The sequence below is a fragment of the Primulina eburnea genome, chromosome 7 (genome assembly GCF_022965805.1).
Source record: "Primulina eburnea isolate SZY01 chromosome 7, ASM2296580v1, whole genome shotgun sequence".
Taxonomy (NCBI): domain Eukaryota; kingdom Viridiplantae; phylum Streptophyta; class Magnoliopsida; order Lamiales; family Gesneriaceae; genus Primulina; species Primulina eburnea.
In genome coordinates this window covers 2,353,053-2,414,288 of record NC_133107.1, presented here as the reverse complement: position 1 = coordinate 2,414,288, position 61,236 = coordinate 2,353,053, and the positions used below count along the sequence as shown (strand labels likewise).

The 61,236-nt window shown below is 34.3% G+C and overlaps 7 protein-coding genes and 5 non-coding genes across 15 annotated transcripts in view; 3 read left to right on the top strand and 9 right to left on the bottom strand.

Moving 5' to 3' along the window:
- Positions 1–9,825: 9,825 nt before the first annotated feature.
- LOC140837358 (putative zinc finger protein CONSTANS-LIKE 11) lies at positions 9,826–14,295 on the bottom strand. Its single transcript, XM_073203495.1, has 6 exons — positions 13,429–14,295; positions 12,950–13,207; positions 12,375–12,697; positions 12,116–12,295; positions 11,721–11,855; positions 9,826–10,152 (listed from the first exon to the last, which is right to left on the bottom strand). Exons 1-4 carry the CDS (start codon positions 13,945–13,947, stop codon positions 12,169–12,171), a joined length of 1,227 nt encoding a protein of 408 aa, XP_073059596.1. The 5' UTR covers positions 13,948–14,295; the 3' UTR covers positions 9,826–10,152; positions 11,721–11,855; positions 12,116–12,168.
- A 1,499-nt stretch (positions 14,296–15,794) lies between these two features.
- LOC140836544 (peroxisome biogenesis protein 22-like) lies at positions 15,795–21,008 on the top strand. Its single transcript, XM_073202141.1, has 8 exons — positions 15,795–16,133; positions 17,518–17,754; positions 17,836–17,883; positions 19,056–19,112; positions 19,192–19,293; positions 20,050–20,115; positions 20,351–20,452; positions 20,636–21,008. Exons 1-8 carry the CDS (start codon positions 16,041–16,043, stop codon positions 20,738–20,740), a joined length of 810 nt encoding a protein of 269 aa, XP_073058242.1. The 5' UTR covers positions 15,795–16,040; the 3' UTR covers positions 20,741–21,008.
- A 1,400-nt stretch (positions 21,009–22,408) lies between these two features.
- Positions 22,409–26,312, top strand: LOC140836543 (uncharacterized). The gene is made up of 9 exons (XM_073202140.1): positions 22,409–22,831; positions 23,150–23,197; positions 23,354–23,413; positions 24,057–24,140; positions 24,264–24,368; positions 25,021–25,134; positions 25,251–25,351; positions 25,516–25,627; positions 25,970–26,312. The coding sequence occupies exons 1-9, from the start codon at positions 22,568–22,570 to the stop codon at positions 26,096–26,098; spliced, it is 1,017 nt and encodes a 338-aa protein (XP_073058241.1). The 5' UTR covers positions 22,409–22,567; the 3' UTR covers positions 26,099–26,312.
- A 1,620-nt stretch (positions 26,313–27,932) lies between these two features.
- Positions 27,933–28,070, bottom strand: LOC140837596 (small nucleolar RNA snoR137). The gene has a single exon (XR_012119424.1). It is a non-coding gene; the product is annotated as a small nucleolar RNA snoR137 (small nucleolar RNA).
- Positions 28,071–28,390: 320 nt separating this feature from the next.
- On the bottom strand, positions 28,391–28,517 carry LOC140837590 (small nucleolar RNA snoR80). Its single transcript, XR_012119418.1, has one exon. It is a non-coding gene; the product is annotated as a small nucleolar RNA snoR80 (small nucleolar RNA).
- A 105-nt stretch (positions 28,518–28,622) lies between these two features.
- On the bottom strand, positions 28,623–28,719 carry LOC140837586 (small nucleolar RNA Z152/R70/R12). The gene has a single exon (XR_012119414.1). It is a non-coding gene; the product is annotated as a small nucleolar RNA Z152/R70/R12 (small nucleolar RNA).
- Positions 28,720–28,766: 47 nt separating this feature from the next.
- LOC140837585 (small nucleolar RNA R11/Z151) lies at positions 28,767–28,850 on the bottom strand. Its single transcript, XR_012119413.1, has one exon. It is a non-coding gene; the product is annotated as a small nucleolar RNA R11/Z151 (small nucleolar RNA).
- An 88-nt stretch (positions 28,851–28,938) lies between these two features.
- Positions 28,939–29,024, bottom strand: LOC140837584 (small nucleolar RNA Z157/R69/R10). The gene has a single exon (XR_012119412.1). It is a non-coding gene; the product is annotated as a small nucleolar RNA Z157/R69/R10 (small nucleolar RNA).
- Positions 29,025–37,006: 7,982 nt separating this feature from the next.
- Positions 37,007–39,641, top strand: LOC140836542 (isocitrate lyase-like). The gene is made up of 4 exons (XM_073202139.1): positions 37,007–37,247; positions 37,508–38,628; positions 38,722–39,203; positions 39,276–39,641. The coding sequence occupies exons 1-4, from the start codon at positions 37,215–37,217 to the stop codon at positions 39,371–39,373; spliced, it is 1,734 nt and encodes a 577-aa protein (XP_073058240.1). The 5' UTR covers positions 37,007–37,214; the 3' UTR covers positions 39,374–39,641.
- Positions 39,642–43,773: 4,132 nt separating this feature from the next.
- On the bottom strand, positions 43,774–49,477 carry LOC140836541 (glutamate receptor 3.4-like). Of its 4 annotated transcripts, XM_073202135.1 has the most exons (7): positions 49,386–49,477; positions 48,671–49,279; positions 45,833–47,172; positions 45,368–45,645; positions 45,162–45,193; positions 44,647–45,053; positions 43,774–44,264 (listed from the first exon to the last, which is right to left on the bottom strand). In XM_073202135.1, the coding sequence occupies exons 2-7, from the start codon at positions 48,960–48,962 to the stop codon at positions 43,827–43,829; spliced, it is 2,787 nt and encodes a 928-aa protein (XP_073058236.1). In that variant the 5' UTR covers positions 48,963–49,279; positions 49,386–49,477; the 3' UTR covers positions 43,774–43,826. The 4 variants fall into 4 exon arrangements, with proteins under 4 accessions (XP_073058236.1, XP_073058237.1, XP_073058239.1 ...); XM_073202136.1 differs by having other exon boundaries at positions 45,833–47,191; positions 48,671–49,388; XM_073202138.1 differs by lacking the exons at positions 48,671–49,279; positions 49,386–49,477 and adding an exon at positions 47,745–48,623.
- A 1,510-nt stretch (positions 49,478–50,987) lies between these two features.
- On the bottom strand, positions 50,988–58,629 carry LOC140836540 (aconitate hydratase, cytoplasmic-like). The gene is made up of 20 exons (XM_073202134.1): positions 58,108–58,629; positions 57,175–57,279; positions 56,712–56,872; positions 56,536–56,628; positions 55,454–55,639; positions 55,150–55,311; positions 54,658–54,802; positions 54,432–54,574; positions 54,279–54,335; positions 54,107–54,186; positions 53,952–54,027; positions 53,517–53,702; positions 53,369–53,436; positions 53,171–53,289; positions 52,978–53,099; positions 52,591–52,689; positions 52,037–52,516; positions 51,766–51,864; positions 51,394–51,636; positions 50,988–51,293 (listed from the first exon to the last, which is right to left on the bottom strand). The coding sequence occupies exons 1-20, from the start codon at positions 58,421–58,423 to the stop codon at positions 51,225–51,227; spliced, it is 3,009 nt and encodes a 1,002-aa protein (XP_073058235.1). The 5' UTR covers positions 58,424–58,629; the 3' UTR covers positions 50,988–51,224.
- Positions 58,630–59,699: 1,070 nt separating this feature from the next.
- The window catches only part of LOC140836539 (uncharacterized), a 2,886-nt gene continuing 1,349 nt past the window's right edge, over positions 59,700–61,236 (bottom strand). The window contains exons 4-5 of the mRNA XM_073202132.1: positions 60,732–60,923; positions 59,700–60,068 (exon numbers count right to left, since the gene is read on the bottom strand). Of these exons, the coding sequence (XP_073058233.1) occupies positions 59,859–60,068; positions 60,732–60,923 (402 nt within the window). The 3' untranslated portion in view covers positions 59,700–59,858. The remainder of the gene's footprint in view (positions 60,069–60,731; positions 60,924–61,236) is intronic.

The following is a 61,236-nucleotide window of genomic DNA, read 5'->3' as shown; positions in this document are numbered from 1 at the left end:
ATATATGTTAAAAAAAATAAATGGTAAAAACTAAATATATAATGTTTTCACTCATATATATAAATTTTTAAATATATGTCAAAAAAATGTTTAAGAGTGATTTAATTTAAAAACAAAAATCAATCATAATACGCGATATCTGTATATAAATACGTCTTCGAAGATTATTTCTTTGGTGGATGAACTTGCTCACTTTAATTTCCATTATTAAAATAATATTAATTATGAAAAATTGACTATTATATATTTTAGACGAATTAATGAACTCTACACGTACAAGTGTAATTCGTTTATAATTGTTATAATAAAGCCTACACACTATTCTAAATTAGGTGCGTTGTGGCATTTTATCTAGAATAATAAATGAAGAACCGATAAAGATTAATTAATAATCGATATTTGAGGGTGGCTAACTTCAATATCAAGATAACACGAACCCAAAAAAAAAAAAATAAACAATTGACAAAATTTAAATTATTGACCCTCCATAATTTTTGAAAGAAAAAATTCATTTTCGACAAGAGTGAGTCTCATTTGAGACCGTCTCACGGATCATAATCGTGAGACGGGTCAATCCTATCCATATTCACAATAAAAAGTAATACTTTTTAGCATAAAAAGTAATACTTTTTCATGGATGACCCAAATAAGAGATCCGCCTCACAAATACGACCCATGAGATCGTATCACACAAGTTTTTACCTTTCGACAAACAGAGAATTTCGTTTTTGTATTTTAATAATTATTTATTTTGTAATAAAAAAGTTTAAGAGATTGTGTTTACGAATAAATGATTTCTATAAGTGCATTCAATTCCATAAAATTTAAATAATTTCTAACTTTGAAAACTCTTTATTGGATGTAATACTTGTCCTTCATTGGTAGTTAAATCAAAATGTTGTGCTTAAACTGTTTTACGATTTAAAATATTTACCTTTCATCGTTATAACCAGTTTTAGAAATGTTAGATCATATAATTGATATCTGACTTAATGTCACGAGTTTGATTCTCTTTGATTGCAAATAGTATTATTATCGAGGGGAAGATTGGTGTAATAATCGTCCTATTAAAAGAAATGATAAATGTGTTTAGTTTTATTTTTACAGTAATATAGGAAGATATATCATTTGACAATTTTCATATAATTTCTTTGATAAATTTTATGTGTGCGTTATGAATTATTAATTTAAACGATGATAAGCTACATTTAATTTACAATAATTTGGATTCATATTATTTTCTGGTGCTTATTATATAAAATATTGGTGTTAAATGTTTTTTTTACGCTGGTGGATGGATGCACGCAATATTTCTTATAATTCATTTGATATATATTTAAATGAGGATCAAAATATAATTATAAGAAATAGTGAGGAACTACACGGTAATTTTGATATATAAATTTAAAAAAAAATAAAAAAATAACCTCAATGAGAATTGAACTCATAACCTAATCCCTAAAAAACAATAACTATATCTACTGAACTAAATATAATTTACATTAAAAATTTAACATTTTATTAATATATATAATTATTCAAACAGATTATGACGTCAAAGTAAGTTACTCTAAATGTCTCAAACTTAATAAAATAGTATAGATATATAAAAATATTGTTTTGCACTCAAGTGAATTAATCTAATCATTTTTAATTAATAATATAGTAAACACATAAAATGTATAATATATAATATTTTAGCAAAGTGACTTATATCTATATTTTTTTCATAGAGATTAAAAAAATATTGAAAAAACATAATTTATTAACGAATTTTTTATTTTAGCTCTATTTTATTTTCAATAATTAGCAAATATGAATAATTAATACTAATAAATTTAGATTTGAAAAAAAAAAGACGGAGAGAGAAGTTTAGCCCAAGTTAAATATATCCATCGGTCTGTTTTAATAAAATATTATAAACAAAAAATGTAATTCGCCGCCATCATTAAATGCATAAACGTCAAAATATGCACGAGGGTACGGGTGATCAAATTATTTTATTAACAGCTTGAATCAAATTGCATTGTATCGTTTTACATAATATTTTATAAAAACTGCGATTAAAAATATTAATCATAAATCGTACCGCATACGCGGTTCGGTTATTTTTTTGCCAAAAACCGCACCAAACCGCACCGCCTAAACCGCTTGCCATAATATTAGACTTAAAATTATAATAATTTTTAAACAACATATTCAAATAAAAAAAGTCATTATTCATTATATCCAAACTCTCTTCAAAATTATTATTCTTGCAAATAAAACTTATCGTTTTCTTAATTATTCTTCATATTAGTCTTTTATTAAAGTATTTATTTCTTTTACTACAATATTTTGTTTCAAGTTTGAAAATAAAAAAAAAATGATAAAATAGTGTTAATGTCATTTTTGTTGTGAATGTGTAGTTAAATTATTAACTTAGTTTTGAGATTTGATTATTGTTTTATCTATTTTGATCTTTTTATATGTTTTAAACTATATTTTATATAATCGCAAAACCGCATCGTGATCACCCCTATATGAGGGTTACAAATAGGCACTATGCAGGCTTTAAAAAAATGGAAAGAATATTCCTTTTATTGAACAAACCATTGAATATGGAATCATTATTTCGGCTGGTACACTGGGCTTTATTTTCAACATTAGTTGGGACTATGGGCCTCGTGTTCAGCAAATGAATGGTCTAATGCACTTGAAATAGGTGAATGAATCCACACGGCCCAGATAACCATTCTCTTGTATATTCTTATTACTGAGCCCAAATCCTAATCCAAAATTTCCCATAATTTTGGATTTGCCTTTTTTTTTTAAATAAGAAAATCAATCTGAATTTTGAACGTAAAATTCGAAAGTACTGGATATAAAAGCATGAAGCTATTGAGATCTAAAATTAGTACATTCAAAATCCAGATCTTTACTATAATTTAATTCAATTCTCAATGATTCAACATAAGTAAAAGTTTTGTATACAGGACAAAAACTTGTGTGAGACGGTCTCACAGATTGTATTTTGTGAGACAGATCTTTTATTTAAGTCATCCATGACAAAATATAATTTTTTATATTAATAGTATTACTTTTTATTGTTGATATCGATAGGATTGATCCGTCTCACAGATAATGATTCGTGAGACCGTCTCACAATAAAACTACTGTTGAGAGTTGGTTATCCTCTTTTATCATGTAAAATTTGGGACTTTGTAATCCCCTTCTTTTTGTGTAAATTATTTAGCTGTAAACATCGAGTAGGTTTCCAACCTCATGATCGACTTTGATGCTTGTTTGATACTCTCTGGTGTTGGTGCTTTTTATCTTCGTCAAGTTGTGAAGAGGAATGTGTGAACTCAAATTAAACATCAAATTCTGCATTGATGAATTCGAATCTTCAAAGAAGCACACCAACGATGCAATAGTCATATTATCTGGTCACTTAACTCTTATTATTAAATAAATATCATTTGTTCGATTCAAGCTTGTATGTCGTCGTTGGCTCTTATCATAGATGATAATGAGGTCCAGAGACGGATCTATACTTGGCTAGACCTAAGGTATACATTAAATTCAGCCACTTAATTTTTAATTTTTTTTCATAGTCTTGCATTTTACGTGGTTAAATTCGCCCCTAGTCCCCGACTTTTTGTGCAAAACTTTGTTCAAAGCACATGACCTCGTGTCTCTCTAACCATTATTTATTCAAATTTTATTTTAGCATGATATTGAGTGGTGTTATTTTTATTAGTGTGTAAAGTGTTTTGGGCATATATTAATTTGTATAGATTCCATACATGATAAACGTAATATGAACTTCTAGCAGATGGATAGAAAAACGATAAAAGTATTATCGATTTTATTTAATAAAAGTTAATTTTGAAGGGCATATATTAATTTGTATAGATTCCATACATGATAAACGTAATATGAACTTCTAGCACACGGATAGAAAAACGATAAAAGTATTATCGATTTTATTTAATAAAAGTTAATTTTGAAGGTACCTTTAAAATATACTAAAAATAATTTTAAAAAATATAAAATTTTAAATCTGTCGTAGATTATAGTGTTACATATTATTTTAAATGATATGTGAAGTTTTAAAAATGATATTTATTAAACTTTTTTTTTTGAAAACTAACCCACTTACTTCAAATATACTAAAGTAATATACTAGAAACGATCAGTTATATATATATATATATATATATATATATATATATATATATATATATATATATATATATATATATATAAATTTACCAATGTCATTTTGTTAACTATCTTTATATTAATATCTCTTATTCGATTTGTTACATTAAGTTCAACCCAAATTCTAGAGCATAACTTTATTGAACACATATTGTAATGACTTTTTTTTGTTATACATATAAATAAAATTTATTACATTTAAGTTCAAGTTCACTCCAACTTTAATACATGAGATTGTGTTTGAAAGTTAATTATAATGAATCCCTCGGCCAACTAAAAAATATCCACATTAGTCATAAACTAATTCGATTATTTTTTTACGATGAAACATGCCTTCATTAATTATCTTCTATGTGTACTTGTTTCACGTAAATAACATTAGTCAGATAATATGTACAGTAACTCTATACGACGAGTTCGTTCGACATAATGTTATTTGAGAGAATCGAATTTGTAATTATTAATCAAACGTTCACATATTCGACCGCAGTCAGTTGTGTTATCTTGTTCGAGGTGTATTTGAAAAATTGACGATTGATCAATTTGGAGTGAAAATGATGACAATTTAGCCATAATATTTCCCCTTGATGGCGTTCACGTGACTCAGTATAGAATAGGCATCATATGGAGCATTAGCAACCAAACAAAAATGCCAACGCACCCCCAGCCAACTCGGTCGTCTACTCCGTCGCCCTCCCAACATCCGCAGCCCACCAACAGAAAAACCACCAAATTATCATTCCCACAAACGAAGATTCCATAACGTTCAACTCATAATTAGCTATATTCTATCTTTACATCGATTTTTCGGTTTTCTTGGCAACGAATTAAAGCTGAAAAAAGTGCAGAATCAGCAGTAACAGAAGCTGGAGAGGAAAGAATCAGAGATGTGTTACGTCGGAAAAGCTACCAAGATCTTCATCTTCATAGTTACAGTTTTGGTGGTGGCCGGGCTCGTTTTGGGATTTGGAATGTTGCGGAATCATGCCATTCACGGCGGAAACTCTCATAAATGTACTGATGAATCTTGCCCGCAGGCCGCACCCGTTGTTTTCCCTAATCCCACGCCCAACCCCATCTGCTACTCCCAGTCCCAATCCCACCTCTAGTAGCACTCCCGACCCTCCGAAAATTCTGAATCCAATATCCCCTCCGCCACCGCCTCCGAGTGATAATCCAAGCCCCGTTCTCCCTGATTCCTCCCCTCCGCCACCGGCATTGGATTCTTCTCCTCCGCCACCGGCATTGGATTCTCCTCCTCCGCCATTGGCAATGCCACCGTCATTTCCACCGCCTCCACCTCCCGTGGTGGATTTGGGGGATTCTCCGCCGGTGTTTAGTCCACCTAGCCCATTACCGCTGACCCCGGGCCCAGTGAGTAATTCTTAGTTATTGTTAAACTAACTTTTTATTATTCTTATTTTTATTTTATAAATTTGGGCATCTTTTTGATGGATATAATTATGTTGTCGGGTTATTTGTATTTTGTACATTAAAATTAGATTTCTTTTTCGATTATCGCCACCCTTTGCTTTCATAATGATTGATGCCAATTCAATACTTTATACTGTATAATTTGGTCTTTGCAAATAATAATGGACTAGAAATTCGATGCCTAATTATCTATACTTATTTTATTTTTCGGTTATTACGTATAGTAGTACTTTTTTTTTATTAATATGCACACCTATTATTATATAACTTTTGAAAAAAATGAAATTATTTTTTTAAGAAATTAAATAACAATAAAATATGAAATTTGTTCATAAACTTTACTCTTCTGTTGATTTTTTTTTTTAATATTTGTGAGCGTAAGTGGTTTTTACATAATTCAAGATATATTGAAAAAGAAAAATGGTGCTTTGTTTCTTTAAATAATTTATTGGGCATAGAGTATATCCAAAACCGGGCAACATGGCCCACATTATTGTTTAGGTAGCTTGTGTGTCGAACTCCTACATGTTAAAAAGTTAGTTGCCTTTAAATCATAGGCCTAGCACTTCGGTTAAGGGTCATTACAGGCTCTAAGAAGCGCATCTGGGCCGGGGAATATGATAACTTGAAGAAAAAAAATCTTTTATTTTTATTAAAGTGAAAATCGAAAGTTTTATTTTATTTTTCCACGCACTAAGTTACAGATTTATGGGTTCTGACTAGTTATTGGAAAATAGGTCTAAGAAAGTAGATTTGGGATTTTCTAGAGTGGGGGACTGGTAAAAAGATGGGCATTATTGGGCAAGAGGTTGGGGTCATGGGCCTGAGCCTGAGCCTGAGCCTGAGCCTGAGCATCTGCTTGTTCATAATTTACTTGCAATGTTTTCAGAAAAACGTAAATATAATTATGGGGAGAAATGTCAAATTCTAAGAAAAATTGATTTTTAGTAATTGAACTTGTTTGAAATCTCGTTCAAAACTAGAGCGGTGTGCAAAATATACATGAATTCACTTCCTATTTCTTCTGTAACTAATATTCACTCCATCTCCGGCGCTCAACCAAACCTTATCCAATCGTTAACCCTGCCGCCCTTTCTCCAAGGAACGTTAGCCTCCTGTGTGCGCAGTGCAAGTATACGTGGTGTGGGAAGATTTGAACAGCGTATCCCCAGGAGATGGAGATTGTCCATGAGAACCAACGGTCATAGCAGACGGTCTGTTGCAGAATTCTCTGCAAATCGATGGTTACTGCTTGGAACAAGGGAGTTTATTGTGGTCATGTTGGGGAAGATTGGATCTGTGGCATCTAAGCGATGGAGGGATAGTAGCAAGGCGAGCGGGAGGAACCTGAACACGTTCCCACGAATATCCATCTGAATTCAATTAGTTTCATGTAAGAAGAAGTATTTATATTTGCAAAATTTTAAAGCAAATCCATACCTGATGGAATACAGGCTCGTGCGTTAAGCCAATGCCAAGTTCTGTGAGTCTGTGATGCAGGTATGAATCCTACCATCACTTCCATACAGATGTCGATACCTTTCCAGGAACGAATCAAAGATCTTAGCCAGCACCTTGGCCAAAGGATCACTAGTGGCAAAACCAGATTCCACCAAAAGCCATTTCTCTCTATACCTTGTCGAAGGCTGGCGAACTATAATTGTATAAAATATGAATAAATAAAACAAAATTTACATGTACTCGGGGAAGAAAGAAGTGTCAACCCTACAAGTACAGGCCAAAGTAAATGTTTCCAAACTTCTGCGAGCTAGAGCAGAAACAACAAGAAGTCATTTGCAAGAACTTAAAAACTATTATATTCCTCCAAAAAGATAGTTTGAACATCATTTTTTCAGCTACATAAGCCTGAGTCGGGGCTCTGCCTTGCTGAGATCGATCTTCGTATGGTAGGTTCCACCACATCTGCCTCTTGCCTTCTTCAGACAAGTAAAAGATGCACATGCATTGCATGTGCTATTATTATTTTTAATTTGATAAAATAATACTAAATAATTAACACGAAATTATTTTCGATTTAGAAAAGTTGTTCGATTTAAAAGGGAAGTTTTGATTTGATTTTTTTATATTTAAAATATGGAGTGACTTCAAAAGGTTTTTAGTAGAGTAAGAAGGGTAATTTAAAAGGGAAGTTTTGTTTTGATTTTTTTATATTTAAAATATGGAGTGACTTGAAAATGGTTTAATAGAGTAAGAAGGGTAATTATGGAATTAAGTATTTTGGTGTCCTCAGAAGTAGTTATTCTAAAGCCCTCTTACTTAATAGATAGTATAGATATCTCAAATTATTGAACAAAGGTAATGCAAAAATGACTATAATGCAAGTGCACATTATTCAAGTTCTTGGAAAGCTGAAACATTATTCCAGTTCCGAGCTCAGAAATTAACATAAGAACGATAAAAAGCTCAACCAAGTATTAAGGCCACATTTGCGATATATGTTTTGCATATAAATTTCATTGCAATAAACGATAATGGTAAATGACATTAGGAAAACATCACACCTGATGGAAGACGGGTTCAACTGTTAGCCGAACTCCGAGCTCAGATATGCAAACTAAAATCCGAGCATCGCTCCCATACAAATGGGGATACCTATCAAGGCAAGAATCTAGAACCCGGTGCAAGGCCTGAACCAAAGGTGCACTAATAGCATCACCCCCGCCGCCAAACGCCACCGTTCAATGAACACTTCTCGTTCTGCTCATAAATCTCGAGACTACTAACAAAGTGTAGTACCACCATTGAGGATTGGTCCAAGTCCAAATAAATTTTATGAGTGGAAAACTGGGGTCTCATGCCAAAACTGGACCGAAAGCGGGCAATGTGAAGGTAAACACGGATTCACAAGAGGCGATGCGGTAGTAGGTTTTGAGTGATTCTGGCGGAGGATATGGTGGCAAGGCGGGGGTGGGTCGTGCATTCAAGGAAAGGTAGTGGTATGAGGTGGAGATAGGGGTGTGGAACAGCTGACGAAAGAGCGCGCGGAGGTGTAAGAGGACTCGAAATTATGGGCATTTCTCAATTCGGCACGCAGAAAAAGCACAGTGAGTGTGGAGGGGAATTTGGGAAAGACGAAGGGATCAACAGGCGCTATCGAATTGAATATAGAAGCAGTTGTCGTGCTGCGGTTAGTTACCTGTACAAAAGAAAGCGTTAATTGCATTTGCCCCCTTGACTATGTTTCATTTTCATTCGACCTCTTAATTTTTTTTAATAATTATCATTGTTGAATTTTATTTTAATTTGGATTCAAACTCTCTATTAGAAGAATATTATATCGTTAGAATGCTGATGACCTCTTAAAATATTAATTAAATGATTTCTCATGCCTTAAATATACTATTATTATCGATCACTTAATGGTTATTGCTATTATTTGTATCAGTTAATATTTACAAAACTCAAAAGTTTAACGATATTAAGTAATTATAATTAATACTAGCTACTCTGCACACGCACCGCGTGTGTGTACAATTTTTTTTATAATTATTTATGGATTAAAATGAAATTTGACAAATTATCGAGGTACTAAAGTGCTATTTGAATAATTGTAATAAAAAAAATAAAATCAAAAATGTTTTTTGAAATAAAAAAAAAACAAAAATGTAATTTTGATATCAAATAGGGGCAAAATAGGGAAACCAAAAAACAGACCAATGACACCAAAAACAGTTATTCTAATATGCTTAAACTTAATAAATAGTAAAAGATTATAAATAAATTATAATATTAACTTTTTCTATTAATTTTAAATAAAATAAAATCAACAAAACATGTCAATATATAACTACCAACTCTCGAGAGTCACGAATTCATTAATTAGATAATTTTGTAAATTCAAGTTGAGATTGTGAATTTCAAGATCAATCTCGTGAAATTCATTGAATAGATCCATTTACATCCTTCATTTTAAACACATGAATAAAAGTTTCTAAAAGTTTAGAAATGATTCGACTCGTTTTCTTTTATTTCTTGAATAGAATCCTTAAATTACAGACATGAAACTGATGTATTGTTTTTTTTAGGGGTTGGGGTTGGGGGTGGTGGTAGGAGAACGAGTACTCCCTTTGGATACTTCCCTCTTAATATGAAAGTTGAAGCCACAAAACATTACATATATATAATAGGCATGCATGCAAACAAGTATATGTAAAGCTTTCACGTGAAAATAAATCCTTGGAGGAATATTTCTTGGCTATATATCCATATCATGTGTGGTTTATACATTTTCTTGTAAACAAAAACGAAATCAGTTCAAACTGGGATTCCCTTTTTTCTATATCCCCAAAAAAAGAAATTTTAAGGTTAAACAACAAAATTTCAGTGGTTCTTGATCGCATCACAAGTCTTAAATCTGTTCAGATTTATTACACAGCTTTATATCTAAACTGGTTGACCATAATCAAGAGCAAGTGTTTGATCAACAGTGAACCACGATATCTTTCTGCAAAGAGAGTCGGGAAAAAAGCTTTTGTCTTCTGAAAGTGGATCCTTCAATATTGAAGATGAGATAATCACCAATGTCAGATTATGTGAAGACCCGAAATCTTGTAACGAGAAAATCTATATAAGTCATAGGAAATTTCAACTCATTTTTGGCATGACATTTTTAGTTCCATACAATCATAATCATGAAAATTTGAATAATCATTGTCTCTTCATTATTGACCATTTATCACCATATGGAAGTGCACCAATCTTGGAAGAGATTCATGCAGCGGAAATCACTCTCCATTTGCACTTAAGGAAAACCAAAATCACTCATGAATCTCGAGTGTGTATCTTGAATCAAGAAGAGGCCACGTTCATTCGGTAGAGAAAAGTGCAATCATCACGTTGATTAAGCAATCAGCGACATTCTTGGAGTGATACGGTCGGCTTACCTTTATAGTTGATTATTCAAGCCTATATAAGAAGCAAAATCCATCCCCATAACTTCAAGAATTCGAAATTTAGCATTTGCAGCAGCCTAGTCGAAGCTCTACCGCAACCTTGTTCGAACGAAGTTCTTTTAGCATGTCCTTCTAGTGCCTTAATCCAAACGAAATCAAGTAAGTGGGCTTTTGCTATGTATTTCTTTGTAACTTAAACCTTGTATAAGTATTTCATGACATGCGTCTATGTGTGTCAAATCATTTTCGAAAAATGCTATTATATATTTTATAAAATCTCGATCGAAGTACGATATGTTCTTCTATTTCCGATGTTCTTTGATTCTGCTGAGGTCATTCAAAAATTCCGATAAGTGTTGTTTGATACATCTGATTCTGTGGTGCACTGTTATGATTTGAGTGGGATATGGAACGACGATTGTAAATTTATATGGCCCCCATCAGTGGGTATAAAATTGTGTTTCGACCCTCATTAGTGGGTATAAAACTGTGTTCCGGCCCCATCAGTGGGTATAAAACTGTGTTTTGGCCTCACCCCTTAGAGGATTAACATATTGGAGACAATTTGACCATGGAAAACGAGATGAATAACAGTGTTTTCGTTTGTTCTGATTCGCTCTGTTCTGAATTGTCTGATAATCTCTGTTTCGCATTTCCATTCCGATTCTGATCTGATATGAGATACTACGTTTTGAAAAATCAGTTGCAATATGGTATTTAAATTATATTTATATGTATTTGTGGTAATCGATCGCCCCCACTTGCTGAGTATTTCCCAAAACACTCACCCCTTACATTTCTCCCCAGATAAGAATGAAGATCAAGTAGACGAGGATGAATAAGACATGTTTTGGAGTTGGAGATGAAGTTTCGAGATATGAAGATTTCTCACTTATGTTCTTCCTAAGTTTCGATTCAAGTTGTACACCGCTTCTGCACATTTTATTTCGTTTTGGAATTTATCACTGTAAAGCAAGATTATTTTGAGTTATTTATGAAATAGACTGGTTCTGGTTTATACTGAACTACGAGACTTGTTGTTTGACGATTATGTGATTGTTGAACAACGTCGGTGTCGACTTACCCCGATCTCGGGGCGTGACAGATTATGCTAAAGAAAAATATCGATATGCTTTTATGAATTATAACCAAAGTCTGCGGTAGTACCTATTCGAACTGTGATAATTATGGCTAAGGGATGTCTCAAAAAAGAAACGTGTGCCGGTGGAACTTAGTCTGCGTTGTGAAGAATGAAACATGTTACGAGATGCTTTCATAGGGTCAGCTGCACACTTCAAGTTCCTGTCAGAAAAAATACGCAAAAAAGATATGGTAAGATCACATAGGTATGGGGAATATAGAAGTGCCTCCAGTAGTTTCCCAAGTAAAAAGGGCTGTTACAAAAGCAATCAACGGGTCTCGAATTCCTCTCTGAAGTTAATTAGAACTCGGGGGATGGGTTAATAACTAAATCAAATAATTGTTTGCAATATTATTTATTGACCTTATTGTTTAGATTACAAAGTTTAAGAATTACAGCAAGGGTAATATATGACATATACCTCTACAAAAGAAAATGCATCTACTAAGGCATGGAGAAATCCAGTGACTTGGATCAACAATCACTTGGTCCAGCAGGGTCGAAGTCAAAAGCTTCACCAGACTTGACGAATCTACCTTTAACGCGCCTTCTTGTATCAGCTCTAGCTTTACGAGAAGCATATCTTATCTGTTTTCCAAACCTACATTCGAATAACATATTCACTAATAAAGCACAATGCATTAAAAAGACAAAATTGTAATGACCGTAGAAGCACTTACGTTCTTGTCTTCTTTTTTTCATTGTATCTCATCTTGGCTTTATCCCTCGCCTGTGGACAACTTGGTTCAAAATTAGAATCCCAAGGGGATTCACGGGTCAGAAATAAAGTCGATAACCCACAGTCTTGATAATCAGCAGCACTACTTTCCCCGGTTATATTAGACAAAGATAGCGACATGCTTGAAGGGACTTGTCCACTTGCAAAACCAGGGCAGATATTTGAATCCATGAACATGCAATTAGAATTGCTGTTCATTGCCGGGATCAAATTAGTTGAAGAGCGTGTAAAACACAAGCAGTCTTGTTGTAGGGACGAGGATGCCTAAACATAACATAGGATGCATTATTTGCAGCATCAAGAAAAGAATTGCATGCATATATGTGTAGACCTTGAGCACTTCATTTATGGTTGGCGGTAGTGACCGTATAGGCTGTCACACTGGACAGCAGGATAATTCTTGCCCCCAACGATATATACATATGACAAGTTCTAGTTTTGTATTACAAGAAATTAACATTTAAAGTATACATTAAGAGACAACTATACAAAGAGAGACCAAGGTGAAAGCAGAACCTTCAAAGTACTTTTAATACGTGTGCTATTGGATCCAGTGACCGGCAAGTTTTTCTCCATCAACAAACCACCACGCGTTCCTCCATCGTCAGATATATTTATTGTCTGCTTTTGCAAATTCTCTAACATTTCGTACCCACTCTCGAAGTTTAGGGCAATTTCATCCATGTCAACACTGTCACATATATCATGAAGCCCAAGATCCTTAATACTTTCAACACACCCCTGATATATAGCCAAGTCGAAGCCAGAGCTAATTTAGCACACAATTAACATCACATGCCTAAGTTATAAAGCATTAGTCCAAAGAAACTACACACATTTCAAATTCTTTTCCATGAATTTTAGATTCCTTCAAATTATTACTTGGGATTTGGATCACCTTTTGTAGGGTGGTTGCTTGAGAGAAGAAAGGTGTTTGATCTCCGTTCGATGATGCATATTTCTGATCCCAAACTTGTGATGACATAAAGTTAGGCGGAAAGTAGAGGTGGTATCGGTGGTGGAAACACCCATGAATCGAACTTGACACACGAGGCAATCTCGTTCAACCTATTCGCCATCATTCCTCCTCCTCCACCGCCAGAAGACAACGATCCTCCCATTTCAATATTTCCATCAACCATTACAGTCCCCTCGTGCGATTTATTAGAATCGGGAACGGTCGACCAAATCTTGGAGAACTCGACAGGAGAAGGGCATCCACTGTAAAAGTTCAGCTTGAGGCGATCATGCCCCGGGCCAGAGGACCCAACACCATCGACACGGCAGCCATGATCACATGTCTGGCAAAAACAAAGGTCCTCGTCAAGGCACCGCAAGACCGCAGCCTGTGAATTGCACTTATCACAAATGAGGGATCGGAGGTGCTTTCTTGACAAGCAATTAGCCGAGTGAACACAGCCATCACACTGCAAGCATAGCCGGGCAGCATCCGATTTGCAATACACAAGTGCTCTCACCACCCCACAGAAGTCGCACGCAGGCTGAGCCGACATTAAATCTTAATCTTTTCCACTGTCTATTGCTTTTCACTAGCTAACAATTCATCATCAAATCACTATATATTTGATTTTCTTAACCAATAAACCGCTGGGATTAAGAACCGGAAGGCAGAAATAAATCCTCAAACGTATTTTCAACATAAAAGTGAGAATCCCACCAATTTTATTCGCAAAAAATAAGGAAAAAAAAGGCACTGAAACAGATTAAATGAACCCTAACTAGCCAACATCCAAGAGATGACATTAACTCATTAATGGAAACAAAGTGATCAATGCAGATAACTGATTCGAATAGATGTAAACTTTTTTATTTGACAAGAATGTATTTCTATATTTGTAGAGAAAGCATGCAGTGGATATATATATATATATGGGTTGACGATGAATTGGTGCATATTTATTCACGTGTTTCCGAGGATCTGGATTAGAGGAACGTGGAGAAATGTGGGCTCGATATGGTTGCTGATCTGGAAAATGTTTGAAGAAAGAAATAACTGAGCTTGAGACTCGCTCCATTTATGCTGAGGTGTAGGATTATCGTGGACACACAATCTTATATAATTTTAATGTTTTAGACATGATTTAAGTGAATAAAGTTAAGAAAATAAAAGATAAAAAAAATTATACTTTATGGATAAATTTTGTAGATATAAAATCGATAATATATTTAACCAAATTTATATTTTAATCGAATATCAATGTTATATAAATACTTGATATTATATTAAAAAAAATTCACTCATCGTGTTTTGATATATATATAAATAAATAAAGTACTTTCTACACTCCATGTTTTAACGTTACTTATGCTTATTTTAACATCTTAGTTTATACCTTAACGACAAAATTTAACTTTAAAAATTAATTTTTCTTTAAATCAATTATAATTTTATGACAATGTTGCAATAATTAATTTGAGTAATTTTCATCGGAATTCAAAATCATGTAATTAAATTATTAATAACATTATTATTTTTTTTATATTGACACGATCAAACGTCCATGCATGTCGTTGAAACCCTCACCGAAAATGTTCCAACACTAACCTCATATCATATTAGTAAAATCCAAGGTTAACAAATCTCCAAGGATCAAGTATATTTTTGAAATTCGCGTCATTTATTATTAAAATTTTATAACTTGAAATTCTTCGTTCTAAATAAAAGAAGAAATTTAAAATCCACCGAAATCTTGTATGTATATCTGTGTGTAGCGTAATTTTTTTTGTATCTCTAAGGCACAAGTCACTCATATTATGAATATAAAAAAAAATTTAAGATGTAAATGTTATTAAACAGAAATTAACAATATCATTATTAGGATAAAAACTTGTGTGAGACAGTCTCACGGGTCGTATTTTGTGAGACTGATATCTTATTTGGGTCATCCACGGAAAAATATCACTTTTTGGCAAAAACTTGTGTGAGCCGGTATCATAGATCGTATTTGTGAGACTGATATCTTACTTGAGTCGTCCATGAAAAAGTATTACTTTTTATGCTAAGAGAATTACTTTTTATTTTGAATATTAGTATGTTGATATGTTTCACAGATTAAGATCCGTGAGACGGTCTCACATGAGACCTACTCTTACTTTTTATTCTAAGAATATTACTTTTTATTGTGAATATCAGTAAGATTGACTCGTCTTACAGATAAAAATTCGTAAAACCGTCTCAAAATAAATATACTTCATTGTTAGTGTGAAAATAAACGTAATATGCATTGAATTAGGCGGCAGTGGGATTAATTTTTTTATTAGGTAAATCGTATTTTTATTTTTACTGAATTAACTAATTTTTATCTCCGGTGTCACTTGTAAATTATAAAACTGTCTCCAAGGTAAAAGGTAGAATTCGTTTCTCAGACACCACCACCTTCCCACAGTTCCGGTCTCTTTCCTTTCAGCTTTCCGTTTTCTCTGTACCTTGATCCTATTGTTTAACTGAGATGATTAATTAACAGATTGAGAAACCAAAATCCCGGAATCTGAATTTCAATTTCTAATTTCACTCGCCAAATCAAAGACAGGGTCGAGGGAGTTTTGTTCAATTGATTCAGATAAGTTGAAATTACTGTAATTTCTCATGGCCGATAATTCAAAAGAAGATCTTTTGCGGTTGGTCAAGCGGGTTGGAGCTTTTCTCACTGTCAAGATTTCCAATATTTTCCGACACATGGTTTTATTTCTCTCTATTCAGTTTTAAATTTTTTTTCTTCCAGTTATTTGGTTTTGGCGAATCGTGCGTATTTTATGTTTTGGTAATTTTCTCTTTCTTTGTTTTTTCCCTGTATTTTTCAGACGTATTTCAGCTTTTCTTTATGGTCACTTTAGGGTTTCTTTCGTTTTTTACTGTGGATACTGGGTTCTTATTTTTTGTGATGATAGTTTGGTTTTAGACTTCGAAGTTTAGCTGAATATTTGGGTTTATCAGTTTCTAAGTTGAATTTTGCGATTTGGGTCGTGATTGTTTGTGAATGTGATTAAATCTATGGAGTATTTTAGTGTGCGCACCAAAATATGGCATGCCATTATAGCTGCAAGATTTCTTTTTTTTTTTTAATCAGGAATATGAGAAGGTGATACGGTAATGGTAGCATGCAGATTAATGTGTGCTATCTTTCTTATTATCTGGATCTAGTTACACTTTCCATACCGAAATATCCAAACACGAAATATTGAGTTGTATTTTGGGTGGTGATGAATGAGAGAAATATTTGATGGTTGGCTGGTAAAGAAGAGGTTTTGATTTTCTGAATTTGTTACACGAGCAACAGTAATCCTTATATCTAAGGGGGCGATTTAGTGATGCTTATTGATGATTATGATCGAGAAGACAAATGACAGCTGCCATGGCATCTTGGTTTATGAGAAATGAAGTTGCCATGTTGAATGTTTACATGTAAAATGTTAATTTCATTGTTCTTTCTATCTTAAGAGATTATGAAATCTTCATAAATAATGGGTTTGAATTCCATCACTACTCATGTCAATTGTTGAGACCCTTTCCCTTCTGTTCCTTTCCTTTAGTATACCTTTATGCACTCATTTTCGTTTAGTTAGGCCTTTGTTTCATACACAGGAGAATAGGAAAACAAATAAAGATAACCAAGTCTTCTATTGTTCATATGAAATAAGATATAACAAATTTTTTTAAAAACTTGACTAGTTTTTGAAGAAGTCCTTATGCCGATGAAAGTTACTTTGAGTTTTTGCTAGCTATTTAGAAAGATCAACTTTGGTAAGTAGGCAAACAAACTAGGTTTTAGGGAAACATTCAAAGGCATTCTGGATGAACTTTGCGTAGGGGGGAGCATTTACATCCCGGCCTATGAGGTCAATAATCCTTTTGGAGTTCTTATTCCTCATGGGTTGAGTGCATAGATCATTTTGGTATCCTATTCTCCTTTTGCTTTGCAAATTAACTGTTAGAATATGATTCTAAAATATGCTTTGTTGTTTGAACAATTTCATTTTTAGTCGGCAAATTTTACTCAAAAGAGAAGAAAATAACGTTTTGTTTTACTCACTAGTTGATATTTTCGTGATTGTTTGGACCACAGGATTCAAGATCTGTTGGGGCCATAGCCGGGCTAGCATTTGCTTTAGTTTTTACTTGGAGACTATTGAGAACACCCAGGTCGCCTCCAAGAAGGCAACCTAAAAGGCAGGCCTCATCAACTGGTAGTTCTGGTGTTAATAGTCATGCAAATGTGAATGATGCATCTCCACAAGTTGGTGACCCTTCAGAAGATTCCAGAACACAAAATGTGATCGATGAATTCTTTCAGCCCGTGAAGGTTGGTCAACTATGTCTTAAAATTTTAATTTTTGCAGTATGTTTGAAATTATTGTAACTATTTTTTTGGGTTCCATTGCAGCCAACTCTTGCGCAAATAGTTAGACAAAGGTTGAGTGAAGGAAGGAAGGTAGTTATGCATTTCGTTGCTGGTCTGCTTTCATTTCATGTGTGCGTGCGTGGTTACTTATTTAATCGATAGTTTGATGAACACGATATTTCCCTGCTCAGGCACTTTAGCTGAAGCTGAAATAACTTGATAGTTCACATAGAGCAGTAAGATGATCCCTGATATCAATTCAGCGAACTTTAAGAGGATCTTCTGCCTTGTACATAGCCAAGTAAAAATCAAACCTTGGTATATTATGAAGTGGATGTATCTTCCCTCGATGAATTAGATTTCTGCAATCGGCTAGGATAGGAAACGAGGAATAGAATGGCGAAGAGGAGTTAACTGGGATTAAATGTTTCAGTGTTAGACTAGAAAGTAGGAAGAATATATGCTGAAGTACAGACTGAAAAGAGTGGATTGAACTAGATGTAATTGTTGTCTTGGGGCTCCCCATGTGGAACATCCAAATAGTGGAAGAAAATCTAGGACCCTTATAGTTACGCATCACTTGAAAAAAGTTACGAGAGGGATAGTCATGGTGATAAGTGGGTTCATGATCATTGTACTAAATAGGTAAAAAGGAGTTGGATTTGGCATCTAAGGAGTATATTAAGTTCTGTGGATGAAATTACAAATGCTGAAAATTTTGTAGTGGGGCTGTTCGAAGGACTTGGGTAAGAAATAACTACAAAAAATATTTTTTCATACCCGGTAAGGAGTTCCCGCTGTGTTGAGAATATGTAACCAAGAGTATGCATTTTGATACCTGGTAGAATTTATAGAATGCCTAGTAGTTTAGTATCTGTGCCTCCTGCTGTATATCTGTTTTCATGGGCAGAGTTGCTCATTTTGGTGCCAACCCTGCCTCGGGCTAATAAACAAACTATGTTGGTGTACCCCTCATGCAACGGACATATAAGTAAAGTTATCAAGTTTATCGAAGTTTTTATTATTCCTATAATGTCTTCAACTTTAATGTTACAGTTCTAGTACTCCATGACAGGACGTATTTCAGTTCCCATTCCTGCAGAACTATGTACATTAGTCATAAGGAGGTGTTATTTGTTAAATCTTGAAACCAGTGTCATATCTACAAATCTGCACTTAATGCAATTCTGACTTCGTGATTGAATGATTTTTTAGTCTCATGCAAATGACTTGACTCTTTTTCCATATCTTAACTGGTGCAGGTAACATGCCGGTTGCTTGATGTCATCCTTGAGGAAAGCAGTCCAGAGGAGCTGCAGGTAACCTTAGTTTCCCATCATTTTACATCATGTCATCTTCATGAATTCCTCATTTTTTCCGGACTTTCTTTTTGGCCAGAAGCAAGCAACTGTCAAATCATCAATTTTGGAGGTTTTGCTAGAGATCACAAAGTTTTGTGATCTTTATCTCATGGAAAGGGTGTTGGATGACATAAGTGAAGTAAGTCGGAGACAATTTCTTCTCCTCCTTGATATATTTAAATTTTTTTTGCTATTTCAAATTTATTTTATTTTATATTTTGAAATTCATTGTAATTATATATGGTTGAGGTAGAACTTTAAGGATGCAGATAAAAGATTGAAGTTGTCAGCATAAACACATGCATGTTTGACTGAACCGCGGTTATTGATTCGGTAACATTTTGGAACGATCATGAGTTAATTTTGGATATATTCGTGGTGACCTCAATATTTTTATTCTTCTTTTCTTGGAGGAATAGACTGGTCTACTTCAGACGTTAAATTGTATTACCGCTTTATTTTACATTTGGTATGCTGAAAAATTTGTCTGCATTTGACTGTTTAAATGTTTATGTGAACTTTGAGGAAAAATAAATGCTTTTTGATACCACACGTATCACTCAAATGATTATAAAGAGAAACTTGTTCAGAATTGGGGAATTGCAGCGCCTTACCTTCTTTGCTTGTGAGGATACTTATGGCATTGGCTATTTCCTTTTCTGGCTAGCTGAGGCATGATAGATATAGCTCCAAATATGTACCAATACTCTTTAATTCTGTAAGAACTTATAAGAAAAGTATTTAATTAGTGAGCAGAATAACTCTGCGACTCAAATCTGAAGAGTGTCAGGATGCATCGTAATGAAGCTTTTTTGCGATCTGTAATTTATTGAACTTTGTTATTGGTATGAGCTTTTGATTCTAAATCACTAATAAGCTGAATAAAATAATGCAGAAGAATGTTCTTGTAGCTTTGGAAGAGGCTGGGGTTTTTACTTCTGGTGGTTTGGTTAAAGATAAGGTATTGCTCAAAAATTGATATTTTGTGCATAAATTATGATTTAATTGCTGTCAGATGTGGTGGCCTTGCAGAAGTAAGTTGTGTACTTATGGCCAGGCGGTTGCGGTTTAACATTTTGCATTTTCGCGTCATCTGAATTATGTTGAATAATCATCCAGTTTCATGTGCTGAACACTGGTTAAAAATTTTGAACCACTCCCGTTTTGTACCGTTTATCTAATAAATGAACCCGCAGGTGCTTTTCTGTAGCACAGAGACGGGCCGAACTTCTTTTGTCAGACAACTCGAACCAGATTGGCACATAGACTCCAATCCTGAAGTTGTTAACCAGTTATCGGTATGTGTTACTTTTTTCAAATCATTATATTCACATAGGGAGAAACTACGAGTTCTGCAATATTAACAACGAATCAACTGAGATGTCGCCAAATACCATTATCGATATGGAAATGGATCGTCAAATTCCTGTTTCCGAGTTATAAGCCTTGTTTTGAATCGACCGCAATTTCCCATTTTCCAGAGATTCATCAAGTATCTGCTTCACATCTCTTCTGGCAAGCTCGAACAACCCCACTCCAACGTGCTCTCCGCTGCATCCTTGGAACAGTACTTTGGAATTGTCTGATGCGAGGGAACCTACGTTCTTGCAAATTTTTCCGATGCTTTTTCTTTCTTTGTTTTGAGTTTGGTAAATGTAATGCATGGCTCCTTCATTCCCAGCAGTTGTACGCCAATTCCTCTGTCCCACAATTATGTTTATCAAATAAAATTTGTTTGAAGAACAAGTGCAGATAGATTGATATTACTCAGAATAGTCTATATGTAGCAACACTTTCACTTTCACTTTCGCTTTCAAGGGCATAGAAGTTAATTCAAATAGCAATGTAAACTTATGCCAACATCTTATTTGCTGATTCTTAATTTTTTGGCAAAAACTTGTGTGAGACGGTCTCACGGGTCGTATTTGTGAGACAGATCTCTTATTTAGATTATCCATGAAAAAGTATTACTTTTTATGCTAAGAGTATTACTTTTTATTGTGAATATGGGTAGGGTTGACCCGTCTCACAGATTAAGATCCGTGAGACGGTCTCACATGAGACTCACTCATAAAGGCAAAAACTTGTGTGAGACGGTCTCACGGGTCGTTTTTGTGAGACGGATCTCTTATTTGGGTCACACATGAAAAAGTATCACTTTTTATGCTGAGAGTATTACTTTTTATTGTGAATATAGAGAGAGTTGACCCGTCTCACGGATTATGACCCGTGAGACGGTCTCACATGAGACGCACTCTTCAATAAAATATGCATAACTAAAAGTATTACACTTCGATACATACATTATTAAAATGGTCATTTTGTCTTTATTTTTTTATATATATTTTTATACACAAAAATTCTTGTGTGATAATTTCAACACGCGAAACGATTTTTCGATTTAACATAACATATCAAAAATATTACTTTTTATAATAAAAATATATCGTTTCATTGCAGGTCTAGATGAGATGAACCCGTCTAAAACCTTTTACTAGAGATTTACTCATTTTTAAGGAAAATTATATTTGTCGTCCTCTTACTTGCACATTTTCCAAATTTAGTCTTGTTAGGTGTCAATTTACAGTATTTGTACAGTAATTTGCAGTCTGTTTTCCAATTACAGCCATCTTCTTGTCTAAATTTGAAACTGACCAACGAATGTTGAGTTGGAAATTGAATTTTGGGGTTTTGGTTTTTGATTTAAAAAAACAACTGTGTTTTATTTTTTATTTTAAAAAAGTCGACCTAAACAAAAATAATAATAATAATAATAATAATAATAATAATAATAATAATAATAATAATAATAATAATAATAATAATAATAATCAACTGATAAGATTTAAATATTTTGCTATATATATATTTTTTTTCTCGTCAAAAAACCAAAATTCTTACTTTATTTTCAAACTCAACATATTCAATCATCCTTTAGGCAAATTTCTGATGATCAATTTCAAATTTGGACAAAAAAAAAGATCGAAATGGAAAACAAAATACAAGTTATTATACTAAGAATGTAAAATGACTCGTAAAAAGATTATATTTAAAAATTGTTCAAGTTAAGTGACATTAATGTAACTTTTTTATATAGGTTGATTAAGATGTACATTAAATAAATTGTAAATTAATTGAAAATAATGGTTGAGTTTTTTTATTTTTATTTTTTTAAAAAATTATTCTATAATATAATATATATCAATTCAGATATAGATGTAGCATGTTATAATAGTTATCATCATCAGATAATTCCAAATTTTGTTGTAATAAACCCGTGAAATTTTTCCAAAATCTTTGAATGATCCGCCTTTTGCTGTCATCTGCCCTGTGTAATCCCTGCCAAGACGACGCCGTTCCGTCGTCATTATTTACCGCTCAGATCCCTCGTTATCGCCGCTCGCCGCCGTGCGATGGACCCTCCGTCTCCCACGTCGGCTGCAGGCGTCGATGATTTTGTTAACGTTGAGGATCAGTCCGTGCCATTGGGAGAAGACGCTTTCAATAATAGTGAGGGCAGAACGGACTGTAATGAAATCGATAATAATAATGGGCATTATGTGAGGAAAGAGCTGCCTGTTGAGCTTTCGAGGAGTGTAGTGGCCCTCACGTGTGAGTCGGCTGCCGAAGGTGGCGTTTGCGATGTTTATTTGGTCGGCACGGCTCACGTTTCTAGGGTAATCTATATATGGTTCTTTCCCAGTTTGTCGTTTACTGGTGCCAATGATGTCTTTGAATTCATTGTTTGGCATTGACATTGATCTACAAATTTCAGTGGAGTAATCTATCATTTCAAATTCCAGTTATCCTATTTCCTTGGTACCAACCTTTTTGTGAATTTGTTTTGCTAAACTGTGCTTATGACACTCCAGCATATGTACGCGCGAGGAAAAAAATCTTGGGAGTTGGGACATATTTTCCTTTGGCTATGTTTAGAAATGGAGATCAAAAGAAACTGAAACTAACTTGTTTGTGTTTTCTTCTGTCATTTGTAGGAATCTTGCCAAGAAGTCGAAGCTATAATCAATTTCTTGAAACCTCAGGTACTTCACATTTGAAAGTAGTAATTCTTGTTTGATGGATTGAAACATCACATGACTGTACTCGTTTATTGTGTTTTAGTAGATTTGATCGATTGTTTGTTTTAGTTTTTATGTTTTTTTCCTAAACGTGGTTAAAGGCAGCCTTTTTAATTGCAGGTCGTTTTCCTAGAGTTATGCTCCAGCCGCGTTGCTGTTCTCATGCCGCATAATTTGAAGGTCTTTCGCCTGTTGACCTTGTTCCCTTATAGTTATAAGTACAACTCAGCAACTACGTCAAACAATTCTATGATACAAAGATTTCAGCCACGGAGCCTCTATGTACCCTGTTTGTTTTGATGCCTTTTGGATGAACAAGCATGCTTGAGGCTGGGGACAACTTGGCCATTAGCCGATTGAACTCTTTGCATTACTTTTTGTTAACTTCTGGCTAATTAATTGTTTGGGACAGCTGCATATCAACCTAATAATTAGGAAGTCCATGAAGAACTAGAAAACTATGTTAATACAAGCAAGCACTTGTATTGATATGCATATGCTAATTGGTCGGCCATTGGCTATATTAGAAAATTATTTCTTCCATTATGTTTTCCTCTCTGCCGTTTTGTAAATTTCCAGTATTTATAACATGCAAGAGAATCCATTAGCTGCTTTCTATCTGTTCACTGAATTTCTTGACATGGTATGCATGGCTCTGGTTGTTACTGTAGGTTCCGGATACCGATTATCAGCATTACTTTCCTATTTCAGTTCTAATCTTGGAGTAATTTAAGATTTATGCATCCTTAATAATGTTATTTTTGTTTGTTGCGCTCAAATTCGGAACCTGAAAGGAAATTGACAAGTATGTTTGGTTTACCAGGTGCCCACAATGGGAGAAATGTTGGATATGTGGAAGAAAAATCATAATCTTTTTGGGATACTTTACAGCTGGTTTCTTGCTAAGGCATGATTTCATCCCCAACATGTTGGTTATTAAACAGGAGAACTTTTTATTGATTAACAGCAAAATCATTTAAACAAAATTTACATCAGGTTTATATCTCATTTGCACTATATGTTTCATAAGGTTGCTAGTAAGCTTGAGGTTTTTCCTGGGGCAGAGTTCCGTGTGGCATATGAAGAAGCAAAGAAATATGGGGGCAAGGTGATTCTTGGAGATCGACCTGTGCAAGTAAGTTTTCTTCATGCCTGAGGTATATTGCCTGTGATAGCACAGTTGTTGGTTCTACTGCTTTTCGAACTCGCGAAAAGATAGGGTGTATGTCTTTTGGCTTTGCCATCTATCGGAAATTATGTTACTGTTTTACAATTTTCTTTTGGGAAATTGCGCCCTTCTCCATAAGGTATGCCCAAAGTAGAAGCCTCTTCAAACATCATGATTACATTTTACCTTTCCTGAAGGTGGTACAGTACAGTTAGCTGGGAGTTCCATGGAGGTATTTCTTAGTTATTAATACAAAAATCCCTTGTGATTTTAGATGGGAAGCTTCTGTAGTTTGGGCATATGTCTGAGAGGGAGATGTAGCTGGGCATTTCTCACCTCACACTAGCTTTGTTCCGTGATCTTTGAGTTTTAGTCGGTGTAATATAATTTTAACCTTTTCCAGTTGCTTAATGTTAAAAGTATAATACTTCATTATCTAATTCTAACCATTTCCAATTGGTTAATTTTAGAAGTAAAATACTTCATGGTCTCTTTTATAAAACCCGGGAAATATTTCTTGTGCTAGGAATTTCCTGAGTTTTTGTTACTGTTACTCACCAGTCACACACTCACCATTATTATCTATCCAATTCGTGTAATTTATTTCATTCTTTGGTAGGTAACGCTGCGGAGAACGTGGATTAAAATGCCTCTTTGGCACAAGACAAAATTATTGTCTTCCTTGTTGTTTCAATCAGTTTTCTTGCCTAGTCCTGAAGATCTCAATAAAGCGGTATATTTTTGGTTTTCTGATTTTTTGTGAAGCGGAGATATTATCTGCACTACTTCTGAAGTCTCTGTTTTGATCATGCCATTGGAGTAATCTGACGTCTTTTGCGTTGTGTGCAGATGAAGGAAATGGACGATGTCGACATGTTAACTCTTGTAATTCAAGAGATGAGCAAGCAATTCCCAACTCTTATGGAAACCCTAGTGCATGAGCGTGATAAGTTAGTGACAATTAGTTGTCTTTAAACATTCCATATTTAATCTTAGTATCCACTTAGCAGACTTGGACTTTATTATGTTATGTGACCGTAGTTCTTAATGGAAGATTTTTTCTTTATGACTTCCTTTTCGGTTATGATCTTATTTATTATCGATATGTGCTCAGATTCATGTCAGCCTCATTATTAAGTGTTGCCAGTGAGCATAATTCAGTGGTAGCAGTCGTTGGGAAGGGGCACCTACCTGGGATCAGTAAAAACTGGAAGCAGCCTATTGAGGTAAGAATGGATTTTATCATTACACCTCGTCCCTTAGTTATTGCATCATGTTTCTGAAACCCTGTGCTACATGTTCATTGTTTTAAAATCAGCTTGTAGAATTAATCTTTTTCATATATGACATCCTGAAACCTACACCTCCTCGCATCATTCTTAACAATCATCATGCCAAATGAGTTTTGCAACCCTCATTTCTTTGAAAGTGCAATTTGTCTTGTCCATAACCAAACACACATCTAATCAACTCAGTTGCTCTTTTTATGTCAACTAAGGATTCTCCATCAATGCTTCTAACATTCTTGGTTCTATCAGTGGCATTGAATTGGCTTCCATGATGTACAGGTGAAACAACTTCTGAATATACCATCACAGAACCATAGTGTTCCGCTTGTCAGGATGGCCACTGCTGTTGGAGTTGCAGTTGCAGGAGTTGCTATAATATCTGGCCTTTATTTCTCCAGCAAAAAATAAATAGTTTATTGTTCCTGAGTTTGTCATTGAGAATTCTCTCTATATTACCTATTTTCATCCCCGCGGCTTAATTTCCTGTCTCAGCGTGGGGCTTTTGTGGAATGAAGAGATAAACATAGGAGCAGTGGAAATGATGATTATACAGGAAGAGGATTGTGAATCTTTGTATAGCTAACAATATTTTTTCAGATTGGATGTTTCTTTTCCCGTCAAAGATAGCATCTGTCCCTAAAGTTTCCTCACTTTATACGTTAAATTTCAAAGAGTCGTCAAATATATATTTAACAAAGATATTCTTCCAATAATTACACTTGGGAAGTTTGGAAAATCAATACGGTTGTGGTTCTTGGGAAACAATGCCTGTTTTTTTTCCTCAAAAAAGAGAGTGAGAATAAAACGTCATAGATAATTTAAGAGGAAGATTACCCAGGCACTTCACATCCCATCTAAAAGACCACAACTCGGTTTTTATTATTTTTTTTATAATATGTAAAAAATCTTACAGATTAATATCGTTGAATTTTTTAAAATTTTTTTAAAGAGATAGTAGTTAAACGGTAAATTAATAATTTATTATTTTTTAAAAAAATTATTCAACCAACATGAATTTAATTATAAAAAACATCATCGTATTTCATCAATACATGTATGATATTCTTTGAATTAATATACAAATCAATTCATCGTTCATGTATACTTATAAAATTAAATAAATTATATTCATTGTTTTACATAATTAAATTATATTTATTGTATTGATTAATTCAATTAATTTCACATGACAAAATAAAAACACAAGAATAGAATCAATTTCATTAAAAAAATGATAAAATCATATGTTACTAAAATCATATGTTACTAAATTGTCCTAGTTATATTTATAATTTAAAAAATTATTAATTTATGATATTGAAATGATTATGATTTTATATAAAAATCTTCTAAAAAAATTATTATCTTACGAATTTATTATAATTTTATACATGGACACAAGTAAAGACAGAAAAATATTATTTTTTAAAAAAATTTAATTTATAAGTTTTACTATCCACGGATGAAAAAAGAAACGAAAGCTATAATTCTAGTTTTGTTAGTAACAGACAGATCAACAATTTATAGGTTGGTTTATGGAAAAAAATCAATACACTAAAATCGAACTTGTTACCTTCTAAATTCTATCATTACAAACGCATATCACCGACGATAACAAAAAATAGAGAAACAAGCAAACAAAATGGCAAATAAACTTAGCCTGCATTCCAATTATCGATGTCATAACATTTCAGGAGCTGCGAAAACAAAAATCACATCAATCCACAGAAGTGCAACAACGAGTTTATGATGGAGAAGCGATTGTGTGTTCCGGCTTATGAGTTTATGATATCACAACATTTGAGGATCGGTGAAAACCAAAATCATATCCATCCACGGAAGTACAACGGCAAAAGTAGTTTGGCATCTCTTCTCAGCAGCGGTATAACTATGACCAGCTTATGAGTTTATGATTGAGAGAGAGGCGTTTGTTCGTTCCCCGTCATGGGGTAGAATCGTATCAATATCAAGAACCTGGCTTCCATGAGAATGGCAAACAATCTGCCAGCCAAACCATAAATTTCTAAGTGCTATTTTTATAGTTTCGGTTGATCCAAAAGACTGTTAGTCCAAACAAGTCTTTTAATCTTCCCTACAGCATACACGTTTAAAAAGTGGTGGGAAGTGACCATTTTTTTCCTCTAATCTCTACGCATTACAAACAATGGCGTTAAAGATTGGTGAGAAACCCCAGGTTTTCAATCATATAGTTAGCTTAAACTAAAAGAGAGAAAAAGATTCAAAATGTAGCAGGAGACAAGTAACATCATTATACAAAGAAGAGCACATCATGCTGTTCATCAAACTTGGCATTGCTCTATGCTTCTGAAACATGAACATCTCACTTGTTCACTAAGAACATTCCCAAGTAGGAAGCAACATTTCACGCAACTTTTTCAAGAAAATCAAGAAACTCGTGTTCCATAATTCAAAATGTGACAGCCCATATCATCAAGCAAACTACCAAAAAAATCATAGCAGCTGCTAGCCATGGTATGCTCAAATGGTAGATTGACTATATTATCATCAATCTGTGCTTTCATTGACACGATCAAATGGCGAAATACCAATTGCCGCAACGCCTCAGAAAGCAGATCAAAACATCAAACATAGAAACTGAACATCGTAATAATGTTTGAAGTAAAGAATCTGACTTCTTGAAACGATGATAATTGTAGATAATAGATATAATCTGCTTTGATATTTCTGTGGTGTTTCCGGGATCTAATGGCATAGAAAATCCATTGACCAGGATAGCCACATCTCAAAATTTAGCACCCAAGCCATTATATCTTCAAAAGGAACTGAAATATCCTCTGAAATTGGTAAAAGGATGCATTTTTAGCCCTAAAATCCAAACTTCAAAAGTGTAAATCCTCATTCATTCAGATAAACTAAAAATTAAAGTCTACGAATAGAAGGAAATTCAAATTTCCCTCGGTGGAAGGAGAAGTCGTTAATTAGTTGGGCTCACGGATTAATCCACTGCCCTGAAAACACCAAATGGTGCCTTATCTCATCATTGCAGCAAAAAAATGAAAATTATGAAAAAGGAAACAATAAGAATGAGAAAATTCGGCTTCAGTGTGTGTAACAATCAGATCACTGATTAATATCTCATTGAAATCCGCTAAGATAATTGAATTTTCATCATACGCCGTACCCATAAAAGTAATAACACGATTCTCAAACAAAAAAAACACTCAATTTGAAGAAAGAAAAGAAACCAAACAACAAGGATTAGTGAAATGTGTGCTCAGACAGCCAAGGGTTAGTCTTCAAATGCTAGATCAGAAACTCTAGTCCACATAAATGGAATCATCAGCGCACACAGAGGGTAAAAAATGTAGAAGAAAACAATATTTGTGCGTCAATGTGTGAGATCGCAACCTATAATTTGCAGCATCAAAAGAGAAGGGAGAAAAAAATATGAGACGAGACTCGAGAGAAGCTGCCAATATATACAAATTTGTTCGAGATCCGCGCAGCTTCGGCTAGGGTTCTTGGATGAGGGTTTTGGGCTGTAATACAACATTGTGTGGGCCTCTGATTGGGCTCTTTTACTCTACTTTCTTTACCAGTCTCGATTTTGTTCGCTCAGGCCCATTAAAAGGCAACAAACAAAATGATAAAACATTTATTTTATTAATCAATATTTTCAAACTTCTATCATTACTAGTCATTTCGTGATGCGTTTTGTTTATGCTCCACTTGGAGTAATTCTCCACATGGATCCATCAAGAACTTACATATGAACCTATAATCTTTCCAGGATTATAAATTCATTCTATACCGAACCAGCCTGAAATTTTTTTTATACATTCTTAAGAGATCGTTTGAGCGTATGTAAATAGGTACTATGTTCACATATGGATCTCTATGTCGTTCAATTCCATTTAGGATTAAGGAACATGCGTAATCAAATTTGTTTTTTTTTCATATCTCTTGTTATTTTGAGGACCTTATTCACCTCGTTGAGCTTCTATTAAATCGAGAAATAAAATAGGTTTGATTATCCATCTTTTTTATATTTGCTATATACATAAGGCATTGTATTATCCGGATAATTCAAATAGAAACAACTGGATGCCCAACTCGGACTCCTTTCGTTGTATTATTATATAAATTAATCTTCAGGTGATGATCTTTACTTTATTTTGAATATTTGATGTACGTGGGATGATTGCATTGATTCCCCATATCTCTATTACAGTATATTGTCTTGTTAAATTATTATTGTGATAAGTGTTTGAAAATTAGTATCCCACACGGAATGAATATCGTATCTTATATCCAAGTGTTCATATCTTAAATGTTTAAACTTCTCCAATTAAATGTTTCACAGGGTCCTTCTGGGATTATTTCACCCTACTCCTGCCCCGCATACATCTTTTGGCCCAATTATTTTTTTTTAAATTTTTTTATCACCCATGATATGAATCTCACTACAAGAAAAAATGCTTATGGTGACATTCATAAATGTCATCATATTCAATATTTAGTGGCATTTAAGTTTTAGTGACACCTCCAACAAATGTCATCTATTCCAATGTCGTCTTAAACTTACTGACATTTTTTAATGTCATTATAAGATGTTAATGACAACTTCATACGTGTTACTAATAATTCATATAATGACAATTTTAAATGTCATGAAAACTCATATTTAAATACATTTATAGATGTCTTGTTATTATAGTAATAATGACAAATTTATATGTCAGTTAAAATCATTTATAATGACAACTAAAAGTGTCGTGTATGTTATTTATAGTGACAATAACAAATGTGGGAATATTTGGGTTGGATAAATATAGGAGGAGGGAAATTAGATAAAATAAATGTGAGAATAAAAAAACATATTAGATTAGTTATCCTGACATTTTTAATTGATGTCATTTTTTATATGGAGGGAGACAATTATTTTCCCTCCTCTAATATTTATCTAACCCAAATATTCTCACACTTATTTATAGTGAAATTTTTTAGTTTTTAACGATTTTTTTACGATGTGGGAAAAGTTATTGTTTCCCTCCATATAAAAGATGACATCAATTAAAAATGTCATGATAACTAATCTAATATGTTTTTTTATTTTACACATTATTAATTTTTTACAAGTGTCATTATTAAGTATTTGTAACAACATTTAATTAAAAGTGTCTACAAAAAAGTGTCACAATAGCCATTTTTTGTTGTAGTGTCTCAACCTTTGATCTTGGGTGTGAGCACTGCCCCACACCCAAGATCGAACCTTCCGCCTTTCTGTCCCTTGAAAACGTGGTGGAACCCCCCATGTTCTTCCAAAACGATTCATAATTCACAAGGGTTATCACATTTAATTATTCCCGTAAGCAACTTCAGCTCTCTCGCGGCCTGCTTTTCTCCGATTCTCCTTACATGCAAAACTTTTCGGTATCACAAGTTGTTTCCAATGTTCTTCGTTTTGTTCACATTCCAATTTTAGTCCTATATATTTAATATTTTAATATTTTTTTCATCCTGATGTTGTATTACTATAATATTGGTGTCATGTCAATATCATATAAACATTATTTTAAAAAATTAAATTAGATATGTATATTTATAATTAAATAGTGACAAAAAACTACGTACTAAGCTAGTACAATGATGTGCAGATCAGAAAAGGTGTTTCAACTCAATACGGATGCGCATGAATTGACATTTTTGTGTCTCTATTCTACTGCTTATCTGATATGTGTTCGAGTTGTCGCTGACTAATTCACTTGATTAGGATTTTGAATATGTATGCATAAAAGTTTACTTTATATTTCAATAAATAACATTTAGTAAACTATCGATAAAGTAGGTTTTTGTGATATGATCTCACGGATCGTCTATTCTATCAATATTTACAATACTAATTAATAATTTTGGTATAAAAAATACTATTTTTCATGAGAGATTCAAATAAATTATCCTTCTACAAATTTGACTCATGCAACCATTCTTGTGATATAATGTAATGTTACAAAAATATCTATTCCGATCTATCCCAATTATTTTGGCAATGACATTACCCCTAGGGTGTGTTTGGTTGGGTGAATTAAATAAAGTTAGATAAATAATCAAACATTTATCTAATGTTTGGTTAACATTTTAAGATTCTTTAATAACCACTTTGACATGGTTTAAGACTCAATTTTATGGATAATTATTTGATTATTAATCTAATAAAACAAGTGAGATAGACTATCAACACTCATCAAATTACATGTTTATCTTCTTATTTCTTATTCCATGTCAACACTCATCATTTTATACCATGACAAATATTATTTTGTCGTTTATTAAAAATACACAATCTACAAATATATTTCTAATAAATATAACAATAAAATTAATATGCAAAATATTATCACTATTTTAATTATTAATTAAATGCATATTTACAAATATATGTTTAGTAAATATATTTAAATTAATTTTATTAAATATAAATTATAATTATAAATATTTAATTATCTATCAATTATTTTAAGAATATTTATAATTAATTTTAAAAAACAATAATATTGTAATTATTACTAAACTTTATTTAACAATAACATTCAAAATATTATTATTATTTTAATTATTAAAGCAAATACATATTTACAAATTTATTTTTAATAAATATATTTATATTTATTTTAATAAATATAAATATAATTATAAATATTAATTATCTATCTAATTATTTTAAGAATATATATTTAATTAGTATTTGGAGCATTTTGGTCATTACAATAAAATTTACAAAATTAATCCATCATTTTAAAATTATACCAAAAACCATATTATTAATCCATATATCTCATTTTTTAATCACTCTGATTACTAATAATTTAATTATCACATCACACTTATCAAATAGAACCCTACAGTGTACCGTAACCTTCACAACTTGAACTTTTTCATGTGCGATAAAGTTGCGAGGGGACCCCCTCGATTTTAATCCCACTTTTTCACATGCCCTCCTGTTCTGTCCTGTCCTGTCCCAACCAAATGAAAATGGCGACACCTTCCCACCAATAATTTTGCCCCTTAGCTTTTTACTATGGCTAGGTCTTAATATTACCACTAGTACAACGACGCACGCGTTGCGTGCTTGTACGATATGTTTTTATAATTTATTTGATTTATATTTAAATGAAGATCAAAATATATTTATAAGAAATAATGAGTGGTTACATTATAATTTTGATATATGAACTAAAAAATAAATTAAAAAAGAATAAAAAAAACCCAAACAAAAATTGAACCTACAACCTCAGGATTAAGAAACATAGGCTTTATCCACTAAACTAAATGTGACTTGCTTTTATTTTTTAACACTTTATTAATATATATAATTAGTAATGTAGAGAGTGGGGGTGAAGGGTATTTTAGGTATTTTAAAAAACAGACCAAGAAGTTACTCTAACCTACTCAGCCTTAATAAATAGTAAGAGATAAGAGATAATAATCGAGTTGGTTATCACATTAACGACGATGGAGGACACCTGGGATATGAATATGGATAGATAAGTTGACGTGTACGTTTTGTTTGAGGACATGGCGGATATGAACTACACCTTCAACGAGTTGACTAGTACAATTTTTAAAAATAATTTTTTTTATTCATAAATGCCACTTGTCTTTTATAAGTAGCCGGAGTGGTCAAACCAAGAGATCCATAATAGCTTATCTCATTTCTTTCTAAGAGGTAGGCGCGTGGATTGATCAACCAGAAGAAGTCTATTATGAGACTGATTTTATGAATCTTTATTTGTGAGACGAATCAATTATATCGATATTCATAATAAAAAGTAATAATTTTCATGGATGACCCAAATAAGATATTCATCTCACAAAATACGACATGTGAGACCGTCTTACACAAGTTTTGTTACTAATCTACATGTTGATTTCGATTTTTTTAATAAAAAAATAGGACAAAAGTTCCATTTTTTGACCTAATAATTGTAAGATCTTTAGAAGGGAAAAACATTATTCTTTGTCGATAAGTTTGATGAGTAGATTCGACGAACCTATTTGGATGATTAAACTCGATTACGGTTTTCTTCAATGGGTCTACTTTTGAATCTTCGATTGACGTATTAAAAAAAGATTATTATTTTAAATTATTGTGTATAAATATTATATTAATAAACATCACAAAAAACAATCCAACCAGCTTTGCATTTAATTTTGTGGCAATTATTTATTAGGCTGACCAGATATTTATTTAATTTTATCATTTATGATTGGCTGCATACGTGATAAACATATAACTAATGTAACAGAAAAAAAAATTAAATTTATAAAATAGTATAATTTTGGTTATATATATTTGTTTCTTACTATTTTTGGCAGTTTATTTTTTTAAACTTTACTTCAAGTCGTGTATTTTTAAATTCGGCCTCACATTGGAAACATAACTAAAATCATATTAAAAAAACCAAAATTGTAAATAGATTAATATATAAGACTGAAATTACAAATTTTCCTTAAATTTATATGTATATTAAAAAAAAAGACAGCCACGGATATCGTGATTAAATTGAAAATAAAAAATAAATTACTGAATTGGAAAATTATAAGAGATCATGAAAAAAAAAAAAGGTTGATTAAATTAAGCAGGTGCCCAGCCAACCCATTAGGGTAGGTGGGTGGCTTTAACCCCGACCTATCTTGGTTGGCAGTATGGCCACGAATGAGCTGGTTCGTTTCATAGGAGGCCCTTTAAAAAATATTGTAAATAACAACTTGTATAAATATATTATTTAAAACTATGCCATAAATAATAGAATATGGACAAGGTTAGTTTCACAAAATTACTTTACGTTGGTAATATTACTCCACATATTTATTTAACTTTAAAAATTCTTTATTTTTATAGTTACATTACATCCACTGTTCCAACATTGTACCGAAAATTGAACATTTCTTAAAAATCGTTTGATCGGTCAAACTGGTCGCACGGATATTGAAACAGAAAAAAGTTCAATTTGTTTTCTATTTTTTTTTTGAAAAATTAAATTTCTTATTTTAACAATCTTAAATTTTATATTTAGTTATATATACATGATTAATTAGAAATTTAAATCCGATGAAAATATTATTTTAGTAGTACTATGGTTATCTAATTTATTGTTTTTGTTTTAAAAAATATATACAACTACAATTGATATTTTAAATATATGTATATTGTTATTTTGTTTTTAAACTTTGATATATATATATATATTAGGTTTTAAAATATATTACTCATCATATTATATAATGTTAATATTTATATAACAAAACAGTATGATGTTTTGACGATCTTTTTAAACTATTCCGATCGATTGAATCGTTTTTATGGTATATCAATTCGATCACAGACCCGATTATCAAAATATTGGTTATTTTTACACTGTCCCGTCAAATATATCTCAATAGTAAATGCAAAATGGAAAAAAAATCTGAATTCCATTTTCGAGAGATCTTTTTCAGTGCTTATTAATTAGTCCAACAATACTCTTCCACACGTATTAATCTCGATTCCGTGTTCCCTCATTTGGTTTTTAGCTCCATTTAGATAGGTATAATAATCATAATTAATAAATTATATATATTTTTTAGTACAATTGCGTGTTAATTTGTACTTGGGTATTTTAGTTAAGTTCACAATTATCACGGCGAGCCGGCGGATCATCCACCATCTCCAATATTTCCGTAAAAAGGGCATAAAAAAAACATGCAATAGATTTTTAATATCTTACTTTTACCGTTTAACTCGTGAAAAATGAGATGATGAATGATGTAAGAGATAATATAATAATTTATAAAACTTTAACGAGAAAAGATATCTTCATTCATTAAAGAAAAATATTCCAAAAGAAAGAACCATCACAATCATAATAAAGAAAACAAAAAATCGAGTAGGATAGATATAAAGAAACAAGGTGATCGTATTTTACGTACCTATATAACCAGATAATTATATCATCATAAAAAATTGTCAAAAGGATATATCAAACTGCAGTCCTGATCAGTTTCATTTACGTGTAAAATGTGAAAGCTGCCCGATGGCAAATGGCGACGGCTTAGCAATTCTCGATCGTGATCGGTTGTCATTAATGGCCGCGACTTCTGCAGATTTCTTGGAACTGATCTTGAACGTAACTGTTGATTTGCGTGCAGTATTCACTGTGATACAGGCGGCAGCAAATTTTGACTCTTCTTATGTACAAATTTGAGTCTCATAGTGATAACTTGCGTAGGGATTAGATAAAAAAAACACGACGATTGATCGAGATGGTTGATTTTGCAGTACAGAAATACCAAAGCGCACGTTTAAAAACACCACAAAAATGGTGCACACTGAAAAAACGAAAACATGGGTTTACTTAGAAGTGAATATAACCCACCAAATTTTACCAAATACCTAAACCAGAAATTAACTAGATTTGCAACTCAACCATTCCGTATTAAAACTGAGGCGGCTAACCACACGGAAAATCATAGGCCACCGATCCCGGAAGCTACTCGAAGTAGTCCGGAAAAGGAAGACAAAAGCCAAGAGCGATTAGGAAGGAAAATTGCTACAATTATAAGTTAGTGTGTATTGAAGCAAATTGTGCGACATTGCAAGCGAAAATATTTTTATTCCATTAAATTTAAGGTCATTTGTATGCAATGTTAATTTTGTGTTGCGACTAAGGTAGTTTTTGGATGGAAGAAATGTGATTTTAAAAAAGATTATAAACTTCTTTTCCGAATGAATCCCACTTAGGATGTAAGAAACGGCTTTTTCATTATCAAGTATAAATTTAAAGAGTAGGTCTCTTGTGAGACGGCCTATTTTATTTCTGAGACGGTCAACCCTACCCATATTCACAATAAAAAGTAATACTTGTAGCATAAAATGTAATACTTTTTCATGAATGATCCAAATAGATATCTGTCTCACAAAATATGACCCGTGAGATCGTCTCATAAGTTTTTGTCATATTTAAATTCATTCCGACAAGAATCTAGACTTAGTCAGACCGCCTGTATTTTTGTAGTGGCAAAACACCTCCGGTAAGTACTTCCAGTCTGGACAATCCGTTGTCGGCAAATCTATGGAGGCCCTTAATCGACCAATTACTCCGCCGATCATAGTTTTGAAAATATTTAAAGAAACAACAGAATTGGCTAATGGATGATCAATCCCATGACGTAAAAATTAAAGAAAACTAGATGAAAAAACCTCGTGAATTGTGAAAGATAGGATTCTTTGTATTTAGACGTCCATGACTACGGTTCCCATCTATCTATCTATCTACATGTCGTAATAAATATAAACAGATAAGCATTCACTGAGAAATTAATAGGAAATTTCTCGTTTTGTTTTTTTCCTCATTTTTACTAGTAGGAGTTATTTATCTCTTCAAATGCTATAAATTGAGGCGCTCGGTGGGAGGAATAGTCGTACCTTTAAAGTATATTGCAATTGCAATTGTACAGGAAAAGCAACAGATTTTTTATCTATTTAAAAGATCAAGTTCTATCCATGGCTGCTTCTTTTTCAGTGGCTTCTTCCATGGTATAATATTTGTTCTTCTGATTTCAGTTTCTGCGAAATGTTTTCACGAGTTTGATTAGATTGGATTAGTGGTCATCTTCAGTTTTCTTGAATCATTTTCTTGGTCCTTTATGTAATAGCGTTTATGTTATACCCATAAATGCTATTGTTTTAAAGAGTTTAACAAAATATATATTCTTGAAAGTTATATAGGACAGTTTTTTAATCCCCAGTTTTACTTGATTTCTCATGATTAAGATAAATGTTGATTATATGAACAGATTATGGAGGAGGAAAATAGATTTGAAGCCGAAGTGGCGGAAGTGCAGGCGTGGTGGAACACCGAGAGATTTGAGCTCACTAGCCGCCCATACTCCGCCAGAGACGTGGTGGCGTTGCGAGGCAGTCTCCAAATAACATACCCCTCCAATGAACTCGCCAAGAAACTGTGGCGAACTCTCAAAACGCACAGAGCAAACGGCACCGCCTCAAGGACCTTCGGCTCCCTCGACCCGGTGCAAGTCACCATGATGGCTAAACATTTGGACTCCATTTACGTCTCCGGTTGGCAGTGCTCGTCCACCCATACCACCAGCAACGAGCCCGGCCCTGATCTTGCCGACTATCCCTACGACACTGTTCCGAACAAAGTGGAGCACCTCTTTTTCGCTCAGCTGTACCATGACAGGAAACAAAGGGAGGCGAGAATGAGCATGAGCAGAGAAGAAAGGGCCAGAACCCCTTATATCGATTACCTGAAGCCCATTATCGCCGATGGTGACACGGGTTTCGGTGGCCCCACCTCCACGGTGAAGATGTGCAAGTTATTCGTCGAGCGCGGTGCAGCTGGTGTCCACATTGAGGACCAATCCTCTGTCACCAAGAAATGCGGCCACATGGCGGGGAAAGTGCTGGTTGCCATAAGCGAACATATCAACAGGCTCGTTGCTGCGAGGCTCCAGTTCGATGTAATGGGGGTGGAGACCCTTTTGATCGCCAGAACTGATGCGGAAGCGGCAACGTTGATTCAATCCAACGTGGATTCAAGGGATCACCAGTTTATCTTGGGTGTTACCAATCCAAATTTGAAGGGCAAGGCATTGGCTACATTGCTGGAGGAGGGCATGGCGGTGGGGAAAACAGGGCCGGAGCTTGAGGCCATCGAGGACAACTGGCTCGCCATGGCTCGGTTGAAGACGTTTTCTGATTGTGTTGTTGATGCTATAATGAGCTTGAATATTGGAGAAGGGGAGAAACAGAGGAAGTTGAATGAGTGGAAGAATCAATCTAGTTTTGACAAGTGTCTTTCAAATGAGCAAGGGAGAGAGATTGCTGATGGGCTTGGATTAGCCGATCTTTTCTGGGACTGGGACTTGCCTAGAACAAGAGAAGGGTTTTACAGGTAATTACATTTAGAATCACTGCGTAGTTGTTCGTAGAGACAATATAGGATTATAAACATAAATGTGTTTAACACGTTTTACAATGTTGACAGGTTCAAGGGGTCTGTGAAAGCATCAATTGTTCGTGGATGGAATTTCGCACCACACAGTGACGTTATTTGGATGGAGACTGCGAGTCCCGACTTAGCCGAGTGCACCGAATTCGCAAATGGTTTGAAGTCCAAGTGTCCAGAGACCATGATGGCCTACAACCTGTCTCCATCATTTAACTGGGACGCATCGGGGATGTCTGATGAAGAGATGATGAATTTCATCCCTAAGATTGCTGAACTAGGATACTGTTGGCAGTTCATCACCTTGGCTGGCTTCCACGCAAACGCCCTGATAGTTGATACTTTTGCCAAGGACTTTGCGAGACGGGGTATGCTGGCTTATGTGGAGAAGATTCAGAGGGAGGAGAGGGCTCATGGGGTTGATACACTGGCTCATCAGAAGTGGTCTGGCGCTAATTACTACGACAGAGTCCTTAGGACCGTCCAGGGAGGGATCACATCTACCGCAGCCATGGGAAAAGGCAAATTACACATTGATTTTTTCTTAAAACCAACTATACCATGATGCTAAATATTTGATTTAAATTTGCCAGGGGTCACGGAGGTGCAGTTCCAGGAGATGTGGACTCGGACAGGGGCCGGAAATGTGGCGACTGATGCAAGTGTTGTGATTGCTAAATCACATTTGTAGAATGAAACTTGATTCCCTTCATTATTCTTCCTCTGGGAGTTTCTCTTTTCTAAATTTTTTCAAAATATGTGGGGAGTCATCTACAATAAATGTTGTGTATTTTACAATAATAGTCATATCGATGAGTATCGTATTGATCCGAAGGTCCCATAAGAAAAAGAAGACACGTCGATTGCTTTTCCATCTGCTGGTCATATACAATATCCCATGGTGCACATGCATTACATTTTGTGATTTATGGAATACAATTAGTCACCTTGATTGCGGATTTTACGTGTCTTCATCCATTCAATATATAAAACTTGTATTGAGTGATGAATTAAACATATATATCATAAGGTCATTATGTTCGCAAAATTCTAATTTGATATGTTTTTTAACATTGAAATAATATTGTCAAGAGAAATATAATTTGTAAGTTTTTTTTCTTCCTAGCTAGAACTCATTGGATCATCTTCAAATATGTCATCAATTAATGCCAATTAATGCAATTATATATGGAGAAATCTCGACGCAAGAAGAAATTAATAAATTTTTTAAAAGAAAAAATGTGGTTGGAACGTTATGGCTGATGGAAATATATGCCGTAATATGGTGTTTTCGGTAAAAGTGTTTATTATAAAATGTCTAAAAAATTGCGTCTTTTTGTTTGATACACGTTTTTTAATTTTATATATATAAAAAAACACATCTCAGTTATTCTATAAATGTATGATCGGAGAATAATTTTTTTGTAAAAAAATATTTCTTTTACAAAACTCTTATCCAAACACATATTTAAGTGAAAACACTAAAAAAATTTAAAATATTTGTACAAAAATTTTTCTTCGTAATAATTTGGGGAAATAACCAAATTAAATATGGCAAAACACGGGTGTTTTCCCATTAATTTTTCAGTATTACGACGATTCAAATAATTAGTACATATAATATTGTAAGAATAATAAATTAATGAGAACAATTTAAAAAATTTAAAAGTAATTCCACGATATTAATCCATATTAAGTAATTATATTGTCGTGTCTAGCTAATTACGAGACCAGATTAATTTATATTATTATACTGTGATTTATAATCATAATAAAAATTAACTAGACCAGAATTTTCTCTCCCACTTTTATTACATTGTCGTGTTATGAGACTGAATTGAGGGAAAAACGAACGTAGTAAAAGATTAACAGGAGTTTTAATCATCATAAATTTGTTCAATTATTGATTATCACTAAAGTTATTTGAGTAATCGTATTTTAAATGTTAATTATGAGTTTCGAAACACGAGATCAACTGTACATGAAATTATCAAACTATTAGGTGAAAGTCAAATTATCAAACCAGCAAATTTAATGATTTTAAACATTTTTTATTTTAGTTACACACATATATTAAAAAATCACTCAATTACAAAATAGTGGCGAGAAGATCAGGTGATGCAATTAGATCATACAAAATCAATGCACATATTTCCAATATTGTAAAAAGAAAAATAGTTTCTTTGTTATTTTATTTACTTACTTATTATTCCTCAAATCTCATTTATTTGTTTCATGTATTTAGATTCACCCTTTGTTTGCGGGCAAAAACTTATATGAGACGGTCTCACGGGGGTCGTATTTGTGAGACGGATATCTTATTTGGATCATCCATGAAAAAATATTGCTTTTGTTGCTAAGAGTATTACTTTTTGTTGTGAATATGAGTGGGGTTGACCCGTCTCACGGATTAAGATCCGTGAGACGGTCTCACATGAAACTCACTCTTGTCCGCGATAGCAGCACAATACATTGGAAGGCTTGTTGTAGGGATGTCAATTTCCTCCGAACTCGTTGGAGGATCCGATACCCAACTCGAATAGAAGAGAGTATGAAGAGATTTTTAGACCCGATTAAATAATTGGGTAATCGGGTATGAGGATTTTCGGGTTTGGGTATGGAGGCTGGTTTGATATAATCCGACCCACACCCGACCCGAATACCCGTTTAAATTAATATATAAATATATATATATATATATATATATATATATATATATATATATATATATAGTAATTATATTTATTTATATTAAAGATTCATCTTCTCAAATTCAAGTAAATCATACATATATAGTAATTATATTTATTTATATTAAAGATTAATCTTCTCAAATTCAAGTAAATCGATACTTTTTCTTTTCTCTTCCTTTTCGCTTTCACTTTTACGTTTCAAGGTTTTACCGCTCTTTTATTTTTTCATTCAATTTTCCATCTTCTCCATTGGTAAGTTTATTCAATGTTTGACTTAAAAAATTGAAAAATATTTTATTTTTGTTGAATTGTGTACTTTTATTCAACTAATATAAACCATTTTTAATATTTTGTTATTTTTTCTATAAAGTTTATTTTACAAATTTTTAGCATTAATAATTTTTCATATTGTTCATTTAAATAATTTTTTTAAATATTCATAACTTCATTGAATCAATTTCAATTTGAAAAAATTCAATTGTATATGATAATAGGGTATTTGGGTAGAATATGTGTATCCGATAATCCGATAAGTATGGGGATGATGATGAAATTCAATACCCGAGGGTTATGGGGATGGGTATGAGAATAAATTTAATAAATGAGTACGGAATGGATGTATGAAATCCGGCCCATACCCTACCTATTCTCATCCATAACTTGTTGTAGATTCGGACAATATTCCCGATGATTCTTGGATATATCATATATGTTGCTGCTGAATGGATGGGGTGGTCACCGGGGGATGTGTATCTCTAGGTCTTTATTGAATGTCTATTTTGGAAAAGTTTTTATGTGTTTGAATTTAACATCAATTATAGAGCGATATTAAATGTATGAGTGAGTCTCATGTGAGACCGTCTCACGGATCATAATCCGTGAGACGGATCAACCCTACCCATATTCACAATAAAAAATAATACTCTTAGCATAAAAAGTGATACTTTTTCATGGGTGACCCAAATAAGAGATCCGTCTCACAAATAATACCCGTGAGACCGTCTCACACAAGTTTTTGCCTAAATGTATTTTTCACAGAAACGCACTAACTTTGCACGGGAAATGCACAGTTTCTAACGATTGGTTTTCAAAGTTTCATGGAAACATATAACTTGATTTTTATCGTTAGATTAATCCGAAAGCTATTAAAGATTAAAAAAAAAAAAAATGATGAACCAATGCGTGAACTCCTAATTCCCGAAGCCATATTGCGGAGTTGGCTCTCCAAGTAACATGAGGAATCGATTTTTCGTCGCTTGAACAAAACAAAAGTTGGTTAGTTGTGATACCCTTGGAGATATTATTGATCAACTCTCGATAGTTCGAGAGAATTCATGCCCAATATCTAGATAATTTTGGGAAGTCGTCTTAATGGTTAGGGTACTCACCTCATTAACTCAAATCCATTAGGTCATTAGGGACCAGTTTGGACTCAATTTATCTAGATTCATTGGGAGGTCAATCGGGAGCTCATCCCAACCAACTTCTCACACTTCCATAATTTTCTCGATCAGCAACCCGTGACCAACTTCCAAGCATATATTATTGCAGCGATTAGGAAAGTCTCGGCTGACCTCCCGAGCTTAGCTCTCATAGAAAGCTTGGACTCGCTAAGTACACGTCAGACGAGCTCTTGCCTCAATGAGCTCCCACTCAGATATGTCAATCCGCAGAAATAAAGCTAGTAGAGATCTGATTTTAGTCGGGTTATGTATAAAATATTGGAAGCTTTAACAAGGTTACAGTGATTTTTAATCAATGAGTAGGTCTCTGGTGACACGGTTTACGAATATTTATCTGTGAGACGGGTCAACTTTACCGATATTCACAATAAAAAGTAATGCTCTTAGCATAAAAAGTAATACTTTTTCATGGATAACCCAAATAAAAGACCCGTCTTAAAAAATACGACACGTGAGACCGTCTCACACAAGTTTTTGCCTTAATTCAATTTATTTTGAAGCAATATTCTTTAATTTTAATACTAATTTAAGATTAATTTTCAGAATTAATTTTCTTATAATATATATAATACTATTATTATTTTACAGCATAGAGAGAGATTGAAAGTAACGACGTATGGTTGATTCAAATAGCTAACTGTAGTTAGTGGGGTAAAAACTCGTCATATATAGTTGAGATGAAACGTGAATAGCAGAGCAACTTAAACTCAACAGGCAGATATATGACGAGCAATTTATACTGCAAAGAAGGATCAACTTAAACTCAACAGGCAGAGCATCAGAAGGATCAAAGAAATACACCTTTCCAAAGATTTTGTCTCAAATATCTCCTCTTTTAGTATAAATTGCTATTTTCGGTACAATGAAATCCATCCCTCCTATTTCATCCTTCAACAGCAGGGCGGAACAATTACATCAACAAGAATTACCAACTGTATTCAAAATGTACATTATAAGAAGAACACAGATGTCTACAAACAAAACCACATCAACTACGCTGCTCCTCAAAACCCTGACCGGCACGCCTCTTTGAATCTTCGTTCTTTCTCCAGAACATTTCCTTAATTTCAACCTCTTTCTTATCAACAAAAACCATCAAATCTCTGAAGCTAGACCGCCAACCAGAACATGAAGCTTCACTTTGATCAACATTCTGCTGCTCTTCCTCGGTATTATATCTGATGTATTGTACACAAACCCTCCAAAAAAATATGGCTAATGCAATAAAGCACGCAATGCCGCATATAAGAAAAAGGCCCCAGAAGCTCTTGAGAGAGAGACGGTTGTCATCTACCGCACTGGTCTGCCTAAAGCATTCTGCTTGTGAGAGCCATTTGTCATGGATCCTTTGGAGCTCGCCACTTTCTGAGAGTTGGAGTACAGCCGTCGATAAATCTACTGCCAATGGCGAGTCCCTTTGGAACACCTGCGGAGATGATTTGCAAGGCAAAGTTGAAACCACTTGATACAAAATTTTATCTATATATATATATATATATATGCATATAACAAGCACCGAATTCTTAAGCACGAGGGTAAGTCAAACACCTCTATAGGACCGAAGGTTTGATGTGGTACCAATACTTATAAGTGGTGGTATATAGTACAGATTTCATTGCGTTTCTATCATCTTGCCACATTAGCAGCCAGATAAGATACACGGGTCCATTGATGCTACCCAACGATAATGTTTTCACAGGGAATTTGCCAGTTTAATATAATGCAAAGAGAATAATGAGCTCGACCTATAACGTCAGAATTTGAACAAGGATTGATGAACCGTAACTTCAAAGTACAAATATACTTACAAATCCCCAGCCACTCTTTGTGAACTCCTGTCCCACAATACCGAACTCACACTTTGTGGTGGACAAGAACAGCTGAATATAAGGAAGCTCGTCAACAATGGCAGCAACTCCACCATCGGTAGGACCTAGTTGAAGGGAACTAAGATAGTCATCTTTTTTCAGTATTCGGAGCCTTGACTCTGCTATGTTTAACTGATCAATAAGATACTTATATGCAAATGACCCTTGCTGGATTCCTATTGGATCTGAACTTGAGATCAAGGAGTCTATTCCTTGAATTCTTGATGAAAGCTGCCGCACTGTGAGTATTGATGTCAAACTAGCTGTATAGCTCGAATTGATAATTAATACGACAAACAGCCAGAAAAGCAGCACCAGTCGTCCTAATGTGCTCACTGTGTTTTCTCCTGCATGTATTAAGCGCATCCAATTAAAGTTAAACAGTGATGAGTTAAAAAATTAACAAGAAAATCGACCATGATATTCAAGAAGGGAGAAAACAGTAAAGTACTTACTGTGAGAAAAAAACATTGTCGAGAAACTAAACCTGAAAGACAAAACACAATTAGTATTAATAATAAGAAAAATCGAATAATATCATCTATAACGTAATATCCAAAGAAGAGCATACACAAGCATGTGTGACAATTTATTTATTTTATTTCAGCGCAGTTGTTACACTCTTCTAAAGAATTTTTTATTCTTTTTTATCAATACTAACCAAAAGACGGTAACAACTTGTTGACGAGGAGTACCACGGAACTCAGTATTCATTCGATGCTCAAGAATCCAAACAACAGATCCCACAAAAAGGAAAAAGATCCCGGTCACGGCCCACATTTGCCAACTAAATGGGAGAAGGAAAGCCCACGGATTAGATTTGTCCGCCTTAACTGGAGCAACTACAACGAGCCCAGATTCCATGTAAGGCTGAGTAAAGTCCACAATCCTTGTTCTATTTGTTGTAATAGTCACATCCCCCACAGCTGCATCATATCTCTGTGAAAGGACTCTAAAATAAGTTTCGACATCCGAGGCCAAAATAATAACAAACCATAAATTCACTTAGATAGTAGTTCCAAGTTTAATAACGTTTCGATTTTACAAATTTGTTGTTCAACATACATCAGAAAAGTAGGCATGCAACTGACTTAACTTTTGATTACTTTGGTATGAGAGTACTTACGTTTTGTGCAACATCATTAACAAGATCTGTATATGAAGGGTTACTTTTACCGTCGCCATACAAGATATATTGGTGAAGAACAGGATACGGCAACAACTGAATTGCAGCTTCAAATACATCGATGCAATATCCTCGGACTCCTAAAGCTCCATTATCTTTTGTTACAAATTCGGTAAAAACAACCCTATAAGGCACAGCAATTTGTAAAGGCTTCCCGTTATTTGGGAACACCCATCCCCGAGGCTTTGTTGTAGTTTCACCAGGCCAGATGGGAGGATAAAGATGTTGATTACTGGTGGAAGTGTTTGGTGGCTTTGTGTACAATGTTTCTGGAGGAACAATAGAAAGACCAGAGTAATTTGACCAATAACCAAGCCTGCGAAATCCGCTTCCACCAATGTTAAGAACATCAAATGCCGGATGAATCAAATTCTTCTCCGAATCAAACCCAACTTGTCCTGTTACACCAGTAAAGTTGGTTGCAATAAGAATTTTGAGAAGCTCAGGACCTTGATCAAAAATTTGGAGGGCTGTTAAACGGAGAACACTATCATCGATGGGAGACAATTTTGGGTCATCAGAAAAACTTATAGTTCCACCACCATTCAAGAAAACATCGAGTGCTCGGGCTAGTAACCACACAGAATCATAGGCGTACAGAGCATAGGAATTAAACTTTGAGGAGCTTTTATTCTTTAAGTTGCTCCATTGGGAAGTGAATCTTGTTTTGAGATCAGAATCGGGAGTGTAATGGCGAAAAGCTATTACTCCTTGTATAAGATTGGCAGTGTCGAGGTCTATGGCTTCTGCAGAATCTAAAAGACATGGAAGCCAATCGGTGGCAATCCAAACATAACCATTGCTCATCATTTGAAGTTCCTTGGCCACAGAAAAGATAGCGAGACCAGAATCCGGATTCACATGTACGACAAAGACCCGTGATTCCAATATGTTTACTCCAACCAACAATTCACTAATGTCATTTCTTGAAGCTCCGGCACGAAATGCAGCCTTATAAGAAATCTTGGAATGTTTTTTCTCGAGTGCGTCTCCTAACACAGAAATCCCATTTCTACCATAATCATCGTCGACATAGATTGCCACCACTTCTCTCCAGCCAAAATATTCTACTAGATCGGCAATAGCATACATTTGGAAATAATCACTTACTGTAGTACGAAGAAAGTATGGGTATTGTAGAGCAGAAAGGCTCGCATCCGTGGCACCAAATGACAAAAGTGGTACTTGAAGTTCACTAACAACATTCGAGATCACATGAGCTATCCCTGAAGACTGTGGACCTATTGCAGCAACAACTTTACTCCCCATCAGCTGTATAGCTACATGAGTAAGAATGTCCTGTCACAGTTACTTCATGTTCCTCATTTTTTCATCGTAATAACTAAAGGCATGTCTTGTTTAAAAAAGCTCTAGCCAAAAGAAACTATTACCATGCCTCACAATAGTTGATCTTCATCAAACTTCCACTTATGAATTAAATAAGCAATTTTCCATGGCAGTCCCAGACATCACATCACAGATAAGTATTATTGAAAACCTAATAAAATGAATCAAAATCTACTGAACGTGGCATAATGTTCATTAACAATTGTGATTCATTTGGGCACCAAAGACTAAATAAATTAAATCGGAGGTGGAACAAAATTTGATAGATTCAACTTTGAATACCAAAAAAGACTACTTTCACTTCTACTTTTAATATTCTACAGTATAAATGGACCATATAGTACATCGTAAACTTCAAGTATTTGTCTACTTCACATCTACAGCAGAAGACAATAAAAGCATTACGACTGCAACAAAGAACCTCAACAAATACTTTAAATCCTAAGATTTACCAATAAAAACAACCAAAAATAAATTTTAAAAATATACATGCAATCCAACAAACCTATTCAGATTATAGAAATCTTTTAGCTTCTCTGAAGGCAGACGAGTCTTGGACAACTTTGCAACAAATCACACTAGCCTTCTTTTTTCTATTTGGGGATGGAAGGCTATGTTCACCGTTGAGTTAATGGATTGGCCCACATTAGTGAATTATTTTATTGCTATAGAGCAATAGCCGATAGGACCTTAGACTAATCATCTTTGGTCTCTTCTTGGGTCATGGTTTGTATTAACAAACCATTAAAGCTTCTTTAAGCGTCAAAATAGTTTTACAATCATTAATCTTTTTAATTCTGAAACTCTTCTACTCCTATTAATTTCAATTAAGTTTTTATTACAATTCTTCCAAGCATTTTCATGCAAATTTGAAAGATAATCTGAATAAAAGACAACTTTGCGAGTAGATAACAATATACCATTAAAATACTAACTAGAATAATCCAAATATGGGACTCTTTTAAAGCAATAAACAGCATAATACTCAAGCACAAGATAAATGGATGTGGGTAAATTTGACCCATACATCAAAACCCAAACTGGAATTTTATTATCACAACAGAGATAATATAATAACCATAACCTTAAAGATGTGGAAATGTAAAAATCTTACGGAGAGGACTCACTAATGAAACTTTGACAAGGCTCCTCTTAAAGCCTAAGCTCTCAAAAAGAACACAACTATATTATTAGTTTCAGGTCTGCGACTGCAATATGAGTAATCAAATTTTGAAGGGCCAAATGTTAACAATATTAATAATTACGAATTTATGATCTCAAAAATAGAAAAAGAAAAGAAAATACCAACCATTAGTCCATTACCCAATAAGACACGCTATTCAAAAAGAACATATGTACCATTTCAATCTTGAAATACTTGAACAGAGGAAATCTCCATAAAAGTTTCAGTGAAACAAACAGAATCAATACCATCAACAGTTCCAAGAAATGCACTGCAGTTAGTATCCTGAAAGATGAGATTGAGCTCTGCATCCTGTAATATGCTAGTATCAGAGCTGACATCTTCAATCGCAGCAAGAAGGGCTGGCCTCACAGACCGCCCAATAGCTGAATTCAGAGTGAACAAAGCTCCAATATTTAACACTCTTTTCCCATCAGGAACAACAGTGGAGTTTCCATCCATACAAATTATTCCCATAGGCACACAAATCCAAGATATCAAGAGCATTAAAAACCTCCTCGAATGTCCATGGGGCTTCATTTTCCACTGATTCAGCTAAATACTCAACTTACACCATCATTTTCGAAAGAAACCAGACACTTGTGATACAACAGGAGTATATCCTAAAACCCAGAATTTTTCCACTCAAATTTTGACAACATACAGGTCGGAAATGGAGAAGAATGCGAGTATTTGTGGCCTAAATGGGAATAAGATGGGGTTAAAGTCTTGAGTGTCATTAAAAACATGGGATTCTGAAAAATCCAACCAAAGTCAGTTTCTTTGAATTGTATACTAGGACAGTTTCACATTAATAGACAAAAGAACTAATGGCACCCTCGACGATTCCTGTATAACTGCATTAACACATGATAAAATCAATCAGACTTTCTATCACAGCCATATGTTTGCAAACGACCAAAATAACACACACACAAGCACGAACAAACAAAAATGTCCCACCGTCCTGATTTCTGTGAGCCACCGAGCTGGAGTCTCCAATTTTTTCTTTCACAATAAATGTATTTTAAATGCAAGTGGGCATTCCTCGAAAAAAAAAAAAAAGACTTTGCAAGTGGGTATAAATTAATTTTTGTAAAATTGCAATTAGACTTTGACAGAAAGCAGCATACGCTAGTCGTTACGTGGAACTGGCAGTCATACTACCCCTACCTTACGTGGGAAAAATTCTTGAAGCCCACAAACATGCACAATGAACGGAATCAGAGAAATTATACAAGCACGGAATGTTGAGTGGGGAAAAAAGAGTACTACAGAAGGAAAGAGAGGCTGCCCGACTCTCTTCTTCCAAACCAGGAAAAGAATCATTCCTTCTTTTACAGGCTAAAAATAATATTAGCTTCTCTTGTTCTTGTTTATCTTATAATAAAATTTCCGGTGAACCAATATAAATATATCCATAATCAAAAATTCTAACAACTTAGTTCAAGAAAAGAATCATTCTGATATTCTTCATTTAAAAATAAACAAATTAATCAAAATTTGACAATTATTTTTCCAATGAATAATATCTTAATATGTTACTGATAGAATTCGTTCCAAATCTTTTAGTTAGTTAAATTAGTTTTGTATGTGTTTTGAGTAGGTTTCTTGTAAGACGTATCACGAATCTTTATATGTGACACGGATCAACCCTGCAGATATTTACAATAAAAATCAATACTCTTAGGGTGTGTTTGGTTGAGTGGATTAAATAAGGATAGATTAATAGTCAAATATTTATCGTTAAAATTTTAAGTTGTTTTAATAATCATTTTGACCCGATTTAAGATTCAATTTTATGGATAACTATTTGATTAATAAAATTGGATCTTAAACCATGTCAAAATGATTATTAAAACATCTTATCCTTATTTAACACTCAACCAAACACACCCTTACTATAAAAGGTAATATTTTTTTTATGGATGACCAAAATAAGATATCTGTCTCACAAAATACGATCAATGAGACCGTCTCATGCGAGTTTTTGCCATTTGTTTTTCATGTTATGTCAAATAATCAAAGTTTTCAATAAATTAAATACTCATAATCATACTATATACTCAATTTCTTTGCCTTCTTTATTTATTTTCTACCTTACATTTATTCCTCAGGAACAAATTTAATACAAAATTTTAAATTTAGAGTTACTCGGAAAAAAATAAGGGTCTTGACTTTTCGACCTTTGGATTCGGAATTTTTAATAGCCTTACATTTATTCCTCAGGAATACGACATGTTCTGTGCCATTAACGTCTTAATAATTTTAATTTTTTGTTTCGGGTCCGAAGTGATTATGTACGCTAGCGTTTTTTGACCTGCAATCTATTTCTCCGTATAAATTAATTTTTTTGTTATTAAATAATTTTTTAACTATTCATTACAATATTTATTTGAAAATAATAATATTTTATAATTTTAAGTTTATGATGCTTGTAATAATTTTTTAATAAAAATTAATAAGAAGTAAAACTGTAGTTCGAATTTCGAAATGATAAAATCAGAAAAAAAAAAAGAAGAAAGAGCCAAGACATCCAATTTATCTACCGCAAAAAACACAAAATTGTAGCCATCCCAAAAACAAATGCAGGGTGAGTAGTTGCTTTTTCTCTTCACAGAATTTAATCTCCATAATTATTATTCTTTTTATTACAAGACCGAATCACTTTTCTCGTGGCCTTTTCCTTTCTTTGCTCAAGAAAGTCCCATTAATGGGATACTAAAAAATTATTTTTTTTATTTTTTGAAGTTATACAAAGAAAAAGACCAGACTCCCTAATGGAGCATGCTTCCTTAGTCCTCACTGCTTACTCAGCTGTCGAATCACGTACGGAAGGATGCCACCATGGTCGAAGTAAGCTAACTCAACCTATAAGATGAATTATGTATCAAAATCACGATTTGGATTTTAAAATTCAGGAAAAAAGAGATTGGAAAACTTATCAGAAAGACCAGAATGAGGGAGTCACCTCAGTGTCGAAACGGACAGTGCAAGTGAACTGTTTTCCGTTGTCGGTACGGACAGTAACATCTTGGCCAGGACGGATTTCAGATATATTGGTGGGAAGATCAATATTGTAACGTTCATGCCCTGTCAATCCTAGTGTATCTGCGTCCTCACCAGGCTTGAAGCATAGGGGAATGACGCCCATCCCTACAAGATTACTTCGATGAATTCTTTCAAAGCTTTTCGCAATCACAGCTTTGACTCCCTGTTATATGATGGTCCGTTAGTCGATTTGTTTATGTTATACGACCTTTTCTCAGTTTGCAATCTGGAATGTGTAAGAAAGAGAACGCTAAAACGTGAACCACAGGGCATAGACAAAAGGTAGACTCACCAACAACATGGGTCCCTTGGCTGCCCAATCACGAGAGCTTCCACTTCCATACTCCGCTCCAGCCAAAATTACAGTGTCCTGTCCGGCAGATTTGTATCTCTGAAAAGTTGCGATTTTGTCAAAATGTATTAGGATCAAGTGCAGAACTCCGAGGATTTATAATGATCAAGTGCAGAACTCGGAGGATTTATAATTATCAACTTTACTCCAGTAATATAATATTCAAAGAAAAAATCTCACTACTAATGTAAAAGAAGACTGAAATTATTACCATCGCAGCATCGAAAACATACAACTTTTCTCCAGTGGGAACGTGAACTGTCTTTGGTCCAACTTCCCCATTCAATAACTTGTTAACAATACGAATATTTGCAAAAGTCCCTCTAGCCATTATTTCATCATTACCCCGTCGACTGCCATAGGAATTGAAATCCTTCCGATCAACTCCATGCTCATTGAGAAACTTGGCTGCCGGGCTATCTTTGTGGATGTTCCCAGCTGGCGAGATGTGATCTGTTGTAATGCTATCTCCAAAGTTCAGTAAACAGTAGGCGTCTTTTACTCCATGTGGGCCGGGAGGATCCATGGTCATATTCTTGAAATATGGCGGTTCATGGATGTAAGTAGAACTTGGATCCCACGAGTAAAGCTTTGAAGTGGGCAAGGATAATTGGTTCCACATGGGGTTCCCCTTGGTGATGGCCTCGTATGTGCTCTTGAACATGTCAGGCAATACACTGGATTGAACCACCTATAAGACAATCCTTTCATAAGGCTGGAGCACAGTTTTCAAAGTTCTCAAGATCAAATATTATATTTAAATACCTCAGCGACTTCTTCAGTTGAAGGCCAGATATCCTTGAAGTATACCTCTCTGCCATCCTTGCCTATGCCAATTGGCTCTGTGTCAAAGTCAATATCAACCTGCCAGGAGGTCAACCCAATATTATGACCATGTGTTAATCACGAGAATCCTGTAACCAACTCATGATGCTAGGAAGCAGGAAGTATTAGTGAATGTCTTTTATAAGTTAAATACAGGATAAGTAAGTGTATTAGTCTGATATTGGACCAAATATGAGGTTGATCTTTGTTTCTTCAGTCATGAATAATAATAATAATAATAATAATAATAATAATAATAGGAATTCTATCGGTCACAGTGTTACACAAATCGTAAAGAAATGGAATAATTTTGAATCAATCGCCAACCGTGCCAGCAAGGGCATAAGCAACCACTAGAGGAGGTGAAGCAAGGTAGTTTGCTCTAGTCAATGGATGGACACGACCCTCGAAGTTACGATTTCCGGAAAGAACAGCTGCAGCAACAATATCTGCAGAACACAACCATATCTTCTTAAATTATTCAAGTGACATGCAAAAAGTACCATGGATTTCCACGTACCATTTTCTGATATAGCATTTCCAACTGATTCATCCAGTTCTCCAGAATTTCCAATGCATGTTGTGCAGCCATATCCCACAATATTGAAGCCTTGCTGATTAAAATATTTTTGTAGCCCACTGCAACATCCAGAGAAGCGATACTTAATTGCGTTATTTGACCAGCTGTTGCCTTAAAACATGAAGACACGGACAATACCTCTGCTGCAAGTATTTCGTAACAACTCCAGAACCTGGAGCAAGGCTTGTCTTCACCCATGGTTTTACCTAGATTATCACCACGAGGTTAGCATTCAAAATAAGTGCCTGATTAAATAAACAGCTCAGCTTGTTATTAAAGTATTAACCTGAAGACCAAGCTCACAAGCTTTTTTGGCGACAAGACCTGCCCCAAGCATGACACTGGGGTTTGATGTATTTGTACAGCTTGTAATAGCCGCGATCACAACACTGCCATTCTTAAGCTCTGCAGGCTGACCATGGAATGAAAATTTGACCACCTTTTCTTGTGCCTCCTTCGGCACAGCAAATCCCTACACCAAAGTTACATGAAATCAGTAAGGTAATTAAGAGAAGACACACTGACTTTTTGATATTTCAATAGGGTTGGCTTCTTTCAAGTTATTTCAAAGCCAGAATAGAGCGCTGAACTAACAATTCACCAACATCAAGCAACAACACAAACCATCAATGTGAAGAGTAACCTTTATAAAAATAGAAGAAGAAAAATTGATTCTAGCTTTCAAACAATGAACTAAAAGCAAATAAGTTTTAATCCACACCTTGAATCCAACTTTGTTATCAAGACAAGAATGCCAATCGGCTTTCATTTCTTTCAGAGGGACCCGATCATGAGGCCTGTAAGAAACTACATTTAGTTATACCAAAAATACGCAACTTTAAACCTGAGGGTGAGTGGAAAACCCCTGTCACAAACCTCTTTGGCCCTGACATACAAGGTACAACGTCTGCTAAGTCTAATTCCAAATAAGATGAGTATACTCTTTCTTGTTGAGGCTGACAGGCAGAGAAAATTCATATAGAATGTCAGATGAAACCAAGAATTAACCGTGAACCAAGTACTCTTTTCAATTAATATCAAGCCCTACTTCATTGTAATCCACAAACATCCGGTTTGCACGCAGATAACCTTCTATCATTGCCACCTGAATGTACAAAAGAGGTTATTGCTGATATAAATATGGAGAAATAGCATGGGTTAATCATTTCTTAATAATTTTATGAAAATAAAATATGCTTACAGTTTCATCGCTTCTCCCTGTTAACCTGAGGTATTGTAAAGTGACATGATCTACAGGGAAGAACCCCATTGTAGCACCATATTCCGGAGACATGTTTGCAATGGTAGCTCTGTCAGCTAATGAAATTTTACCCATGCCCTCACCTGAACACGGTTAGACATGGAATCATGTAATTTATCCTCTGATGAAACAAACACTGCGAATCCTCAAGATCAGGGAAAGTTACCATAGAATTCAACAAATTTTCCAACAACACCATGCTTCCTTAGAATTTGAGTGACAGTTAAAACTAAGTCAGTTGCAGTGACACCATTTGGTAATTTCCCAGACAATTTGAATCCAACAACCCCAGGCAAAACCATGCTCATAGGCTGTAAAAACATGTAATAGCATTAGCCACACATTGCGGAAAGCACTACATACAAGTTTTGGCATAAGTGAAGAGCGATATTAATTTCCATCATCAAGCAAAGGCAAAAGTAAATTTCCAAAATGTTTATTTAGCACATTGAGAGGCCTTTGAAAAATATGGGGCTAAAAGGAAAAACCATAGAGGGGCTAAAAAAAACACTTCCAAGGGTAATTACTGAACAATGAAGTACCACTATTATGAGAGTACAACATGAAAAACACAAGACGGTTAGCACCAATTTTTCCATGAAGTACAAAATATTATTTTACTGTTTAAAAACTCTGCGCCATTTTTTACAGGTAGTACCTGACCAAGCATCGCAGCCTCTGCTTCAATACCTCCAACCCCCCAACCAGCAACTCCCAAACCATCAATCATGGTGGTGTGCGAATCAGTCCCAACCACGCTATCAGGGTAGAGTACGCCATCAGCGTTGAAGACAACTCGCCCAAGATATTCAAGATTGACCTAAACAATGCAGCAGAAACAACCTCTAGTAAAATCCACTTTTTCACAAGAAAAAAAAGGTTGTACAAATGAAAAGTTGAGGGAAATATGATATTTGATATTTGAATGAAGTCAAATAGCTTAGATCTTATTGCTATAATACCTGGTGCACAATACCAGAACCTGGTGGAACAACAAGCATATTGTGGAAAGCAGTAGATCCCCACTTAAGGAAAGCAAATCTTTCCTTGTTTCTCTGAAATTCAAGCTCCATATTTGCTTGAACAGCATTTTCTGACCTGGCAACATCAACTTGAACAGAGTGATCAATAACAAGGTCAACGGGAACCTGCAAGCCACCAAGAATATTGGAATCAGTAACTGTAGTACAATTGTAGACGGGTAAACCAGTGACCAATTAACAGGATGGTTATGATATCAATTTAACAAGGACTGTTCCAGAACAAAATAGTCTGAATTTACCATGAGTTATCTAAACTAACACAGGAAGAAGAATGCCTGGAATATGATTTTTACTAAAAAATCAAACCAACAAATAGAGAATTGAACTTGGGAAGAAAATTCAGTCCAAGGACAACGGAGGCCATCAAATGTCTTAGCAACAATTGATAGCATGACCTTTCTCCCGTTTAGAACTACAATGTAATTTACGGGAAGCATTTCAACTAGAACTTTTACAAACTTCTCCAATTCCGGTTTCATTTTATAATAAGAACTGATCCAGCAATAGAAATTTTTATAAACAAGGGTTAGTTAGGCCTGCTCCCATTCTACGCACAAAGTAAATATATTTGGATAAAAGGTACAGCATTTAGCCCATGTCCAGACCACACAATCCCCAACTACAACCTTGGCAGATGGATTCCCAAGCTAGATATACAAATTCCACACGTCGACATAATATTCAACATCGGCAATACGCTAGCACATATTCTCGTTAGCAACTATCAGGTAGAGTGAGATAAAAATGTCTTGACAGGTTAAAAGGATGAGCAGTCTTAGAAAGTATCCATTTGGGAAAAGACAACTTTAAATAATTGTTTTATGGGCCAATTTTAGACACAAATTGAACTAGAATCACTTCTGTGGACAGGAATGGATCGGATCAACTAGTACTGATACCATAAAATCAAAAAAGACTCAGTAGAGAAAAATCTATTGAGCTCGAATTTCCAATGTCTAGTAACCCAAAGAGAATACAAACCAATACAACACTGTGCATACCAATGGATTGATCTTGTTAGAATCACTGCCAATCTTGTTCATAGCATCACGCATACAAGCAAGGTCAACCACAGCAGGTACACCGGTGAAATCCTAGGAACAAAGCAAACATGGTCGGATGAAAACTGCTTGGTTGTCATAATAGGAGTCAACGGACAGGAATTAAAAACCAGTACCTGGAGAAGTACACGGGCAGGTTTGAAAGGAATCTCAACTAGCTTCGGTGAAGTATTTTTCCAGTCAATAATCTTCTCAACATCCTCCTTTGTAACTTGAAAGCCATCACAATTACGTATGGCTGATTCAAGAAGAATTCTGATAGAGTACGGCAGCTTATCTGTAGTATAGCATAAGCGCAATCCAAATAAAGGACATAATATTAAAGAAAACATTAGCTGTGAACGTTGTGAATACCTAGAAAAAGCATTGAAAAGAATAACATATATATGCTATAGAAAACGAGCAGATATTGTAAACATTTTGAGTATGCAAAAGTACAACACCAAACAGAAATATAATATATCTTTAACATCTCAAATTTTGAGTTCGATATAGCGGCACTCAAAACTTTAAAGGATTTGAAATCCGATATAAAAGCTTTAACAGATAGGAAACTAATGTCACATTAAAAAAACTTACCAATCCTTGGATCATTTAGGGCGGGCAGGCTATAGTACTTTCCAAATTCACCACCTCCAGGCTTGGGAAGAGTGGTAAAGATTCCCTTGAAAGCATTCTCAGAAGCTGAAGCCCAAAAAAAATGAGCAGCAGTTAAAAAGCATCCTTAACCAAAAACAATTTGGAAAACCAAGTCAAGAATACTAAAGCTCCCCATGGAAGATTTTGCACCAAAGTCCAAGCTCATCAATTTTCTAGCAATAAGCTATTTAATGAGGATTAAGTGATTGGAATAGAATGAGTATTTGTTTCCAAAAAAGATGTATGAGTGTTTAAAATCTACATGATGCCACAAGTTCGACAATCGATTTTAATTTATCCAATCTTTATGGTCCAAACGAAAGTGATCTCAATGATTTTGCAACCAAACAAGACTGGGAAAGGAAAATAAGTGGCTAAAGAAACAGATTAACCGAATTCAATTTAACCTTGAAGTAAACATGATTAAAAATCCCAACTTCTATCACACATCCAGAAAAACATAAACCAATCATTGGTCAATCTCAAAAGTTACCGCCCCTACCTCAACAGACACAGGTTTAAAATATCCGCATTGAAAAAAAAACAAATTTATTTAATCTGTATTTGTAAATTTGTTGAACGTAACTTTCATCCCTTTGATCATCTCAACCGTCCGCGCCTGATTCTCTGATACTTAAAGCTAATGCCCTCCTTACCCTCTGTTAGATATCTATTACATCCTATTAACATAGGAGCGGGTGGGGTGCCAGGAGATCGACGTGACATGAAATTGAAAAGATTTCATTCGATCAAATTCTTGAAAATGAAAAGAATAAATTTTATCCGATCAGCGGCTGAATACAAGAACAAGGCCAAAAACTCTAATCGTTGCAAATGATGGGAACGTAACGACACCAATAATAGAACACAAACCCATCGTAGCGATCTTGCGATGAAGTAAAGTTGACGAATCAGCAATAGAAGTCGTCCTGATCTGGGAAGTCAAACTCATAGGCGATTTCCAGTCACCATGGCTCCACCTTGGCACAGACCTGAAAACACTGAAAGATCGGCAGTATTGATTCACACCAGAGCCAAAATTCCCATCACTATGATGCAAATTCGAAATGGGATTGTTCGACAAGCTCTTAAAAAGTCTTTTCCCAGCAGCAGAAGCAGTCGAAGAGGAAGATGAAGCGTGGGAGGAAGCTCTTCTGAGAAGCGTTGAAGTCCCAGTGGTAACATACATGATTATATATGGATCACATTCACCTCAATGCCAAGAAAAATAAAAAAAATAATACAATAATTAGAGAAAGATAAGGCTGATGATTGGGAGGTGACAACAATGGAGGAATGGCGTTTTTCTTGGGGAGGAGCAATGGAGTCTAGGGTTGTGTGCCAGCCACGGGAATGTATTTATTATTGTACAAGAAGAGAGTGATTACGAAGAATGATCAAATATTAGGTTTGTGGAATCGAATTCGTAGAAAAGTTTTCTTCTTTTTGGTGTATTTTAATACATACAAGTACGCTTTTTTCAAAGGAATGACTCTTCTTTTTGGTGTATTTTAATACATACAAAGTACACTTTTTTCAAAAGGATGACTCATGGAGGTTAATAATTTAGGTAAAAATACTCATGTGTCGTATTTTGTGAAATACATTTTTTATTTGGGTAATTTATGCTTAGAATATTGTTTTTTATTGTAAATACCGGTATGTTTGACCCGTCTCACGAATTTTGTGAATATCGGTATGTTTAACTCGTTTCACAAATAAAAATTCGTGAGATCATTTTACAAGAAACCTATTCAATATGAGTGTTTGAAATCCAACATAACTCATATTTATGCCACAGAGAAATCGATGATGTATTAGTTGATTATAAGTTTTTATTTCATCTGAGAAAAATATTAATTAGTTAATCGCACTAAACAAACCTAAGCTTGTGATTGGGCAAAGAGATGCATAAAAGAACAAGATCGGTGACGACCTTGAAGGGCCCATTCTTTTATTTTTGATTTCAGTGGAAAAGGGCAACTTTACTTTGCGTTCAAGTGCCATAGGACATGGGATATTTTAACAAGTTAGAAAGTTGCAAGAAACTCAAACATGATGGTCGATTTCGTCTTTTATTTTTCATGGTGGATGAATAATATCTGCCACAAAATTAAATCCAACCGACGATTAGACGAACCCTCATTGCAAATAAACTGCTACGTAAAAAAATAGTTTTGAAATAATGATTTGAATAGACTGGAAGAAGATGAACCAACACAAAATTATGATAATGATTGCAAGAATTATATTTCATGTATTTCTCAGTTTTTACATGTAATTTACAAATATTTTACTGGCTAGAAGCTTGGACCGAGAGGAAAGACGCCGTTACCTTTCTCGGTTTCTCTTTGAACATTTGAGATGCCAAATGATACTCTTCCAGTTTCCATAGCACACATCAGCAATAAAGATGTAAATAAAATCCATTGAGAAACCCTAAGAAACGAGCTTTCAAGAAAAAGTAATCATAAAATTTCATCCAAACAGTGACTCACACCCTTACTGATAAAGTGTACACAAAAAGGAAACAAGATCCCCATTAGGCCAACTTCTTGTTCTTACAAATGAAGAACACCACGGTACATTTTTTTTTACAGTGCATGATCTTAAAACAGAACAGCTCAGAGAGACAAGAAGCTACTCATCCATGTCCGGAAACGGGTCCACGCAAGCTCAATTGCAGTGTCATCTTCATCTTTCAAGCCCATACTTTTTCTTCTCTGTTTTCCATCATCAGATTTGTTCATAAAGGCATGTGATATTCCAGGATAAATGTGTACCTCGTGTGGAACTCCTGATGCCTTGAGCTTTTCTTCTAATGCTTTTCCAGTCTGTACATAAAAATAATGAGCTTATAGGTAATATCAAGGTGTTGCTAGACATATCACACCGAGCCAGGGGTCAGGAAGATCCAAAGACTTCTTTTTAAAAAAATCATTCGAGATCCCTTGTTCAGCACTGGAAAGAAAAAAAAATCTTGGACTCTCCCCTATTACCAGGACCTAAATACAGCACATAACTTCCCACAACACTGGAATTAGAAACCTGCAACATGTAAGAGATAGCTGTTTGCCCCGAAGACAACAAAAATCAGCTCTATCCTTTCTTATAAAGACACACCATTACACTTTTTTATTACATCCACTATCAGTAAATGAAAAGTTTGTGGACTCAAATTAACCAGTAACTGGTCACTGGTGCAAACCAAGCTTAAACATATTTGTGAATCGATCCTATGTATGATACATTCACTGAAAGGCTGACCTCAGTACATTGTTGTATTTTTCATTTTAAAGGGATGGAAATGTACCCAATTTAAGTGACAACCGTGAAGACAAAATTTGATCTTAAGTAACTGGTTGCCTAGTCTCAGGATATCTGTAACTAAAGCATTTTGTCTCAGAAAGACTAAAATGTTTTGAGAGAAAAGATCGGGCTATGTTTTCGAGAAACTAAATAACAAATATGTTCCATACAGTAAAGGGTAACATTACCTTTGCATCTGAAAATCCAACAAAATTGTCAAGTTCACCAAAATGAGCTTGTACTGGCGCCTTAGCATGGACAGGATCTGCAAGCTCCGAGGAAGGTACTCCATAGAAGGCTACAACAGCCTCAACCCCAGGGACCAACACAGAACTTGCAATAGCAAGAGCACCACCCATGCAGAATCCCGTTACACCAATCTAGCAAAGCAAATATCACAAGTGAATGAAAAGGATTTCTTTCATACAAAAAAAATAAGGATCATTAATGCAAAGTTCACTATTTTTACTTTTAGATTTTCCATTAATTGTTTATTGACAATGCTAACAGGGAAAATTCGATGCTGCCCGTGCAGGCACTGCCTGCACGGGCAGATCCAAGGGCCAGAAAATTTCTGGCCCATTTTATTTTATTTTTTTAAAAAAATTTCACCCCCCATGATTGAATCTTGACCCTTGATTGGGTGTGGGGGCAGTGCCCCCACACCCAGGATCGACTTTACCTGCTAACAGA

Bases quoted from the DNA above. Each gene is read 5' to 3' on its own strand.
- LOC140837358 (XM_073203495.1), bottom strand. From the start codon at position 13,947: ATGTCGGCTCAGCCTGCGTGCGACTTCTGTGGGGTGGTGAGAGCACTT. The intron at 13,208-13,428 runs GCCTAACTTTAT...ATTGTGTGCTAA, and splicing joins CGATACCACCTCTACTTTCC to ATTAGCTCTGGCTTCGACTT. The intron at 12,296-12,374 runs GTAAGTGCTTCT...ATTCGAATGTAG, and splicing joins GAAAAAAAGAAGACAAGAAC to GTTTGGAAAACAGATAAGAT.
- LOC140836544 (XM_073202141.1), top strand. From the start codon at position 16,041: ATGGCCGATAATTCAAAAGAAGATCTTTTGCGGTTGGTCAAGCGGGTT. The intron at 17,884-19,055 runs GTAGTTATGCAT...TAACTGGTGCAG, and splicing joins GGTTGAGTGAAGGAAGGAAG to GTAACATGCCGGTTGCTTGA. The intron at 20,116-20,350 runs GTATTGCTCAAA...ATGAACCCGCAG, and splicing joins GTGGTTTGGTTAAAGATAAG to GTGCTTTTCTGTAGCACAGA.
- LOC140836543 (XM_073202140.1), top strand. From the start codon at position 22,568: ATGGACCCTCCGTCTCCCACGTCGGCTGCAGGCGTCGATGATTTTGTT. The intron at 22,832-23,149 runs GTAATCTATATA...TGTCATTTGTAG, and splicing joins GCACGGCTCACGTTTCTAGG to GAATCTTGCCAAGAAGTCGA. The intron at 24,369-25,020 runs GTAAGTTTTCTT...ATTCTTTGGTAG, and splicing joins TTGGAGATCGACCTGTGCAA to GTAACGCTGCGGAGAACGTG.
- LOC140836542 (XM_073202139.1), top strand. From the start codon at position 37,215: ATGGCTGCTTCTTTTTCAGTGGCTTCTTCCATG. The intron at 37,248-37,507 runs GTATAATATTTG...TTATATGAACAG, and splicing joins TTTCAGTGGCTTCTTCCATG to ATTATGGAGGAGGAAAATAG. The intron at 38,629-38,721 runs GTAATTACATTT...CAATGTTGACAG, and splicing joins ACAAGAGAAGGGTTTTACAG to GTTCAAGGGGTCTGTGAAAG.
- LOC140836541 (XM_073202135.1), bottom strand. From the start codon at position 48,962: ATGAAGCCCCATGGACATTCGAGGAGGTTTTTAATGCTCTTGATATCT. The intron at 45,194-45,367 runs GTTAGTATTGAT...TTTGTCTTTCAG, and splicing joins CAAGTTGTTACCGTCTTTTG to GTTTAGTTTCTCGACAATGT. The intron at 44,265-44,646 runs GTAAGTATATTT...TCATCTCCGCAG, and splicing joins CAAAGAGTGGCTGGGGATTT to GTGTTCCAAAGGGACTCGCC.
- LOC140836540 (XM_073202134.1), bottom strand. From the start codon at position 58,423: ATGTATGTTACCACTGGGACTTCAACGCTTCTCAGAAGAGCTTCCTCC. The intron at 57,280-58,107 runs GTTTGTGTTCTA...TTTGGGCTTCAG, and splicing joins TCGCAAGATCGCTACGATGG to CTTCTGAGAATGCTTTCAAG. The intron at 53,100-53,170 runs GTACGTGGAAAT...TGTGTTCTGCAG, and splicing joins AAATGCTATATCAGAAAATG to ATATTGTTGCTGCAGCTGTT.